Here is a 72,089-nt window from a genome sequence, read left to right on the forward strand (position 1 = left end):
CAATACAATAAAGGAAAATAAATAAATAACCTAACTATCACTCATTATTTGTAGAGCATTTCTATGCTCCAACATTGTCCCTTAAACACTTGCTTTGGCACCAAGTTTCCTCAACTATATAAGGAACCCCTAGCCCTTGTTTTCGTCCATCCCTTCTCTTTACAATCCTTGGACGAAAATTGCTTCTCCCCTTTCCTCTCTCTTATATTATCATCTTGCTAGCTTGAGTGTGATTCCATTAGAGGCACGACACTTGTGGTGCTTGCTTCCAAGATATCAACAAAAGGGAATTCTAGTTGTTGTAAAAACTAAAAGGTATGTAATCATAAAACCCTCTCATCTAAATTTCGAAAATATCCTAGGGTTTCCAGGTTTGTTTTTGATGTTCTTAGTTATAGGTTTAATAGAGAAAACATAGATCCTATTTAAGTTGCATGCAAACTTAGGAGTTTTATTTTTGTTTGTTTACCTAAATCCCATCAGTGGTATCAAAGAGTTTGTCTTGTTTTCTGTTGAATAGCTATAATAGAAGAATAGATCAATTAGGTTTTATTGAAATTAAACCCTAAAAGGCCATAATTTCGACTAGGGCTAGGGTTTAGAAACCCTAGCCTCCACCCCTTGGATTTCGAAATTTAGGGATAAGGTTTTGAAACCCTAGCCTTCCTTCCCAAGTATTTTCGAAATATGGTAGGTTATTAGGGTTTCCATATGTTGATAATTGTTAATTTAATTTGATTAAAAGGGATAATTATAAAATTGGATAAATCCTTAATTGATAATCGTTAATTGATTTAATTTATTTAATTGTTAATAGTTAAATCATTATTAATTTATTTTAAATCTAATTAATTGAATATTAATTTTGAAATTTAAAATATAAACCCTAGTATTTTGAAAGGTTTAAAATACACCTTATATTATATGTAAAAATAAAAGCTTAATTATTACTATATGTATAAGACTAAGTCAGTCAAATTGCTTGTACGCCTCATTCATGAAGCTAGTCTATAAGGGGGTATAAGGAAACTACGTATAAAAATGGTAGTTGAATGGGTGTCCACTCCCACCCACCGCTTCCTTGATTAGTGGAGGGTCGTTAGCCGAACGGATTTGATAGGACAATTAATTCTCATTAAATGTTTAATGATATTAAAAACTACTAGAACCTTTTTTATTCAAATCTCAAATCTAGTTACTTAAGGAAAAATGTGAATTTGTATGCTAACCCATGAAATTGCACATTACACTTTATAAGTCGGTAGTGGAGCGTGTGTGGTTAACCAGCACACTAATAGGGACTAATACAGAGTTGTAATGGGTATCTCATAAATTATCATTGTTGATGGAGTGTGTGTGGTTTACCAGCACATCAATTGAGATGATAAATGACAATGAGGTTACTAAGCACATTTGCATGGTTATTCACATCTATTTGTGATCCTCGGTATCCCAATCACAAATAGAAGAGCATAATCTGAGATTAAACATGCCATTGAATAGTTTCAATGAATCTCAAAAGACCTAGGAATTTCACTTAACTTAATTTCTTTTAAATTCCGTTTTTTCTTTTGGTGAAATTGGTAAATCGTCATTTACCTACCTTTATAAAATTTACAATTAGATTACGGCATCCCTTTTCTAAGTTGTGAATTGTATCGTTGGATCCTAGCCTTAATATTTTATTTTGGGTTATTATACTAAGGATTATTCTTATCTAACTAAAACTACCTTCCTTTTACAGATGTCTACTCTAACTGATGCTTCTGGTTCCTCCTCCTCCAACCACCATAACTTCTTCTTGCTTTCCATCTGCTCCAAAGTCATATTGGATGGGTCCAATTACAATGATTGGATGCGGAATATAAAAATACCCTTCGATTTCAGAAAAAAAGAATATGTTCTCAAAAGGAACTCAATGAGACTGGCGAAGAGAAGGCCACTCCTAGAGAATTAGCCTCCTACAACAAGCACTATGATGATGCAAGAAAAGTTGCTTACATCATGGTAGACACCATGACCCCTGAGTTGCAAAGGTTTTATGAGGACTATTGGCCCTACGAGATGAACAAGGACCTTGTGGAAAAGTACCATATGCGAGCTCGTCAAGAAAAGTACGAAGTGGTCAAGTCCCTCATGGCATGCAATATGGAGGGAGAATCTATATGTGGCCACATGCAATGGATGCAAGGTTACGTGGAATGCCTTGTTAGGCTGAATGTAAATTTTGATGAGGAGTTGGATATTGACATAGTCCTACATTCCTTACCTAGTTGTTATGATCAGTTCATTCTGACTTATCATCTAAACAAAAGTGAGACCATCCTAGCTCAATTGCACAATCTCCTGCAAACAACTGAAGCATGAATGAAGGGAAAAGGTATTGCCTCTACTCCTGCTACTGCTCCCGTCTTAGCCATTGGACAAGGAAAGGGTAAAAAGAGGAAAGGTCCTCCCAAACAAAACTGGAAGGGAAAGTCTCATGCAGGGTCATCCAGTAGTGGCCCTAAAGGAAATAGTGTATATACCTGCAGAAGTTGGCTTTACCTTGTCATCTTTGATATCTTGCAGATACTTCGAGAAGCATCTTTTCCAATGCCCCTTGTCGTTGCAGTAAAATCAAATAGCCTCTTTGGAATCAGAAGAGGGTGGATGATCAGAAATGGTCCTTGATACAGGATGTGGATTTCATATTTGACCGGGGCTAAAAAGAAGTGAGGAGGTGGAGCACAGTAGAATGAACCTGATCATGGGGAATAGGCGATCCTCTCTTGTTACCAAGATTGGAGTTTATAGTCTAGTGATTAGTAATGGTGTTAGTTTATATTTAATAAATTGTTGTTAATCGTTAAAAATGACAAGAAACATTATCTATTTTCATGCATTGTTCAGACAAGGGTTTAGACATTCATTTAATGATTTGAATGGTTCTATTTCTTCTTATAAAAATGATTTTTTTTTTGTTTTAAAGCTTTACCTTGTGATGGTGTGTATGAAACTGTGATGTGTGTAGACAATTTAGGCAATAGTATATTTCAAATTGATTCGTCTAATGGTATAGACAAAGGATGCTTGTGGCATTGTCATCTTGGACACATCAACAAGAAACACATCGCTCAACTCCAAAAGGATGGAGTGTTGGAATCATTTAACCTAAGGTCGGATGATGCATGTGAATCTTGTCTTTTGGGTAAGATGACAAAATCACCTTTTACTGGATCTTGTGAAATAGGTGAAGGTTTGTTGGACCTCATACATACAGATGTGTGTGGGCCCTTCAGATCCACCACAAGGGATGAAAATCGATTTTATGTAACATTTACAAATGATTATAGTAGATATGGCTATATTTACTTAATCAAACATAAATCGGAAACCTTTGAAAAGTTCAAATAGTTTTAACATAAAGTTGAGAATCAATTGGGCAGGAAGATAAAGATGCACCGATCAGATAGAGGCAGAGAGTATCTTAGTATCGATTTCCACGACTATCTCAAGGAATGTGGAATAATTTCACAATTGACCCCTCCTAGGACACCACAACTTAATAGTATGGCTGAGAGGCACAATCGAACATTGTTGGACATGGTTCGTTCCATGATGAGTCGAGATTCTCTTCCAATTTCATTTTGGGGGTATGCCTTAGAGACTGCCGCCCATATTATTAATCTTGTCCCAACTAAGAAGGTTGCCAAAACACCTCACGAGATGTGGACAGGGAAAGTTCCATCGTTAGCACATATCAAGGTTTGGGGTTATGAATCTTTCGTTAGACGAGAGACTCATGAAAAACTTGAACCTCGAAGTGAGAGATGTATTTTCATTGGCTACCCACATAAGTCTTTTGGATATTTGTTCTACAGACCTATTGAGAACGTGGTTTTTATAGCACGAAGAGGAGTCTTGAGAGAGAGAGAGAGAGAGAGAGAGAGAGCTCATATGAAAAGAGCACAAGGGGGGTACCATTGACCTTGAAGAGATTCAAGAGTCAAACGATAAAGGAACCTCTGAAGAGGCTAGGGTTCAACCAGAGGAAGAGATTCCAGTTGAACCAGTTAATAACTCATTACCTATTGTTGCTCTAGTAGAGTTAGCATGCCACCTGAGTTATATGGTTTCCATATAACTACAAATGGTGATACGTTTATCAGTGATAGTACATTGGTAAATTTGGATGAACCGGCTAACTACAAGGAAGCAATGGCAGGCCCTGAGGCATCCAAATGGAGATAGGGAATAGACAGCGAGATCAAGTCCATGTATGGAAACCAAGTTTGGAATTTGGTTGATCAACAACCTGGTCAGAAGACAATTGGTTACAAATGGATCTTCAAGAAGAAGACCGACATGGATGGTAATGTGAACACATTCAAAGCACAACTGGTTGCAAAGGGATTTACTCAGACCCTAAGGATTGACTATGATGAGACCTTCTCACCAGTGGCTAAGATAAAATCTATTAGGATAATGCTAGAGATAGCTTCCTTTCATGATTATGAAGTTTGGCAGATGGATGTCAAAACTGCTTTCCTTAATGGAAAGTTGGCTGAGGACGTTTACATGAGTCAGCCATAGGTTTTTTTTGATGAAAAGTTTCCTAAAAGAGTGTGTAAGCTTGAGAAATCAATCTATGGATTGAAACAAGCATCTCGCAGATGGAATCTTTGTTTCGAAGAGAAATTCAAGGAGTTTGGTTTCTCTAGAAGTGAAGATGCGTCTTGTGTATCTGTCAAAGCTAGTGGGAGTATAGTAACCTTCCTAGTATTGTATGTTGATGACATACTTCTTATAGGAAACGACATTCCAACTTTGCAAGAGGTTAAGTCTTGGCTTGGAAAGTTTTTCGCTATGAAGGACCTAGGTGAGGCTGCCTTTATTCTGGGGATAAGATATATAAGGGATAGGAGTAAAAGACTAATTGGACTTAGTCAAATTACATATTTATAAAAAGTGCTAAAATGTTTTAGTATGGAAAATTCCAAGAATGAAGAACTGCCCATCCAGAGTAATACCAAACTGAGTAAGACTCGGAGTTTGAGTACCGATGGAGAAATAGCATAAATGAGTAGGATTCCATATTCTTCCGCCGTAGGATCTATCATGTATGCTATGACATGTACTCGCCCTGGCGTGTCCTTTTCTTTAAGCATGGTCAGTCGTTATCATGGAAATCCAGGTAAATCTCATTGGATAGCAGTTAAGAATATTCTCAAGTATCTGCGAAGGACTAAGGACTGGGTCCTAGTACTTGGTGGCAATGATACGTCGAGAGTAACTGGGTATAATGATGCCGGCTTCCAAACATATAGAGACAACTTCCGTTCTCAATCTGGTTGAGTGTTTACTTTAAATGGAGGACCAGTTACTTGGAAAAGTTCCAAGCAAGAGACAGTGGCTGATTCTACCTGTGAATCAGAGTACATAGCGGCAAGTGAAGCATTGAAGGAAGCAATTTGGTTGAAGAACTTCATTGGAGATCTTGGAGTTGTTCCAACCAATAAGGAGTCGATGGAACTTTTCTGTAATAATAAAGGAGTGGTTGCCTTGACAAAGGAACCAAGAGATCATGGAAGATCAATACATATCGACAGAAAGTACCATTTCATCATACATAGAGTAGAAGAAGGTTACCTCTTTGTGAAGAGAATATCATCTGAAGGTTACCTCTTTAGACATAGCAATGGTATCGCTACAATGTTGGTGGGTACTTAGAAATTGAGATTTAAGTATTGGATAAACACACACTCACAGAATTACTTCATGGAATTTATCACGGGTAATTCTGAGACGATAATATCTTGTAATCTTAAAACGGAGATATATGAATTGTAGTTTACAACTCGTTTGTGCATTGATAATATGTAAATGCATAAGTAACTTGATGTTATAAAACTTATTGTCATGCATGATCTAATGAGTAAATAGTGAAATCATATAAGTCAAATTTTATCCGTTCCTTTTGCCCTAACGGGAAAAGCGATATCTTTGGGCCCCTCGGTGATTTGGTGTTGACTTATAGTGTTGGGCCCGACCAGGATTAAATTGATGTGTTCAATTAGAAGTTCTATGTCATTACAAAATCAGAAATCGGGAAACAAAGTCTTGGACAACGAGATTGATTCAATTCCATGTATCATGTTCGAATGATATCTTGCTGAATGGAGGATTACATGATCACTTATCTTAGGACACGTAACTGACTGGGTCAGAGTTCGAGAGCGGCTTTTAGAAGCTACAATTTGCTGATCGATTCAAAAGTTATAGTGGAAATTATAGTTATAGACTTATCCAAATGGGAGAGTGTTGGATTAGGTTTATAAGCCCATAACTAAAATTGGTATATACTTGAATTGAAAGTAGCACAGTCCTTTTGGGTTGCCCTCAATCCTAGCAATTGGACATGATGATTTTTAGAGAGAGAGAGAGAGATTAATTTATTATGTTAATAATAAATTAAATAAATGGTTTATTAATGTGTTATGAAAATAATATATTAATTAGAAATCATATTATTTAACTAATAATTAATCATAAATTAATTTGAATTAATTTTAGGATTAATTGGATTAATTAAAAGTACAGTGACAGTTTGGTTATTTATTGATAGTTGAGAAAAGGATGGCTCTAGAACCTCATGGAATGAGGTGGAAGAAAATATCTAAGGAAAGCCTAAGAGATTTCGTACAAGGCCCCTTAGATAAGGGGATTCGGTTGCTTGGTCACCAAAAAAATGAATCTAGGGATCATCCCTTAAACCCTTGCTTTAGCACCAAGTTTCCTCAACTATATAAGGAACCCCTAGCCCTTGTTTTCGTCCATCCCTTCCCTTTACAATACTTGGATAAAAATTGCTTCTCCCCTCTCATCTCTCTTATATTTACCTCTTGCTAGCTTGGGTGTGATTCCATTAGAGGCATGACACTTGTGGTGCTTGCTTCCAGGCGATCAACAAAAAGGAATTCTAGTTGTTTTCTATAACAACTAAAAGGTATGTAATCCTGAAACCCTCTCATCTAAATTTCGAAAATATCCTAGGGTTTCCAAGTTTCTTTTTGATGTTCTTAGTTATAGGTTCAATAGAGAAAACATAGATCCTATTTAGGTGGCATGCAAACTTAAGAGTTTTACTTTTGTTTGTTTACCTAAATCCCATCATCCATGACCATAAATGACAAACTCATATTACGAGCTAATCTTGAACTTTATATCGGATTCCCAAACATAGCGACTCAAACACTCCTTTCTTAAAATCCTTGGCGTTTCTTGAAGAAATGACTCAACAGAACGAGTTTCTTACCCAATAGCTTTCTGTTGTGCGGACGACACATGCGTTCATGAAGACAAAAGCCTAACAACAACTTACTCTGCACTCACAATCTGACAAATTCGTAAATTCTCCACGACCATGGAGGACTCTGAAGGATCCTTGAGAACCACAACAAGAAACATCCTAACCATAAGCACTTTAATGATATCCCACTTTCCTTCTCTTATGCAGCAATAATCCTGGACCAAATTATAGCATATTTGAACCATAGATTCCTCTTACCCTTTGTGTTGAGACCATAAAATTGAACAGGTCGATGGTCCTCAAAGCAGAAAACCAGTTCTCCCCCACTTAGGGTTCGAACCATCATCGACTACCGACTATAACATCCAAAACTCCAATCCGGCTTAACCAGAACATACCAACCGAGACTTTCAGATTGCATAACACAACACAAGATGATCCTTCGAATAATAATCAGCCAATCCTAATGAAACTCTAAGTCTTAGATGGAAACCCCGAAAACTTCCCACCAACATCTCCACCTCAATCATAACGAAATCATTCAGAATATCATTGGATTGATGAGACACCTTACAAACTGAAGTTCACGCACCCAAAACTTGCATTTAAAGAATTTACCTGCATCCTTATCCTCCTATGAATCTTCAAGAATCCCTTACATATGCTCAAACTTCAACAAACTCAGCATATAATAAGACTCTCATTTCCGAATCAGGAACATCTTGAACCTCCTCGGATACATCCGATCATCTCAAAACTGTGTCACCTATCCGACTTGCGACATGGCCTTCACCTAGGCCACCGAACCAAAAGAACAGTTGATCCTCAAATATTTCATTGATGTAAGACGGAAACAATTCACCATGAACCAAACATTACCCCCCGCCTTGCGACAGAAATTGATGTGGAGGACACCCTCCTTTTCTTTTGTCTACCGTCGAACACACCTCCGATCCCTTCTCCCTCAACCACGAGAGATTAGAAGAACATAACCCCGTCGTAGAGAACGACATCCCAGCCATCAGCTGACCATCGCGCCTCCGGATGCAATCTTTAAGGCGATCAACACATTCGCTTCCTCTTAAGTCATGCGACTCAAACTAGCGCTGCCTCAAACTAGGTCTTCAATACCTTCAGATCATCTAACATGCACATATCTACACCATTGAGGCCCAAACTGCCTTGACAACATAAGCCCAAACAAGCATCAGTTTCGTTCTCATCCAGAGCAACCATAACCTGAAGGACTAACAACACGAGGACTACTGCGCTATCCCTAATTTTATACCATACAAAAATTAAACCGGACACGTTATAAAATCACATTATGCCCTAACACATCACTACTTAACCATCCATCTCTCGGAACTCATGACTTCCTTGATACGCGTATAGGTCATGTACTTCCAGTAGTATGGGCCCATACTATCTTCCATAGCTACCGATATTTTTCTCGAAGGATCGCCATGAATCACTTGGGACACTAGGCCCCAAGCAACTAGGATACGCATACTCCCTATACTCTCTCTCTCAAGAGTAACTATCAGATCCTCACAGTTTTTGGCCTTCTAAGAATCCACATCAACTCATGAAACCTTCACTAACTTTGTAGTTGCCTTGTTTATACTAATCATACATAACATTGGATTCGATAATCAGTCAAATAATTGATTCTACCCTAAGCCCACCACCAGACAAGGAACAGGAAATAAGGCTAAATTAAACATTCTCATACTATAAAATCTTAGTTATGTACAACCATGATGAATACACTAAACAAATACACTAATAATGTCAGTTTCATATAGCATAACACGAAATCCTTAGGGTATCAGGCATCATAAACCAGGTATTTCGATCATGCAATTCTTGAAGATCCATGGCCTACAACTAGCATGCATTTCTAACAATTCTAATATCAGTAGATATATACAACAAAAAGGGGTATTTGGCGAACCATTTTTATGTTCAAGCTCTGGTTGACTGTACACACCACATCTTCCCTATTAAAACTAGAGTCGATTAAGAGATCCATGTTCCCGATACCAGGCCAACAATCTGAAAAGAACATGACCAGGAACCTAGTTCATGTCACTAACCCAACTATTTTATTAAATCCTTTTTGAAATTGTTTGTGAAAATTCTCAAATCCTAGTTTGAGTTTGGATTCACACTAATATTCATCCAAATCCCTCAAACCAGGGCTCTAATACCAACTTCTTACGTCCCAAATTCCATTATAAAACTTTTCATTTTTAAAAAAGAATAAACACCCATTTTATAAAATTACATTAGAGTTGCACCATTTGTTCAAAAACCATAATTAAGAATCAAAGTTATAAGGAAAACAATTCGAAATCTCGAATCATAAAACCGTTGATATGCGTGTGTACAGTCCCACCATCGCAATTCGATAAGTACCTGAAAAACATTTAAACCCACAACTGTAAGCCAAAGCTTAGTGAGTTCCCCCAAAATACTCCACACAACAATACATAAATAATGCATGCACACTGGGCCCACAGCATCAGAATGGATTGTCCTTAGGCCCACAACATGAGACTGGATTGTCCACTCCTGGCCCACAACTCATGACTGGCTTGCTCCCGAGCCCACAACATAAAACTGGATTGCCCACTCCCGACCCACAGCTCATGACTGGCTTGCTCCTGAGCCAATCGCATAAGACTGGATTGCCCTTCCCGACCCTCAGCTTATAACTAGATTGATCCCGGGTTTGTTCGCTTAAATCACAAAGCAGTACCACCTCAACCCGGCCATATTATGTCGACATATGCAAACAGATAAACAATAACCAACAATACATGTAATCATATAGAGCTACCAATCTAACATGTCACTACAATATACCAACATCCTATACACAAGGATACATAACATAATCTAGTGGGCAGGCATTGGTTCCTTCGACCCACGAGTATAGTGAGAAACTCACATCGCAGTCTAGAAAATAACAGCACTGATCACATAGCTGATAATTAGCTCTACATGTCACCTACACAACAAACCGGGACCAAAACTCAAACTACAGCCCAAAACCCTAAGTTTGACCTTAATTCAAACTTGGTCAAAGATCAACGGTCAAAATCACTCAGCTAGTCTCCACAACATGGAAAAGCCTTTGTCACGTCATAGGGACTATCGGACAAAATAATCGAAAAGTTGCCAAACGCTAGGACGTGGAGACCAATCCTCTACATCGTGGGAACTTCCCAGACTAGCTTAGTCTATTAAGCTCTTAATCTTTTACCCCACCCATTCATAAACTCCAGAAGGCTTTCTTACTCTTAAAAGATCATAAAAGTTGTTGTTTTATAGATACTCATGTCTAATGCATGTCTTGAACTCAAGCTAGGTCAAAATGATGTAAAAATACGATCAAGATCTCATGCATGACATCAAAAATACTTGTGAGTCAACGTCTGAAACATACAATGTTCTTGGGACCTTAGAGAGTAATAAAGTTGCAAACTTTATTCCCAACTCTCACTTAGAACTTAATAAAATGGACCAAAACACCAAATACACTTAGATCCAAAGATGAAATGCAATAAATCTTGGAACTTTATAACTTACAAAGGTCTAGAAGGTAGATGAAAGTTGAGATCTTCAATTGCCCAGCTTCAAGGATCAATCTTGCATGCAAGCATTCCTCCAAAACCACCAAAAACTTCAAAAATGGATAAGAGAGGAAAGGGAAGGCTCAAGTGGAGAAAGGGAGGATAGGGTTTCTCTCAAAAGGTTTTAGGTGTGATGTAGGGTGGAAAAATACCCCAAAAACACGGAACCATCCTTTAAATACTTAGAAAACCCTAAAATTAGTGGGCTTGGACTTCCTAGTTCTCACCTCGTGACCGCCTGCTTGTCACATCGTAAGGATATGCTCCTCACCTATGATTCAAACGATACAAACATGTGAACTCACTAACATTATGTTGACGCACTTTCAAAACACATGTGTTCTCAGGGAATTAAGAAGTTGGAAGTCACACTGTTGGGTATTTTATGTTGCGTCATGGGCTTAGTTTTGTATATCTGGGTTGGGCATGTCCATCCGTGATTATTAAGTAGGATTAAGCTATACATAGTGCATGCATGTATGCCTTAGATACGGTCATGATTATTCTTATTATTGTTTTGTAACCCTAAACACCTCTACAGTCGAAGTTCTTAATCGAGCTCTTCTGAGGTGTTAAAGCTTAATCATTCGACATCAGTTAAACCATTCATGTGTTCTTCATTACGTCATTTATTGTTTTTCTGCTTAGAATCTATCGATCCTACTAGAACTTTGTTCTAACAATTGGTATCAGAGTGGGAGACTGTGTGATCAATACACATTCCTTCTGTGTGAAGAATTATTTAGGGTTTCCGCTTTTATCGAATATAAAGAAGCCTGTCGACGGTAACTCATGTGTTTGATAAAACCCTAATCTCAAGTTTGTAGGTCTGATTCTAGCAGTTCTAAGGAAAGGCTCACCATGTCTCACGAAGATTCTCAAACTAATCCCATCAACATCTCGAACAGCATTGGATCCACTACAAGGGTTCCCATTCTTTACACTCAAGACTATGAAGTGTGGGCGCATCACTTTGAAGATTACGTAGTTGGATCTGAAGATAATGGTTATCTCATCTAGGAAGCTATCACGCTTGGCCCGTTTGTTCACTCTGGAATGAACAGGACAGTGAAGACTGAAAAAGAATATAATCAGCTTGTGGCGGACGTAGATAAGATGCCACAGGATGAAAAGGACAAGGTGCTATGTAATGTGAAAGCCATGAGAATGATCAGATTCGCACTGCAATCTGACACTTTTCGGTTAATTGGTTCATGCACGACGGCTAAAGAAATCTGGGATAGATTGAAAGAACTCTACTCAACCGATGAGGATCTAGAACACTCAATTCAAACCTTGTTGCTCTCAGAATTTGGAGTTTTGGAGCAGAAACCTGAAGAGAAACTGATACAAACCTTCGATCGCTTCAATCATCTCCTTAGCAAGATGATCAAGCATGGTATTGAAAGAAAATTGATCGAGCAAAAGGTAACCTTCATGAATGGTTTAAGACCAGAATGGATGGCAGTGGTTTCAACAATGAAAGCTCACAAACAATTTAAATCATACTCACTGGCGAAACTGGTGGGTATACTTAAATCCCATGAGAGTGTGGTAACCAAGGAGGCGAAGATAGTTTCGGGTGTGGGATCATTGGCCCTTGTCTCAAAAGGCAAAAGTGTTGCAGAAGAAGAGGAGGATTCAGATATGTCTGAGTGTGACCTTACAGGCGAAGAATATGCAATGATGGTCACCAACCCAAAGAAGTTTGCAAGAAAGAAGTTCCCTGTCAATAAAAACAGAAACCTGCAATGAAGTTACAGTTCTGAGAAGGTGAAAGAAGAAACGAAGAATACTTCTCAAAAGGATGACGACAAGAAGGATTCAACTACAATTACTGTCATGGCAAGAACCACTTTGCCAAAGATTGCATGCTGAGGAAGATGGCTGAGAAAAGGGACGGTGAAGATGATGAGGCGTATTACATGCAAAAGTTGGAAGAAATCAAGAAAAAGAAGGCAACTAACAGTTCAATGAATCCCTTGATTGTGCAGGAAAATGTGGATGAAGATGAGTTCGGTGGCGTTGAAGTCTGGTCAACCGATTCTGAGGATGAAGAAGTGAGAAAACCCACACATGGAAGAGCTTATGTGGCGAGAGAGACTGGTTCGGCTGGAAAATGTTTGATGGTTACAACTGGAAGACCAACCGAAGGTGAGCTTAAGGAGCCGAACCTGACTGAGGACAAGTGCTTTGCAGCCAAGCCTGTGAGTGAGAAGATCAATAACTATGATCGGCTGATCAAAAAGGTACAATCCATCCTTGAATCACTTAAAGTTCCGGTAACGAATTATGAAGAAGAATTAAATGAACTAAAATTTAAATTTTCTAACTTAAGTGGTAGTCTCATGCAAACTCGCTTAGCGAACTCTAACCTAACTGACCAACTCAGCAGGGTGTCTTCGAAGAGTGAGGAGAGAAGGATGTGGATTGAGCTGAAGGAGACGGAGTTAAATAGGGCTAGGGATGAGATTATTTATTTGCAACGAGACAATTTTTTGAAACAACGGAATGTTTTTTGCTTAATTGCTAAACGCTTATATATAAATATTGCTCAGTTGCACTTAAATTTTGAAATAGGGAAAAAGATTCATAAGATGATCTTACCTTTCCTTGAATTTAAGGAGGATGAGGTCATCGCTGAATGTGAATCCATAATGTCCTCAGAACAGACATCCATCACTTATAAAATCGGACTAGACAAGATAGATACCTTCATTGACTCTAAGGAACATAAGTGTATGCTCAAAAATCTTTTAGATGAAAACGATAGGTTGAAAATTAAGTGCGAGACCATTCAATCATTTGACTCGTCTAACGCCAAATTAATTTCAGAACATAAAATGAATATAGAAAACACATTTGAATTTGATGAGGAAAGTGAGATGAGCGATATCTCGGTAGAAGATGTGGTTGATTGTTCAAGGGGGAGGGTTCATCTGTACCAAAAACAACCGATAGTCCAGTCGAGGGGGAGAATCCAACTCCAAATCCAACCATTAATATTCCAATCGAGGGGGAGGATCCAACTCCAACAGAGGAAGAGAATCCTGAACCTGACAAGGGATACGCTTCGCCATTTGAGGGGGAGAATGAGAATACAAATGACGAAGGTGATCAATCGGTACTTGAAGAAGAGTTAAATGCAGAGTTGGATCCTGCCTATGACCCTAATTATCATCCACTAACGAAATGGACTAAGGATCATCCCAAAGCACAGATTATTGGTGAATCATCCGAGCGAGTTCTCACACGTTCTCAATTGAAACCGAAACAAACTGCATTATTCTCTAATATTGAATTATGTATGTTTAATTCGTTTGTCTCCAAAGTCAAACCAAAGACGGTTAATGCTGAACTTGATCACACTGATTGGGTACAAGCTATGCAAGATGAACTCCATGAGTTTGAACGTAATCGAGTTTGGAGGCTGATTCCCACTCCAAAGGATGCTTCAGTGGTCGGCTTAAAATGGGTCTTCAGGAATAAGTTGGATAAAGAGGGGAACGTCAGAAACAATAAGGCTCGGTTGGTGGTGAAGGGATATTTCCAAGAAGAAGGGATAGACTATGAGGAAACCATCGCTCCTGTAGCAAGGTTGGAATCAGTTAGAATCTTTCTGGCATATGCTGCTCATAAAAACTTCGAAGTTTTCCAAATGGACGTGAAATGTGCTTTCTTGAATGGAGAACTAGAAGAAACGGTGTATATTGAGCAACCACCTGGGTTCGTAAACGAGAGATACCCTGATCACTGCTATGTGTTAGATAAAACTGTATATGGTCTGAAGCAAGCACCGAGGGCCTGGTATGAAACTTTAACTCGCTTTCTTAAAATGTCGAATTTCAAGCAAGGTTCGGTTGACCCAACCTTCTTCCGAAAGAAAGAAGGCGAACATCTAATAATAGTTCAGATTTATGTCGATGACATCATCTTCGGCTCCACGAATCCTAGCTTAACGGCTGAATTCAGGAAGTTGATGGAGACTAAATTTGAAATGAGCGCAATGGGTCCGATTAATTTTTTCCTTGGTTTGAATATAAGACATGGTCCAGAAGGCATTTTTATCAACCAGGAGGCCTACACGAAGAACTTGCTAGCAAAGTTCGGTATGACGGGAGATTCAAAAGTGAAGGTTCCTATGGCGTTTGGCACAAAGTTAACACCGTCTCTGGAAAAACATGTCGTTGACGCAACACTCTATCGTCAAATGATAGGGTCTCTTATGTATCTAACAGCTAGTAGACCAGACATTATGTTTTCTGTTTGTTATTGTGCCAGGTTTCAAGCAAATCCAAGAGAACCTCACATGGTGGCAGTGAAAAATATTTTTTCCGTTATCTGAAGCGAACCTCTTCTCTCGGTCTTTGGTACCCTGCTAGATCCGGATTCTTTGTTCAAGGCTTTTCTGACGCCAATCTTGGAGGATGTGGTCTGGACCGAAAGAGCACAACTGGTGGATGCCAATTCCTTGACGGTAAACTTGTTAGCTGGCAGTCCAAGAAGCAAACTTGTGTGTCTCTTTCAACAGCTGAAGCTGAGTACATAGCTGCAACATCCTGTACCTCACAAGTGATATGGATACAAAGCCAACTAAGAGACTACAGACTAAGTATGGAGAAAATACCTCTCTATTGTGACTCAGAAAGCGCGATAAGAATATGTCACAATCCAGTGCAACACTCAAAGACAAAGCATATTGCACTAAGATACCATTTCATCAAGGACCATGTAGAAGATGGGAACGTGGAAATACATTTCGTTCGGTCCTCTGATGGAAGCAGAAGCAAGCTTCAATAAAATTTTACAAGGTTTGGGAATGATGGAAGCAGAGTCGGTACCGAACCCCCAAACCTCTCTCTAAAAATTAGACAAGCGAAATAGAGCGAACGCTCGGTCTATTTCGGTTCCGGATTTTTCGGGAACTGAAATGAACCGAACGCTCGGTCTATTTCGGCTCCATAATTTTCGGGAACCGAAATGAACCGAACGCTCGGTCTATTTCGGCTCCGGAATTTTAGGGAACCGAAATGAATCGAACGCTAGGCTTATTTCGCTTCATTCTTTTAAGGTTTGGTTTCGGCTGTATAGTTTGTAAACTCTTTTTAAATCTATTTCTTACTCTATTTTCTCTTTCATTTTTTTTATTCCAAGAGTGTTTTCTATTAATTTCATTTTGTTTATTTTTCTGTTTTTATTATTTTTCAGAAACTTCAAAAATCCAAAAATATTTTTCCGTTTTTATTATTTTTCTATTATTATTATTTTTTTTTTCTCTTAATTGTTTTTTTTGTTTTTTTTTTGTTTTGTTTGTTTGGTTTGTTTGTTTGCTAATTCTCTTTGCTAGGTATCAAGTACATCATTGCTACGTAAATTGGAGGTAGGGCAGGTATGATTATTTTGATATGAACTAGTTAAGTGTCCTTAGAAGCATGCTGCTGCATGTAGACCGAAGCCTCTAAGACTAGGAGCAAGGCCTTAATGATTCGATCTATACCTATCGTTTCTTCCCAATCAGGCTGATAAATCTACTCAAGTCATGAGCTACCTTACTCTTCTCAATTGAGTTAAGAGTTTTCTGCTTTGTCACGTTTATACAGCAGAGGTACTTTCGGTTTCTTAACCACCTCCTTTACATTCTCCATCTACTTTCGTTTCAACAAGGTAACCCTTGAGACTCTCAGATATTGACACTAAGATTTATGGTTGCACAAAATCTGTGTTTATGATCTTAGATACGTACACCACGTGCTAAGTGAGACCCAAAATCCAACACCAATAATGAATTGATGGTGAATATTTACATTCAAGATCTCACTTTTTACCTAACGAAATCTCATTTTATTTTTTGAGTGGTCTTTTATGAAAGTGTCTAACACCAAGGCATTTCTTCCCAAAAAGATCCAGTTTGTTTTTGTTTTTGAGATCTTTATAACATCTTTAGTCACAACAAATTATATCCAACCTACTTGTTCAACAGACCACATCGGTCTCACAAGTACTTCATCCAACGTTCGGTCTTATGTTAAGAATCAATGTTCGGTTGAAGATAAGCCACCCTTTAGACTATTATTTAAAAGAAGCCTTTCGGTGTTTCTTTACAAACACTCGATCGTATTTTCTCGGGAAACCACGCAAGCACTTCAAGTCTCTCTTGACTTTGAAGGAAGAGATTCTTGCCCGGAATCATCTGCTTTATGTCTTATTATAGACATCACTCACATCCTATATACATTTTGCTTTATTTCTTAATTTTTCGCACACTCTTACACGACAATACTTTGTGATTTTCCAAAATTCTGGTTGATGTTCCTTATGGCTCGTTTAAAGCTTCTTTTAGGCGCGAAAATGGTTATTATAACATCTGGAGCGAAAGTGAATTTGAAATGACGATATGTGGATAAGATTTTGGGCGCGTGAATTTGAACAGTTCCTAAACCCACGCTTGATGACGTCTATCTGGGGTAACCAACCTGTCACATCGCGCTTTTTCAGGCGACGTTTCAGTGATCGTATCATCATCACGAAGATACTTTCTCTCTCCTGGCAACGGTATATAAAGGGTTTCTCACACCAATTGTACCTTCTTACCTTCTTCAAACTCTCTCAAATACACAAGGCGATCTGCAACTGTTCATCTTCTTTCTTACATTAACAATGGCGGAATCATCATATGTTCAAGATCAAACTGCTTCACCATCACTGCTTATGATCAAACCTAATCAGAACTTGATCATTCAACTGAACCCCTTTTTGTATGATTCGTACATGCTCCAAGTTGTCGAATGTCTCAAGTACTCTCCTCTGGTTATCGCACTCACACAGATGGAATCTGTTCCAATGTCTTTACTATCCCAAGTTTATTCTGCTGCATCCTATGACAAGAACAAGGAAAGGATCTATTTTCAAATCTTCTCTCACAAGGCATCGATTTCGAAAGGGCGATTCTGTTCCCTGTTAAAGCTTGTTGTCGATGCTTCTGTTATCTCTCCTGATTTTGTCACCACAACCCAGCTGTTTACAATGCTTTATGAGATGGGGTACACTGATTTTCTTACCACAGTGACGAAGTTTAAGAAATCGTGCTTGCCGCCGCAATGGAATGGGTTACTTACTCTTATCAACAAGGGTTTAGCGGAGAGGGTTGCTGGGTCAGATGGTACCAGTAAGGCTTTTCTGACCATTCTCTTTGGTCGCAACTGGTGCAAAGTCTCAACACATCGACGAGACATTCAGAGATTTCTTGTGGTGGTTTCTGGACCATCGTCACCCGAAGGGCCATTGACACTTTACAGATTCCAGTCATGAAGGATGCATTGGTCTCCTCTGTGGCTACTTTTCATACGAAAAATATCATCTTCTCAGATGCCACCAAGTTCTCTCACAATGGTTCAATACCTAAAACGATGTACAGGTGTGTGTCAAACGAAAGTAAAGTGATGGCTGACTACCGAAAGCTTCCTCCCAAAGGACCAAGAGAACTGACTCCTGAACAACAAGATGCTTTGGATGTTGTGGAGAAGCCAGCCAACTGAGGGAAAAGGACAAATACCAAGAAAGTGGAAACCGAAGGTCCTTCGTCTAAGCCTGTCAAGTCTAAAAAGCGAAAGGTTGAAAAGGCTGATTCTTCGGCTCCAAAGAAAGTTAAGAAGATGGCAAGGAAATCCAAAAGTCCTTCTCCTTCAAGCTCAGAACATGATGAGGAGTGATCGACAGATGAGGATGAAGAAGTTCAGCATCATGGTTCACCAAGAGGTAATACACCTCCCCGTTCTCCAACTCCTACTAAACAACTTCATGACAAGATTCCAACTCCTCCTCTATCTCCACCGAAATCTACTGTTCCAGTTTCGGTTGCTCCCATTCCACCACCTCCTACATCTCAAACCACCACTTCTGTGCCGCCACCACCATCAGTCAGTACCATACCATTTTCTACCACTCCTTTACCACCTCCTATCTTTTCACAAGCAACTACCACCACTACAACCGAACCTCCTGTTACATCCAAACCTCGTTCACCCTCACCCTCCACAGATTCTGGTGATACTCTCGGTGGTGCGAATCTTGAGTTTGACTCAACCTATTACAGTCCTTATCGGCTTCCCACTAATGAAGATGAAGATGCTCCCGTCACCAGACAACAAGTACAAAGTCTTGATGAGAAGCTTGATCAATTGCTTGCCTCTACTAAGACGTATAACGATGTGGTGCTCAAGGCTTTTTTGGACACCGCTTTTGAGCAGTATACAGGGGCCATTGACAAATCAACGCAGGCAGTTGAAGCATCAACCTCTTCTTGCCAGAAGGCTACAACTGAAGTTGCAGAACTTATTCATAGTTCCAAGATTTTTCTTGAATCACTCAAAGGTCATGCTGATTCAAATGCAACTAAAGTGAACGCTTCAGTTGACTCTTTATCAAAGTCACTTCAAGAGGAGCAAGCCAAATTTGAGAATGTTCGTTCTTCAATTCAAGCTGAGAACAGTTCTCTTCTTAGCTCAGTGAATTCTCGGCTTGACACACTCCATGCTGATTTAGCAAAGGAGAGTGCTTTAAGGGAGGATCTTGCACGACAAACCTCTACCATTGAAGTTCAGAAAGTTCAATTGGCTCAAGCTGAAAGGGAGATTTCATTGTTAAAGACCGAGTGGCTGTTTTTCGGAGTTGTGCTGGTGATGTTCAGAATATGCTAAACAATGTTCTTAGTGCTCATGATTCGATTCTTACCCTAACCATCCGGAATCATCTGACTTCCAAGCTTCTTCCTGCCCTTGCACTTTTACATGAAATGAAGGGTGTTTCGGCAAGATTCGTACCTCCAAAACAAGGGGGAGAAGGTGTTCAGACAACTCAACCGAAAGTCACTGTCAAAACAGAACCGAAGGGTAATGAAGCTTCGGGTTCTGATAATCAAGATAAGAAGAAGGGACTTGATGATGATAGTGATGAAGAAGAAACAATTGTTGAAGCCCTGAAACGAAAGAAAAGGGATAAGGAATTGGATGAAACCCTTCGGGTTGCAAAGGAAGCGGAAGAGAAGGAGCGAAAGAACAAGGAAGAGCAAGATGCCTTGATTTGCAAAAAGGCCTTGTTTCCTCTTTGGACTAGAGAAACGCTCATCAAAGAAGCAATAGAGTTTCCAAGCGTGTACTGGCTGGAACCTGTAGCTTCGTTTGATTGTGAGAATTCGAGGGACTCACAGTTTGATATGCCTATAACATGAAAGGCATTTACTTTTCACTGTTTTGATTCGACTGTTCAAGTTCCCTCACCTCACCCTCAGGTTGATCGTGAACTTATCGATTTTTATCTCAAGTTCGGTCAGCCTCAGTACCTGACATGGAGTGCACAGAAGATTATAACAGTCAAGGTGCTGAAACCTTCGCCTGCAGGGAAGTTTGTCAATGTTAATTTCAAAATAACCCGAGGTTCAGACAACTCGGTTTCTGTTATATCCCTGGCAGATCTTCCTAACTTGAATCCTCATGATTGGATCTTGTTGTTCAACATATTGCTCACAAATGAGAAGGAGTATGAGCCGATCCTTGATCATCTGAAGAGGATGTTGGCTTCCTATATCCATGAAGTTTCTGCAATGGATCAAGAGATTGCTAAAGTTTTGAAGAAGAAACCCACTGTGAAGCCAACTGCAAAACCGGGAGATGTGAACAAAATGAAGATGGGTCAAATTGATTCTACACATCTCACAGTGATGTTCACAAGAGGCGAAGCCAACAGATTTCATTTTGCTCTTGTTGATAAGCATCTGTTCTCAACGGACTACTTGGAGCACATAATTAATATCATTCATCGATGCAAGCAAAACACTAAGGCAGACAAGAAGAACTTCACGGACATGCTTCGGTGGTATATCACTTTTCGTCATACTCTACTAGCCATTATACCGAAGGTGTTCCAGACTGTCAAGAAGACTTCTATAGCTCAACCGAACTGAGCTTTCGGCTCCATTGACGCAAAGGGGGAGATTGTTGGGTATTTTATGTTGCGTTATGGACTTAGTTTTGTATATCTGGGTTGGGCCTGTCCATCCGTGATTATTAAGTAGGGTTAAGCTATAAATAGTGCATGCATGTATGCCATAGATATGGTCGTGATTATTATTATTATTGTTTTGTAACCCTAAACACCTCTACAGTCGAAGTTCTTAATCGAGCTCTTCTGAGGTGTTAAAGCTTAATCATTCGACATCAATTAAACCATTCCTGTGTTCTTCATTACGTCATTTATTGTTTTTCTGCTTAGAATCTATCGATCCTACTAGAACTTTGTTCTAACACACACACTTGGAATAATCATGGGATTATAGTCTATTTATCATATTGTTGTATTTTCATTGTTGCCTACTGTTAAGGCATGCTTAGTACTTTCAGATTATGATGTATGTATAGACTAGGGATGACGTAATTTCTCGTTTTCAGTAATAAAAGTTTCTACATTAGTCTATATTATTGCATTGTTCTATATAAGCAAATGATTGTGATTCATGATGTCGTCTCACTGGCCAGCGTTTCCGCCGTCGGCTGGAGGTGTGACATATAGTCACGCAACACCCTTCCCTTTTAAACCTAAACAACCTGAATAACATTTAACTTAACATCGTAAGCGTAAAGATTAGTGAGTTCCCAAGTATACCATATTTCCACTACACATGCAATGCATACAAAAGTATACTTACGATCTTATCGTTCATAACAACAAATATCTCCCAGCTATCAACTAGCGGCTTTCAACCATCAAACAAACTATAGGCTCTCAGCCCTCATATAAATTATAGTCTCTCAACCATCAAACATACTTTACTGAAGTTATTGTTAATATCAACGGGTCACCTTATGAATGCATAGTTGTACGTAGTCGAAAATAAGGTAGATAGTCGAACAGGTGTTCCTACCCTAAGGCAATATACCAAACAAATATCATGCAATAAGGCCAAATCCAGATTTCTAAGGCTATCTGATTTTTATTTCGTACAACCCCTACGACATTCACTTAATGACTTACCATTATTAACATATACCTAAATTAGACAAAAGTTGTTGGATATCCTAAAACTAATCTAGTCTATCAGATAATTGTTAGGATATAAATTCTTGAAAGATCGATTAGATTCAAAATAGTTTAAAGAATAAGAACTCGACAATGATACAAAGTATGCCGAATGATTAAAAGCCACAGCCTCAGAAGAACTCGATTCAGAATTGCTAATGTAGAGGCGTGATTAGGGTTACAAGATGATGGATTTCAAAGTTATGAAACACGGTGCATGCATGCACCATAAATACTTTAACCCTAATAAATGAAAGACGGGTGGACAGGCCCAACCCGTTTACAAAATAAACAAACTAAATAGCCCATTGACGCAACACTTTATACCCAAAAATCTCCCCCTTTGTGTCAAAAGAGCGAGAGTTCTTCAAGTCTGAGTTCGCTTCTGTATTTCATAAACTTTCGGAATGATGCTCAATAAAGTCTTGCGAACTTGAATGTACCATTGAATCATGTCAGAGAAGCATTTCAAATCTCCTTCGCTGTTTCCCTTGAATTTGGTAAGAAGATCCAAAATGAACTTAAGACAGGAAGTACTGTATAAATGTTTATCGGGGAGGAAGAAACGGGTTTTGCGAAAGTCTGCATTACTTCGTTCTCTGGCCTGAAATACCACGTACCATCCTTCTTTGTAAATCTTTCATATCTTCCACTTCTCAAAACCTTCTGGGAATTCTTTAGGAAGAACTGAGGGCTTCCTTCGTAGTACAATAGCTACCTCCACATCTATATTACCTATCTCTTGAATGTAGGAAGTTATCATCAGTTTGAGATGGGAAATGATAGGCTCATACTTCTGTCCGTCTCTCAGCAGTAAGTTGTAAAGCACGATCCAGTCATAGGGATTGAGGCAAGGCAGGTCTGCGAGAGTGAATTCGTAATACTGACTAGCAGAACCTCTCGCAACCTTGAATTTTGCATTTGGGAAGGTGTCAGTTTCGATTGGACCTATGACCTTCACTGCAGTGATCTTGCTCGCACTCCACGTTTCGTACTGTGGCTTCATGTGCTTGAGATAGAACGAGAAGAGGAGATGGTCAGCTCCACTGTCAGTAGATGGGACGTTCGCAACTTTTAAAAATGAGCGAAACTTGAAGGCCTTAGGAGTTATTGGAAGATCCAGTTGCGAACGACACAACTGGTTCTAGCCAATATTGACTTGGTAAGTCTACAACTTCACTCTGAATTCGTTTCAACGTCCACTCAGGAAATAAGAGCTTCCTGCTTTCAAGTGTGACCTGAGCTTATTTTTCTGCTTTCTCTTTCTGTTCAGTCTCACGAACAATTCTCGTTTGCTCATCCAATTCAGCTTCACGAGCTTTTCGCTTTTTGAGTTCGACTTCATCAGGCTCTTCATCTTCACTGTGGTCAATAATGGGCTCAATGCTAGAAAGTTTTTCTTTACCCTTAGGCTCAGATTCGCTTTTGACAGTGTGTTTGGCTGAAGGTTTGGGGTCGTCCTTCTTGGATTGTGATCGATCTTCTCCCCCTTGTGTCGGAATGACGGGAGTCTCCGAAACACCCTCAATCCTACTAAGCATAGCAATAGCAGGACGAAACTTTTCGGCTAGATGCCTATGAATTGAAATGGTGAGAATAGCATCATGAGAATCAAGAATGTTGGAGAGCAAAGAATTCACATCCCCAACACAACTTTTGACCACAACTCGCTCAGACTGAAGATCTTTGATCTCTTTATTGGCTTGAGCAAGTTTGGCTTGATGAACCTTGATTGTTGTGGTGTGAGCAGCAAGTTGATCGATAAGGGTATTTTCAGCTGCTAGAGACTCTGAAAGCTTTTTCATCTTCGTAGAAATAGAAGCTGTGAAGTTAGCATTATCCTTTTGCAGCTCATTGCAAACTTGGGCAAGAGCCTCCTTCTGCTTTCGTAAGGTGGTATTGAGACCAGCTATAGCCTCATTAGCCTTAAGCGTGTTTGACTCAGCGGATGATTGGAAGTTAGTCATAAAGGCCTTAGCATCATAAATAAGCGTTTCCATTTTGGTATCCATATCACCACATAAAGTTGCAGAATCTGAAACAGCCTTATTGGCCTTATCCAAGTTGGTCTGATGTTCCTTTGTAAGTGACTGGAAAAAGGCTTCAATGGCAACCTTAGAGTAAGCATCAGACGAAGAGTCACGAGAAGAACTTATCAACGAGTCGAGCTTCTCGGTAAGAAATTTGAATTGGCATTGAGTAACTGGAGTCCCATCATCACTGTCATCCCTGATGTTGAACGGACTGTAGGTGAATCCTGGTAATTCTTCTTCATCATCACCATAAATCATGTCTGGGTGATTGTGGCGAAGAGGAGAAATGGGTGGTGTATGGTGACTAGTTGCGAAACCTGAAGGTTCAGCCCCCATGTCAGATGTGTTGACCAAAACAGGAGGTTCAACTGATGTTTTGGGTGAGGTGGTTGACTCAGTAAATAAAGGAGTAAAGAGATAAATAGTACTCTGAGGTTGAGATGAAGCGGGTGGAGGGCATGGAGCAATAGTGATTGGTGTAGTGGTGGTTACAAATGAAAGAGAAGAAGATGGTGCAGCCTGACCCTTTCGCTTCCTAGGGTTCAGAGCTTGAGCCGATGGACCCTCTTGAGCACCTTTCGTCTTTTCCCCTTTCTTTCCCCCTTTTTGTCCTCCTTTCTTAGGTTTGTCTGCTTCAGCAATAATGGATTGCATTTTAGGTGTGAGGGGACGAAACCCTGAAGTAGAAAGTTTCATGTAGCCTTCCAAAATTTTGCTAGACACTGGCACATCACGGAACATCGCCTCCAGAATTGATCCAATAAACGGAAACTTAGAGTTGTCGACAAGAATAATCCCTATTGTGTGAAAAGTTGAGATAGAGGCCACCATAGGATCCTGCATCATGGGCATTTGATATTTGTCTATTGCCCATTGGACGATGACTGTCCAGAAATGTGCACAGGAGATCTCATCGTGACGTGTTGTAGAGTGGGTGCTTTGAACAACTTGAGCCCAGAGAACAGCCCCAAAGTCAATGTTGAGACCTGTATAAACACCATAGATGATCGCCATGAAGAGCTTACTGGCGCAATCAGACCCTGTAACCCTTTCAGAAAAGGCCTTAAACAACAAAGTGAAAAGCCCATTCTATTAGGGCAGTAGGTTTGGTTTCCAGAACTTGGAGACAGCGGTTAGGGTTTCTTTGTAACCCATCAAGTAAAACATCTCCAAAAGAGCAACATTTGAGACATGTCCTGGGTTGATCACGCCCTCTGTTTGAGGAAGCCCTAAGATCGAGCAAAATCGGGCTTTGGAGATACAGTTTTTCCGATCGTGAATTTCAAATGAAATCCTCTGTTCTTCTTTAATGAAGCTTGCAGACGAGTAAGCCTTTGACAGAAGAGATATCGGAACAGCTTCCATCTTCGTCAGAGCAATGACAAGAGGGGAGTACTTCAAACATTTGACGATTGGAAGAAGATAGTTGTCGTATTTGCAAGGATAAAGATCAATCACCAGGTTCTGGTTAGGTTTGATTGCAAGAAGTGAGGAGTGTGTGGTTTGATCATGAATAGAAAAGGAATCCAACATTGTTGAGTTCTTGAAAAACAAGAGAATGAACAGTAGATTGCTTTGATCGTCGGAAATCTTTGAGAGAGATTGAGAGTGGTGATGAGAGATGAAGCGCCAAAACCCTTTATATCGTTTGCTTGGTGGGAGAAACTAGGAGAGAGAGTATGACGGGTACTGAAAAGACGCCTGAAAAAGCGCAATTTGACAGTTGTGACGTCAGAAACGTGTGTCAGGTGGTGGTAAAGTAGGCGACCGTTCAAATTATCACGCGCCCAAAACAAATCTTATCTATTCCAATATAGATGTTTCAAATCCTCCCTTTTTGCAATTATTACATAGACATGACATTCAGAACGAAACATGAACTTTTGCATTGAAACTTTATTGACCTGCGAAACTAAGAGCAACCATGAGAAGCACGGACCAGACGTTGGAAAATCACTGGGATTTTCGTGCAAGAGTGTGCCAAAGATGAAGAAATAAAGCAACATGAATTTAAGGGATAGTAGTGATGTCTTATAAGACACGAAACTATGGATCCCGGGCATAGATCTCTTCCTTCGAAGTCAAGAGAGACTAGGAAGTGTCGGTGTGGTTTCCCGTTGAAATACGATCAATTGTTTGTGAAAAAACATTGAAAGTCATCTTTTCTTTAGGCTGACTGGGTGGCTTTATCTTCAACCAAACACCAAAACTTGATATAAGTGTGAATGTTGGATGAAGCACTCGTGTGACCAGTGTAGTCAGTTGAACGAGCAACTTTGGAATTTGTTTAGTGGCTTGGATAAATCTAGAAATCTAAAAAAAATGGATCTCTTGGGAAGAAATGCCTTAGATCTAGATCATTTCATTAAGATATCACAAAAGAAAAAGAGATTTCTTGGTACGGACCACGAAAGTGGACATTCGGTAATTCCTGGGTGAATATCTAGAACGTTTAATTGTTCACTGTCAATTCATAAAAGTGTGTTGAATATTGGGTCTCACCCAGCTCGTGGTAGTACGAAACTAAGATCATTAACATAGATGTTGTGCAACCATAAACCTCAGTGGTAATTTTTGAGAGTCTCAAGGGTTGCGATCATGGATGCGAAAGAGATGAAGAAAAATAGAGGTGGTTTAAGAAAAAAACGAATGTACCTCTGCTATGCGAAAGTGACCAAGTAGATAACTCTTAACTCAAGTTGAGAAGAGTAAGGTAGCTCATGACTTATGTGAAATGAGAGCCTAATTGGGAAGAAACGATTGGTAGAATTGATTCATTAAGGCTTCAACATAGAGTCTTCGAGGCTTTAGCCAACATGCAGCAGCATGATTCTAAGGACACTTAGCTAATACAAAAGTACAAAAGTTTATACCTGCCCCATCATGCGAACTTAGAGTGACTACGAATGTTTTCTTCGTAGAGCTTCTCAGGTATCTAATGTTTTTGATATTTTATAGTTTTGTGAAAATAAAAGAATGAAATAAAAACACAAAGAGATAAAATATTTTTGGATTTTTGGTTTTCTGGAAAAGAAATAAAAACAGAAAGAATAAAAAAGAATTAAAAACAGATTATATGCAAAAACGAAAACATGATAAACAATAATATACATAATATACACAAGGATACAGGAAGATCCGAACCACGAATGAATAGTGGGTTGCGAATCACTGTGAGCGTTCGCACCGATTCGCAGTGTCAAAGTAGACTGTAAATCACTACGAGCGTTCGCACTGATTCGCAGTGTCAAAGTAGACTGCGAATTACTGCGAGCATTCGCACCGATTCGCAGCGACAACTTTATGAAAGAGAAAGTGGTTTTGGAACAGATTCAGCTTCCATCATTCCTAGGCCTTGAAGAATTCTATTGAAGGTTTTCTCAGGTAAGGCTTTCGTGAATATGTCAGCTAACTGATCAGCAGATGTTACGAAGTGTACTTCAACATTGCCATCTTCCACATGATCCTTGATGAATTGATACCTCAGTGCTATATGTTTCGTCTTTGAGTGTTACACTGGTTTGTGACAAATGTGAATGGCACTTTCGTAGTTACAGTATAATGGGATTCGTTTCATGTTTAGGCCATAGTCAAGAAGATACGAACGGATTCCAACCTTGCAACATGTACGAAGGTTTCTTCGTAGTAAATTCCTTCTTCCTGGCAATATCCCTTGACGACAAGTCTCGCCTTGTTTCTGATCACATACCCCTCTTTGTCCAGCTTGTTGCGAAACACCCATTTTAAACCAACAACTGATGCATCTGGTGGAGTGGGAATCAACTTCCAAACCTTGTTTCTCTCGAACTCATTGAGCTCTTCCTGCATGGCTTGCACCCAATCAGAATGATCAAGCACAACCTTAACGGTTTTGGGTTCGATCTTGGATACAAACGAATTAAACATGCAAAATTCCACTTTAGAGAATAATGCAGTTTGTTTCGCTTTTTGCTGGGATCTTGTAAGTACTCCGGCGGACGACTCGCCAATAACTTGGGTTTTCGTATGGTCTCTTGTTCATTTGGTCAGTGGATGGAAATTTGGATCAAGGTTTGGATCCAATTCTGCGTTTACCTCTTCGAATTCAGATTGCACATCCGAATCATCATGCACATCTAAATCTTCATTCGGATTATTATTCTCCCCATCGAATGATGATTGGTCTTCCATTTCGGGAATTGGATTCTCCCCTTCGAATGGATTGTCTTGATACGAACGTGTAGAAGAACTCTCCCCCTGGAGAGGTGAGTTAGGTGTAGAGGTAGATTGGAAACCCTCCCCCTGGACTGGTGTGCTAGGTGGTTGTGATGCTTTCGAACTGTGAGGTTCGCTTTCTAGATCTTTCGCAGCATGATCGATTATTTTCTTCAATTCGTCCTCTTTATTGTCTGCTGATTTGTATTCTAAAGAAATAGCTTTAGCTGGTTCATCAAATAAAAGCATGAATTCTTCGTAGAGATTAGCCAGTGGTATGGTTGCAAGATTCGCTTGTGGAAAGATCTCCTTTGTCTAATTCGCAGTCTGCTGATTCCTCTTTAAATAGTTGTCATCGAATGTGATATAATAGGTTTCTTCGATCTTCTTGGACGTTTTATTAAGAACCCTATATGCCTTGGAGGTCAGCGAATATCCTAAGAAAATACATTCGTCAACCTTCACATCGAATTTGTTCCGTTGCTCCTTGGAATTGAAAATAAAGCAACGAGAACCAAAAACATGGAAAAACTTAACGTTAGGTTTGCTTTTATTTAGGATTTCATAGGGAGTAACTACGAATCGCTTGTTGAGAATTGAGCGATTTTGTGTAAAGCACGTCGTTCCAATCATATCAGCCCAGAAGTAGAGCGGTAGATTCGCAAATGAGAGCATGGTTCTCGCAGCCTCACATAAAGACTGGTTTCGTCTTTCAACGACTCCATTCTGTTGTGGAGTATAAAGAGTAGAGAAATAGTACGATACTCCTTTCGTAGTTAGAAATTCTTCAAACGCTTGGTTCTTCAATTCCAACCCATTATCGTTGCGAACGTTGTGAACCAGCTTTCGCAGTTGAAGCTCTATTTGCTTTATAAAATCTTTGAGCTTGGGAGTGGCTTCAAACTTCTGTTTAAGAAAGAAAACCCAAGTAAATCTAGAAAAATCGTCTACAATTACGAGAATATACTTATTACCACCAACGCTTTTAATTGCAGAAGGACCACAAAGATCTATATGCAAAAGTTCAAGTGGTTCTATGACTTTCGTATTCACGATTGTAGGATGACTCTTTCTGCTCTGCTTTCCCATTTCACAAGCTGCACAAAGATGTTCTTTGTTATACTTTAAGAGGGGTAGTCCTCGCACATGATCACCAAGAACTAGCTTGTTAATATCTTTGAAGTTGAGGTGCAAAAGTCTACGATGCCACAACCAACTTTCGTCTGATGAAGCTTTCACAAGTAGACATATAGCTGGCTTCCCTATTATGGGTTTTAGATCAAGTGGGAACATCTCGCCTTTTCGTTTTGATCTTATGAGAACATTCTTCGTTTTCTTCTCAATAATTTCATATCCTTCATCATCAAACGAAACCTTTAGTCCTGTTCCAACCACTAGCTGCGAAACACTGATTAAATTGTGTTGAAGTCCTTCCACATATGCCACCTTGCGAATCGAGAATTCGCCATTTGTGATTATTACATAGCCTCTGATTATGCCAAGAGAATTGTTTCCAAACTTTACTCTTCCTCCATCTTTTAGTGCCCTATACTTTCGTAGTTCCTCCTTCCTACCTGTCATGCGACGTGAGCAACCACTGTCGATATACCATTCTGATTCAAACTGCTCGTCACGAATCACCTGCGAAAATTAAGCAGACTTATGAACCCAAAGTTGTTTGGGTCCTTGTGAGGTTTTCATGGAAGTGGGAAAAGCAATAGATGGATCAAGCAAATATGTTTGTTTTATTAATGTTGTGCTATCTTTCTTAGTAATTTGAAAAACAGTTATTCTTTTGTCTTTTAGATTCGCATCCTTAGAAGACATTTTCTGTTGTTGAATTTTCTGTTTAACGAATTGCTTTTCTTCTCTCTTAGACCTAGTTTTAGTTTCCTTGATATGAGCTTTAGGCTCCGAAACTATCTTACCTTTGCCTTTAACATCTTTTGATTTATTAGCAAAGTTTGAACCATTCTCCTCGGTTTTCGATTTCACTACTGGTTTCGCTGGATTTTGAAGCTTTGGTTTTAAAACATGTGGAGTTTTAGATCGATTTTGTGAAAAACCTTGAGGTTTCACAGTTTCAGAGAGTTTCGCATTTGGATTGAAAAGTGGGGATTTTTCTTTATGAACATAATTGGGATTTCTAGATTTCCAGAATTGCTTTCTTTCCCTGAGATTTTTGTTATATCTCACATTCCTTTGGCGTTTCTGAGCTGCAAATTGCTCAGATGACTTGTGGATGTTTGCCCTGGGTTTCGCCTTTCTTACAGGAAGTTTGCTTTTTACTGATGTGGTTTCGCATGAAACATCCTTTGTTCCACTTGGACTTCCCTTTTCGTAGCTTGATGGATTGTTGAGTGGTTCCGCTACATATCTCCCTTTCACTCTCCATGAAGTCTTTTCTGAGTGTCCCACGGTTTCATCTGCGTTATCGATCGGTGCAGACCAGAAATGTTCGTCACATCCACCTTTGTTATCTTCATTTACAAGGGACGTTAATTCGATAGTTTGGTTTTTATCCAGTCATGTGGTTGTAAAAACTTGATTTGGGATTGTTTGAACCTTTTGATAAACAACAGCTTTTTCTTTTAAACACTTTGGTTGATTCTATGAAATACGTGCGAATTCTACTGAATTTTCAGAAATTACTACTTTTGCAAGTTCAGATTCGTTTTTAACAAATGCTGAACAATCAACCTCATCTTCTACTGAAATTTCACTCATATCACTGTCATCGTCGAATTCAGATGTGTTTCAACATTGATTTTATTATCTGAACTCAACTTTGAACTCAATGAGTCAAATTTTTGTACAGTGTCGGTTTTGATTTTCAGTTTATCATTTTCATCTAAAAGGTGCTTTAACATGTTCTTATGTTCTTTGGACTTGATGTATGTTTCAATTTTGTCCAGTCCCACCCTGTAAGCATCTGAAACTTCGTCAGAAGAGACGAATGACTCACACTTATAACAATCAGCATCGATTTCATCTTCCTTTAATTCAAGGTAAGGTAAGATCATTTTATGAATTTTCTTACCAATCTCACAATCAAGATACCATTGTGTAATATTGAAATAAAGCCTTTTTGCAATTAAACAAAAAATATTGCGTTGTTTTAAAAGAATTAAATTGTCTCGTTGCAAATAAATAAGTTCGTCACTAGACTTAGAAATATCGGACTCCAGCTTTTCAATCCATATGTGTCGTTCCTCACTCTATGACAAAACCCTACTGATTTGATCGGTTAGGTTAGAATTTGTCAAGCGAGTTTGTTTTAAACTGTTACTTATACTTGAAAATGTGAATTTCAATTCATTTAGTTCAGTTTCGTATCGTGACACAGGAATATTGAGTGATTCAAGAATAGAGTGTACCTTATTGATCATTTGATCACACTCGCTGATTTGTTCAAACACTGGCTTCGCAGCAAAGCAACTATCACTCCCAAGTCCACTATCAGTGGCATATCCTCGCATCTGTGACACATCGTTCATCACCACAAAGCATCTTCCTCCAGGGTGCGAACCCTCCTCTTTCGCAACGAAGCTTTTCCCATAGGTTGGCATGCGGACCTCCTCGTCTTCAGAGTCCGTGGACCAGACTTCTACCCTGCCAAATTCATCATCAACTTCATTTTCCTGCACAATTAAAGCAGGCATAGTGTTATCTGCATTCTTTTTCTTCTTGATTTCTTCAAGCTTTTGCAGATGGTAAGCTTCATCATCTTGTCCCTCTTTCTTTTCGTTCAATCTTCGCAGCATACACTCCTTTGCTAAATGATTTTTTCCATGGCAATAGTTGCAATCATAGTCAGAGTCACCCATGAGCTTCTTCTCTTTCTTGTCTTCATCCTTCTGCGAACCGTTCACATTTTCTTCTTTCACCTTTTCAGAGCTATAACTGTCTTTCCAGTTTCGGTTCTTGTACCGGTTGAAGTTCTTCTTTACGAACCTCTTTGGATTCGACACCATCATTGCAAACTCTTCTTTAGAGAGTTCACAATCAGAAAGCTCAAAATCTGAATCATCCTCTTCATCCACCTTCTTACCCTTCGCGAAAAGGGCCAATGATCCCATTCCAGAGACTACTTTCGCTTCTTTATTCACTTCATCTTCATGTGACTTCAAGATACCAATAAGCTTGGCCAGTGTATAGTTCTTAAACTGCTCATGTGCCTTAACTGTAGACACCACGGCCTTCCACTCTGATTGAAGTCCATTCATAAACGTGACTTTTTGTTCGATTAACTCACATCCAATTCCATGTTTCGTCATTATGCTTAAAAGATGATTGTACCGATTAAAAGTTTGACTCAAACTCTCTTCACGCTTCTGTGAAAAAGCACCAAACTCTGAAAGCAAGAGCGTTTGTGTTAAGTGTTCAAGATCCGCATTTGTTGAGTAGAGTTCCTTAAGCCGATCCCAGATGGCTTTGGTTGTGTCATATGAACTAACCAGACGAAAAGTGTCAGCTTGCAAGGCAAATCGAATGATTCCTAATGCCTTAACATTGCTGATCAGTTTTTCCTTTTCATCTTGAGGAACGGCCTTAATATCAAGAAGGAGTTTGGTGTAGTCATTTTGAGTTTTGATAACTCTTTTGATTTCAGTATGAACAAACAGTCCAAGAGCTATAGTGTAACACTAGTCAAAATAGGTCAATAGACAATCACATGTGATTATGCCAATCATGTAATGTGATTATGTTAACCTAGTAACGTGGTAAGAGTGTTATGTAGTTCATGATAAATTCTAATACAAATATGAATCTTCTTTATAATACAACTCAAAGTATACATCCATACGATCCCAAAAATATAGAGAATGTTTGAATCTGACTTCGCATGAAGAAGTTATGATAAACCGAACACTATAAATCTCTATAATAAGAGGAATTTAAAATAGACTTAGAATTAGCTATTTAAGTCTAAAAGAGAGTTGTAGTACTCGTAAATACCTACGCGTGGATATAAAGAACGTCAAAAACGGAGTTCGTATGCAAAAGTTATGGCCTTCCGAAGATATCGCTGTCAGAAACCCTAATTTGACTGAACTCACGAGGTGAACATAAATGTTCACGAGGTGAGGACTCAAACCGCCACATTTCAGATCTAGAAGGTGTGACGAGGTTGTGAGGGGATAAGATCCAAACTCACAACGTGAGCAAGGATTTATTCACGTCGTGAGGAGTCAAATGGACACCATCCGAAGCTAGGGACCAAATGGCGGGTCTACGAAGTGAGCAGGATCGAGCTTACGACGTGAACATGCTTGGTTCACGTCATGAATGGCCAAAAATCAGCCTATAAATAGCAAATTCGACCTTAACACTTCTTACACCTAAACTCTTCTCTCTATCTCGTTTTTTGAGGCCATTTTGCATCCCGAGTCCCGACGACCTCGTACGCTGACCGTTTTTGCTTAGATAACATAAAATCACGCTACTAGGGTGAGTTTCATGGCCCCACTTTCTAATATTTCGGGGGAAAACGCATGCTAGATATTATATATATGTTATTATTATGTCTATATGACAATATATAGTTATAATAGTCGGGGTATAGTTGTTCTAAATATAATATTTTGAATATATACAACTATTATCAACTTATCAGTATGTTAATTTACTAATGTAGATCTTGAGTTATATTTAAGATTCTATATATATGTTGTGGGCGATATAGTTCCAAAGTTATATTCGGAAGATCTATATGTTAAGTTATAAAGTATGTTGCTATTAATAGTTTTATGGCAAGATAAAACTGGATATGTTATACGTTGTTATTGTTAGTTTTATGATAAGATAAAACTTGGTATTGCTATTGATAGTTTTATGTCAAGATAAAACTAGGAACGTTATATGTTGTTATTATTGGTTTTAGGTCAAGATAAAACCTGGTTTTATTTCAAGATATAGCTGTTATACTACCTAAATATTATGAAGTTAGGAGTAATGTTTAAAAGCATAGTCTAGTAACTTAGGGTTTTAGACATAAAGATGCTTTTGTTGTTAGAGCTATAGGAAGCCGTTAAAGTCTACATGAGTAATTGTATTCATCAACTAAGATTGGGGATCTTAGTGGAAATCCTCTGAACTGTAACCATTAATCCCGTGTGAGCGAGGAAGTCGTGTATAATTAGTATACGGGTTGACCACCCCACTTGTGACTGTTAGCTACAGTCAACCAAAAGCAAGTGATGAACTATCCTTTTATTTGTTGTTGTTCCGGCGTCGATGAATCGTACGGTGTTGTTTCTCATGGTAAATCATGAGTGTGTTTGTTTCTCATGGTAAATCATGAGTGTGTTCTATCAGAGGTATTATGTCATAGCAGCGGTTACAGGCTCATGGTAGCAAATTGTTAGAAACATTATACTTTGTCGTATACAAGTAGTAATGTTAAGTATAAGTTTTCCCTACTTATACCTTAGGATTAAGGAATGTTTAGGTATAACACTTAATGGATAAGTAAACTATTATACCTAATATACATACTAAATGATGGAGAGTCAAAATGATACTTTCAAAAACTATACTTTTGAATGTGGAATATGTATTATTTTATGGATTCAAAACCTGCGGACTCACCAACTTTATGTTGACGTATTTTAAAATGCATGTGTTTTCAGGAACTTGAAAAGCTGGTATGTATTCGAACAGAAAAAGTTTTACTATTACCTTTCTGTTCATTAAGAAGTATGCTATAGTCGGATAATATGTAATAGGTTCTAGAAAAACAGTTATGTAACTTTCAGTTATCAATAAAGGTATGTATTTTCTTTAGCACTGTTCAATGTATGTTATATAATTGTGATACGAAGAATAACGTTACACTACCCGGTGTTTCCGCCGATGGCTGGGGGTGTGACATATAGCCTCCCATATCAGATATCCATTGTCTTCCAGGCCGAGAATGTAATCTTCGAAGTGAAGCGCCCAAACTTCATATTCATTAGGGATGAGAATTGGGATCCTAGTGGTCGATCCAATGTTGCTCGAAAAATTGATAGAGATGATGTGAGAATCGTCGTGCTGCATGATGACAAGATCTTTAAAACCTCTTAAGAATCAAACGTGTAAAATTAAAGCAGTTTTAGGGTAATACTGAGATCGCCAAATAGCATCAAGAACACAGTGAAGACTGTTAAACCAGATCCAATATTAACGGAAACCCTAATGACTCTTAAACAGAAGATATGTGTATATATTACACAGTCTCCTACTCTGATACCAATTGTTAGGATATAAATTCTTGAAAGATCGATTAGATTCAAAACAGTTTAAAGAATAAGAACTCGATAATGATTCAAAGTATGCTGAATGATTAAAAGTCACAGCCTCAGAAGAACTCTATTAAGAATTGCTACTGTAGAGGCGTGATTAGGGTTACAAGATGATTGATTTCAAAGTTATGAAACACGGTGCATTCATGCACCAAAAATACTCTAACCCTAATAAATGAAAGACGGGTGGACAGGCCCAACCCATTTACAAAATAAACAAACTAAATAGCCCATTGACGCAACACTTCATACCCAAAAATAATCACAAACTAACAGAACATATGTATCCCACCACACATTAGAAATATAATGTCACACATAGTATAGTGAGAAAACACACCAGAAAATAACACCCACGACCCTGACAACAATCTCTACAAACGAAACGGCTAACACAAACCACCTATTACCAATCTGTCACACCCCAAAACCGAGAACGGCGGAATACGTTCTGGGGTGGAGGACGTCATGTACATTATCATAACAATGCATAATAGTAAAGACAAGCAACAACATCCATTGCATTAAGATAATAATTGTAATACAAGCGTGTTATGTACAGTTTGTTAGACACCAAAAGTATAATCAAAAAAATAAAGATGAGTCTTGTATGTGCTCCATCTTCTCAAAAGCTGCATCTGTACCTGTCTACTAATGACCTGAGAATACAAGTTATTTTGAAAGAGTTTATCAGCATAAAGCTGGTGAGTTCATAAGTATTTAGTGTCTTTGCTTGTATAAAAATGTTTACAACCATGTAGTATAATAGTTGATATCAAAGTATGAAAATAGTATGTTCCCTAGAAAATCCTATGTTTTCCAGTGAAAGTAGTCTTCTACCAAGACCCGGTTATTTGCATGTTTGATCCTTTGAAAATGTAAAGGTTTTCCCAGTAAAACTATCAGTATGAAAATATAGTTTTAGACTTCATTCATATAAAGAAATTGGGAAAATAATGTTTTACCCCAGCAGTGTCACTGCCGGCTTTATGTAATGAAAATGCAGACTCCAGGTAGTATTAAATGTACAATACACCTCGGGGAGTCTGTTTTGCCTTTAATTCTTAATGTGTTAATTAAAGGTCGGAATGTGAACTCGTATGTAACCATGCTGATTGACGATCGAATAACTGATGACCCTCCAGATCACACGTAGTATGGTGACATTTTGTCACCCCTGGGCCTAGTCGGCTCGGACTGTAGCTAGCAGTCGGGATGTGGGAGTGTCTGTCCCGTATAGATCTATACACATAATGTCCGCTCTCCCTCCAGGAGACTCTGGTTACACGGTGATAGCACAATGAAGTGTCGTATCGAGATGTAGTATCTCACATTCTATTTTAGTATATTCTCTCGTATATCGTATAATGTACTTTCTGGTATAATGTATAGAGTGTTTTCTTGTATAGTATATAGTATTCTCTTTGTATAGTATTTAGTATTCTCTTTGTATAGTTTTTAGCATGTATTTACTCATAACTGTGCTGACTCTGGTAGTTGTCATGGCCATAGTAGTAATGAGTATTAATCCTTAACTATACCTATTATAGTTAAATAGTAATGTTGGTTGCATGCCTTTGATACACAAAGGCATTGAACTGAAATGAAGACTTTTATATCTAACACAAATATAGATGATATATAACTAAGAATTCAACGACAGTCGGACAAATAACAAAATACCCTAAGCCCACAATCAAACAAGAACAGGAAGTAAGGTGAGCTATTAGTCCTAAGTCCTTCAAGTCTTACTTATATATATATATATATATATATATATATATATATATATATATATATATTGGTGTAGATATGGTTTGGGAATAGAAGAAGTTTAAAAGAGTTTGGAAATAGTTTTATAACAATTTAATACGAAAATGAGTTTGATAAACATTTGAAGCAGTTTTGTTGGCAAAGTAGTTGAAAATATAGAAAATCCTTTTGGTTGCAAGTTATAAATCACATGTGATTGATACTATAACTTGTTTGATTCAACTTGTATTCCCACCCATAAAAGCATTTAAAAACATTTAAAAGGTTAATTAAGGGGTATGAACTCACCTGCAGTGAGTAGTTTGGATGGAAGTGTCGGGTAGGATGCTAGGTGTCAAGTGAGGACTTGAACACACACACGGATCCTATGCAATATGTAGTGATACATAAGTGTATCTAATTAGTTAATTAATCACTAATTAAGTAAGTAAAGACACTCTAATGCATGAAAACACTTTGTTTCAAGTGCTAGGAGTGCTAAGGGTTGCTTCTAAGGAGTGTATGACCTCACTATGGAGTTTACACTTCAAATGATCACCTTATATGTGTTTACGGTTGATGGACCATTCCCCCCATGAGTTTACGGCCGTAAACTCATGGGAATTGTGCATTTGGGTGTTTCAAGGTCTCATGTTTCACAAAGAAGTTTCCTAGGGTTGAATCAAAGGCTTAGGAAGTGGTTAGGATTCGAAATGGCACTCCCTTGGAGTTTACGGTCCTTGGACCACTCCTTGGGAGTTTACCGTCGTAAACCCTAGAGTTTACGGCCGTAAACCCTTGGCCACTTCATTCTTTTCGTGTTTTGTGGTTCTTAGTTCATGCATGTAATTTCTTAGCCTCTTATCCAAGCATTAGAAGGTGTTAGGGGCATCAAAACACCCTTTGGGGGTGTTTACGGTTTTGGGAGATCCCCAAACCGTAAACACATGTTCTTGGGGATTTTTGGTGTTCATTCCATGGATTTGTAAGCACACTAAGCAAATAACTAGTTAGGAAGAGTATACTTACTTATAGGAAGCTTGTAAGAGTGTTTAGGACCCAAGAACACTAGTGTGTGTTCTTGGTGTTCTTGGTGTTTTGAAGAATACTTGAAGATCTATGTAAAAACCAAGAATCCATGGATGAAATGATGTATAAACACTAGATTAAGTGTTGTATGAACGAATTTAGGAAGGAAAACTTACACTTTTGGCGGATTTGGAAGAATGGACTTATGATACTTGAGAGAAAAGCCTTGTGTTCTTGAGGTGGGAAGTGGAGAATGAGGAAAAGATGTGTAAACTCATGCTATATGCATGAGTCTTGGGAAAATGGTGTTTACGGCCCAAACACCACTTGTTTGGCCGTAAACTCCTAGTAAATGAGTTGATTGTTTTGTTCGTTACACCTCACTCATAACGACACTTCCTTTTTATTAAATCGTTTGACGAAATTAAAATAAAACACCCAAACGGGCTTAAATCCGGCCAAAAATGTACTGAAATGTTTTTGACTAATTTTTGAAGCGTTTGACTGTGGAAATTATACAAATGAAAATTTTGGGTTGTCACATCATCCCCCCGTTAGAGGGAATTTCGTCCCGAAATTAGAGTTCAAGCAGCTAAGTTATTACAACATAACTAAGCATAAAGATGAGGATATTTAAGTTTCATTTGATCCTCGCGCTCCCATGTGAATTCCGGTCCTCGCTTGGCGTTCCAGCGAACCTTCACGATTGGGATGCGGCTTTGTTTCGTTCGTTTGACCTCTCGGTACATAATCTCCACAGGTTCTTCCGCAAAGTTGAGGCTCTCGTTGATCTCGATCTCGTCGAGTGGGATTACAAGAGTCTCGTCAGATAGGTACTTTTTCAAGTTCGAGACGTGGAAGGTAGGATGTACGTTACTAAGCTCGCGGGGTAGATTGAGTTTGTAAGCTACGGGGCCGATTCTAGCGAGAATCTCGAAAGGCCCTATGTATCTCGGATTCAGCTTTCCACGTTTTCCGAAACGTATCAAGCCTTTCCAGAGTGAGACTTTCAAAAGGACTCGGTCTCCCACCTGGAACTCCAAAGGTTTCCTTCGTTTATCTGCGTAGCTTTTCTGTCGGTCTCTAGAGGCTTTCAATCGTTCACGAATCTGAACGATCTTCTCTGTCGTTTCCCGAATGATTTTCGGACCCGTGAGAGTGCTGTCAGAAACTCGTCCTTTAGCTAACTGGGTGTCACCCACCTCAGCCCAGCACAGAGGGGATCTGCACTTTCGGCCGTAGAGGGCTTCGAATGGAGCAGCTTTGATGCTCGTGTGATAATTGTTGTTGTAAGAGAATTCGACGAGAGGTAAGTGGGTATCCCATGCCTTCCCAAAGTCGATCACACAGGCTCGCAGCATGTCCTCCAAGGTTTGGATGGTTCTCTCACTTTGTCCGTCGGTCTGTGGATGGTAGGCTGTGCTCATGTCCAGCCTCGTTCGTAAGGAGCTTTGTAGCGACTGCCAGAACCTCGAAGTGAATCTACTATCTCTGTCGGAGATAATTGATATAGGAACACCATGAAGTCGTACGATCTCCCTAATGTAGGTTCTTTTGAGCTTCTCCATCTTGTCGGTTCCTTTGATGGGTAGGAAGTGTGCGGACTTGGTCAATCTGTCGACGATGACCCATATGGTATCAAGCCCACCCGTTGTCTTGGGTAACTTGGTTATGAAGTCCATAGTGATCCGCTCCCACTTCCACTCAGGTATCTCCAATTGTTGGAGTAGTCCTGATGGTTTCTGGTATTCGACCTTGACCTTGGCGCAAGTAAGGCATTTACTCACGAAGGTAGCAATCTCTGCTTTCATGTTAGGCCACCAGTATGACTTTTTGAGATCCAGATACATCTTATCTGAACCTGGGTGAACGGAGTATCGAGTGTTGTGCACTTCCTTCATGACCAAGTCTCTGAAGCCATCGTGCTTCAGTGTCCAGATCCGGTCCGTGAGATATAAGGCTCTGTCACCCTTGACTTCTAGATTCTTATCCATTCCTCACAGGGATTCTCCCGCTACATGTTCAGGTTTCAAAGCTTCGAGCTGAGCTTCCTTAATTTGTGCGGAGAGATGCAAATGGATAGTCATTGTTAATGACTTGACTCTTCGGCCATAATATTCTTTCCGACTTAGGGCGTCTGCTACTACGTTGGCTTTACCCGGATGATAACGAATTTCGCATTCGTAGTCATTGAGTAGCTCGACCCACCGTCGTTGTCTCATGTTGAGCTCTTTTTGGTTGAAGATGTGTTGGAGGCTTTTTATGGTCGGTATAGATGGTGCTCTTTGTACCATACAGGTAGTGTCTCCAGATTTTTAGGGCGAATACAACCGCTCCTAATTCGAGGTCGTGTGTGGTGTAGTTAACCTCGTGTGTCTTCAGCTGTCTTGAGGCATAGGCGATGAACTTACCTCGTTGCATCAGAACACAACCGAGCCCCTGGTTGGATGCATCGCAGAATACCACGAAGTCTTCTATCCCTTCGGGGAGGGACAGTATCGGTGCGGTGCATAAGGCTCGCTTCAGGGTTTGGAATGCCTTCTCTTGCTTCTCTTCCCAGTTGAAGGCCACGCCTTTCTGGGTCAATATAGTCAGGGGTTTTGCGATTCGAGAGAAGTTTTGAATGAACCTGCGGTAGTAGCCAGCGAGGCCTAGAAATTGACGAATTTCCGTAGGCGTCTTCGGTGCTGACCAGATCTCAATAGCTTAATCTTGGATGGGTCCACGTGGATTCCTTCTTCACTAACCACGTGTCCTAAGAATTCAACCCTTCGGATCCAAAATTCGCACTTAGAGAACTTCGCGTATAGCTTCTCCGATCGTAAGGTTTCCAGGACTTGTCGCAGATGATCGCTATGCTCTTCCTCACTTCGAGAGTAGATAAGTATGTCATCTATGAAGACGATGTCGAACTGATCCAAGTAAGGACTGCACACCCTATTCATTAAGTCCATGAATACTGCGGGCGCATTGGTTAGTCCAAACGGCATCACTACGAACTCGTAGTGCCCGTAACGAGTTCGGAAGGCTGTTTTCGGAACATCCTCCTCAAGTACTCGTAACTGGTGATACCCGGACCTCAGATCGATTTTGGAAAAGTAACTCGCCCCTTGGAGTTGGTCAAATAAATCGTCTATGCGAGGAAGAGGGTAACGATTTTTGACCGTGAGCTTGTTGAGTTCCCTGTAGTCGATGCACATACGGAACGATCCGTCTTTCTTCTTGACGAACAAGACCGGAGCTCCCCAGGGAGAGAAGCTTGGTCTTATGAAGCCCTTGCCGAGCAGTTCGTTAAGTTGACCGGACAGCTCTTGCATCTCAGCAGGCACTAGACGATAGGGCGATTTGGCTACGGGGGTGGCTCCTGGGATTAAGTCGATTCGGAACTCGACTTGACGTTGGGGAGGTAATCCCGGTAGCTCTTATGGAAAGACGTCAGGGAAGTCACGTACCACGGGGAAGTCTTTCAGGTCTTTTGTTTTCTGGCTCGTGTCGACGATGTGTGCAAGGAACGCGCGATATTCCTTACGCAAATATTTTCGGGCTTGAATACTTGAGATGATACGAAGGCTCGTACTGGGTTTGTCTTCGTAGATCAACAAGGTTTCGTTATCTGGCAGGTTTAGACGGATTGCTTTGTCGAAACACAAAATGTCGGTAAGATGGAGACTCAACCAATCCATGCCCACAATGACATCGAAGCTCTTGATTGCTACTGGTATGAGGTCGATAGGAAATGAGTGATTATCTAGCGCGAGGGTACAACCTATGTAGATTTCGTTAGAACTCTCTGTCTTGCCGTTAGCCATTTCTACGACGAAGGTTTCTTTTAGTGGTTGCGGTGATTGTTTAAGTAGGTGTTTAAAGTTTTGGTTTACGAAGCTTCTTTCTACCCCACTATCGAACAGAATACAAGCATAAGAGTTATCGAGAAGGAACGTACCCGTGACTACTGTGGGGTCTGCTACTGCTTCATTGTGGCCAATAGCAAGTAGTCTGCCAGTCCCTCCTGCATTCCCAGCCTTCGGGCAGTTTCTTTTGAAATGCCCTATCTCGCCACAGCCGTAGCAGGCCTGGCTTACTCCTGTAGTGGGGACCTGGGAAATGGGTTTGGGCTGTGATCGGCAAAACCGGGCGGTATGGCCCTTCCGGTCACAGTTAGTGCAGTGCATTTCCCGGCAGGGGCCGTTGTGATGGAAAGAGCACTTGGTGCACTTGGGTAGATTCCCAGCATATGTTTTGGCTGGTATAGGGGCAGCTGGGGTAGTGGCAGCATGGACAGCCACCGTTTGTTGGTTCTTTGAAGAGGACTGGGCTGATTTGCCCTTCTTTCGGTCCCACCGCTTCCTCTTGTTGTCAGATGTCTTTGTTGGTACGGTGGCAACCGTGGTAGCGGTTGATGGAGTGTAGGGAACTTCATGATCAATCAGCCTTTGGGCCAATTCCTTGGCACTTTCAAAGGTCATAGGGTGTGATGCTAGAACGTTCCCTCGATACGGGGGCACTAATCCCCAGATGTATCGTTCAATTTTCTTGCCCTCGGTGGGGACCATGTTAGGACATAGAGTTACCAGGTCGCAGAATCTGGCTGTATAAGCCACTATGTCGGTCCCCTTCATCTTGAGGTTCCAGAGTTCCTCCTCGAGTTTCTGAATTTCGCCCCTCGGGCAGTACTCCCTCATCAGCAGGTCTTTCAGTGTATCCCAGCCCATGGCGTTGGCTATCATCAAGGAGAGTGATTTGACATGGCCATTCCACCACGTCAAGTCCCTTTCGGTGAAGGTGCAAGCTACGAACTTTATCTTGCTCTCTTCGGGGCACGAGCACATCTCGAAGATGGCCTCAGTTCTTTCGATCCATTAGGACAGTGCGATGATCCCTCCGGTCCCGTTGAAGAATGTTGGCTTGCAGTTCATGAAATCCTTATAGGTACACCCCTGTGTACGTGGGTGGATTTCACCATGTCTAGAGTTCGTGCCCATTCCGGCTCCACTTGCATCGCCAGAGTTTATTTGGGCCATAGCTGCGGTCACAGCTGCGTGGAACATTACCGCATCAAACTGTTGCGGAGGAGGTGGTGGTGGAGTTTGACTTGCAGGCGTGTTTCTGGTCGGGCGCTTGCGAGGAGGCATCTTTTACTGAAAATTTACAAAGATGATGATAATGGTGAGAAACAATTGTAAGAATGATGGGAGTGTTTCATGGACTAGATCGCCATAGTCCAACTATTAGATAGAATATACTAATAGATCAGAGAAACACAAGAGTACAAACTTTCCCATAGATTAGATAACTGCCAATATTACTGGTATTACTGATGTAAAATGAGTTCATAAAAGTTGACCTAGCAGTAGGTCTTACATCAAACCATAAGGAAAATGGTGGCAACTTAGAAGTCTAATTAGGGTACTTTTAAAAGTTAGGAATATTTTACAGATGAGTGCTTCCTAAAGCACAGAAAGAAAGGCTATTCCCTGATTCGAAAGTAAAGATGAGTTGACATCTTCTAACGGCGACGGGTATCTCTTGGGCGAACCCTAAGATCAGCCAGTTGGCGTACAACTTCCTGAAGATGTCGTTCATGCGCCCTCTGACGCACTCGGAGTTCCATGACTTCAACTCGGGATGCAGCTAGCTGTTGCTGCTGAGCCTCATTGGTCCTCCTAGTCCTATCCATAGCTTCTTCAAGTTGGCGGATACGGACAATGTTAAGGTTAGAGTTGGCGTCAATTTCCACAACTATGCCGATGGCTGCATGACTTTGTTCGACGTTCCTAGCAATCCTGCGGACCATGATGAGCAGGACTCGGTCAGCTGATCCTCCCTCACTTATGTTGTAGAAGCTTCGGTCTCTGTTGAAAGGTAATGGCTGACCCTGTTCATCACTCCATCGATTCAAGGTTGTTGCCCACATGGGAGTGGGACCTTGAAACTCCGGACGGGGGGTTGGGGTTTTGAATTGGAGCTTCTTGGGGATGGTTGTTGACTTCTGGTTCGGAGTCGGAGTCATCTGAAAAGCCTTCTGCGAGGTGATCATCCAGAGGGATTGGATGATCATCTTCCGGCTCTTCATCAAGCCATCCTCCGATGCCTGGGTTCGGATAGTACGAATCGCCAGGGAGATGAAAGCCAGCCATGCTATCTACGCGAGAAATGGGGAAACAGTAGTTAATAGGCGTACTAATCTAAGATACTTATAAGATGATCGTTATTAGTTGATCCAATACTTGCATAGTGCATACCAATTACATGCAACTGAAACAGGATAGACCTTCGAATAAGTGACCCTAACTCTAAATCCACAACCAAACAAGGAACAGGAAGTAAAGCAAAGATCGCAGATTCTAAGTCTATAGCGCCTTAGTCACATGTAACCGCAGAGTATCCACTTAGCAACTATTGTCCTACTAGTAACGACCTTTTTAGTTCTCACATATGTAATTCATAGTAATGCAGAATACTCCTATAGTATTCTTGTTCTAATGCTCTTGTAGTAGTGTTGGTAAGTTTTTAGACTTGTGGCAACACCACAACCATTCTTAGGCACATGCTAGTCACTCCTCGGGAAATGTAGTTGATCAAGCTACATCCCCCCTAGATTTGACCATATGTCTCTAAGCCTAATTGTGCTGTCCAACAATCCTAATACTTTTGTTTTGTTCTAGTATGATACTGACCTTGGTATAAATAGATGTATATATATATACTTAGTTAAATACTTTATTATTTAAAAGTATATATTCTTGGTCAGAGTGTTTTAATCCCGATGTGTTTATAGTTCGTATATCTTTTATGGGTTGATATACTTGATTCACTATAAACAATGCTCTGATACCAATCTGTCACACCCTAAAACCGAGAACGGTGGAATACGTTTTGGGCTGGAGGACGTCATGTACAGTATCATAACAATGCATAATAGTAAAGACAAGCAACAACATCCATTGCATTAAGATAATAATTATAATACAAGCGTGTCCACAATCAAACAAGAACAGGAAGTAAGGTGAGCTATTAGTCCTAAGTCCTTCAAGTCTTACTTATATATATATATATATATATATATATATATATATATATATATATATATATATATATATTGGTGTAGATATGGTTTGGGAATAGAAGAAGATTAAAAGAGTTTGGAAATAGTTTTATAACAATTTAATACGAAAATGAGTTTGATAAACATTTGAAGCAGTTTTGTTGGCAAAGTAGTTGAAAATATAGAAAATCCTTTTGGTTGCAAGTTATAAATCACATGTGATTGATACTATAACTTGTTTGATTCAACTTGTATTCCCGCCCATAAAAGCATTTAAAAACATTTAAAAGGTTAATTAAGGGGTATGAACTCACCTGCAGTGAGTAGTTTGGATGGAAGTGTCGGGTAGGATGCTAGGTGTCAAGTGAGGACTTGAACACACACACGGATCCTATGCAATATGTAGTGATACATAAGTGTATCTAATTAGTTAATTAATCACTAATTAAGTAAGTAAAGACACTCTAATGCATGAAAACACTTTGTTTCAAGTGCTAGGAGTGCTAAGGGTTGCTTCTAAGGAGTGTATGACCTCACTATGGAGTTTACACTTCAAATGATCACCCTATATGTGTTTACGGTTGATGGACCATTCCCCCCATGAGTTTACGACCGTAAACTCATGGGAATGGTGCATTTGGGTGTTTCAAGGTCTCATGTTTCACAAAGAAGTGTCCTAGGGTTGAATCAAAGGCTTAGGAAGTGGTTAGGGTTCGAAATGGCACTCCCTTGGAGTTTACGGTCCTTGGACCACTCCTTGGGAGTTTACCGTCGTAAACCCTAGAGTTTACGGCCGTAAACCCTTGGCCACTTCATTCTTTTCGTGTTTTGTGGTTCTTAGTTCATGCATGTAATTTCTTAGCCTCTTATCCAAGCATTAGAAGGTGTTAGGGGCATCAAAACACCCTTTGGGGGTGTTTACGGTTTTGGGAGATCCCCAAACCGTAAACACATGTTCTTGGGGATTTTTGGTGTTCATTCCATGGATTTGTAAGCACACTAAGCAAATAACTAGTTAGGAAGAGTATACTTACTTATAGGAAGCTTGTAAGAGTGTTTAGGACCCAAGAACACTAGTGTGTGTTCTTGGTGTTCTTGGTGTTTTGAAGAATACTTGAAGATCTATGTAAAAACCAAGAATCCATGGATGAAATGATGTATAAACACTAGATTAAGTGTTGTATGAACGAATTTAGGAAGGAAAACTTACACTTTTGGCGGATTTGGAAGAATGGACTTATGATACTTGAGAGAAAAGCCTTGTGTTCTTGAGGTGGGAAGTGGAGAATGAGGAAAAGATGTGTAAACTCATGCTATATGCATGAGTCTTGGGAAAATGGTGTTTACGGCCCAAACACCACTTGTTTGGCCGTAAACTCCTAGTAAATGAGTTGATTGTTTTGTTCGTTACACCTCACTCATAACGACACTTCCTTTTTATTAAATCGTTTGCCGAAATTAAAATAAAACACCCAAACGGGCTTAAATCCGGCCAAAAATGTACTGAAATGTTTTTGACTAATTTTTGAAGCGTTTGACTATGGAAATTATACAAATGAAAATTTCGGGTTGTCACACAATTTGATACCAATCCTCAGTTAAATACTCGAATCCATCAAAGTTTGACCAAAATTCAAATTGTTCAATAAGTCAACGGTCAACTTGTCAAAACTAACAGTCAGTAGCCAGACGCGTTGTGACCGAGATCATGGTCACGTTGTGAGTACAAAAAGAAAAAATGTTCGCGACCAACTTTCAAGCTTCGCATCGTGACCCCTCGTTGGATATTATCTAACTAGAGATCTTGATTCAACAATAGATCTTTATATTTAAAGTTTCTAAACCTATTTAATGTATAATGTTGTTCTCTAAGCTCCTATAATCATATGATCTCCCACTAGCTCCAAATCTCCTATTATCTAAGCTCCTAATTACTCATCAGCTTTATATTATCTCTAAAATACAACTAGGATGTGCAAGATTCATTTTTGTAGCAACTTCAAACAAAATATGATCTTTTCCATGTGATTTCCTTTGCCTTTTAGAATATGCTACGATGTTATCTTTGTTAAGTTTTGTTAGGTATGGATGCATATAAAGTTTTGTTAGGTATGGATGCATATATTATATCTATAGAATAAGGGTTGGATACAAACATTTTCTTTTAGATTCTTTTTCAAAAACTGAAGACATAAACGTAATAAAACAACAAAGTATTAATCTTTATGTGATTTTTTTGTTGAATAAAATTAAAGATAATGTGTTTACAACATGTAGAAAGTAAACACTCTTTTTTGTTAATCATTTGACTTACTAGATGTTTAAATGATATGGTCTAAGAAATAAAATCCGCACACATAACGAATCAATGTTTATTTTATACTAAGCAAATAAACATACACAATGTAAACTCTTATGTAAAGACCGATGCTGGAACACGTGGGATTGCATTGGTAGTTATGCCTGAATACAAAATTTTGGTGTAGGGTACCGTATCATGCAATCAATACCTTTTTGTGAAAAGTACATTTTGTTAAGTAAAAAGTAATTTGTTGTCTTTGTTAAGAAAGATGTATTTTCTACAATGTAAACACTGAACTCTTTTGAAGTCTGTATTGTTGCCCCCATGCTATTTGTCTATAAAAGATCTTAGGAAAGATGTGATGAATTAAGGATGAATTAAATTCTGATTATGTTGTTACACCCTTGTATACTTTGATATTTTAAAAACTTTAATCCCTTAAAATTATGAATGTTTAGGACCTTATCCGCAAATTGAATTCTTAAATGATTCAAAATACTTTTAAAAATATTATTTCAAAATGCCCATATGAAAGGTGTTCCAAGATAAACATCAATATGAACCAATTTTTTTGTTTTGAAAACAATCTTCATTGTCAAGAGGATTTTTTATAATTTAAACTCTCATCATCTGCTAGTTGGGCTTTACCACCATAGTGCTTGAAATTTGCATATCTTCCTTGTATGTGGTGGCATGGAAAGATACACCTAAATCCACAAGCTAGGATTCAATAATACATTCTATACAACAAATCAAGACACCATTAATCCATCAACAAGCAACATGGACCTCTTTCTTCCCTTTTCAATGTTGCATGTGTCGTGTACTTGTTTATGAATTCATTTACCAAGGTTTTCTCAGATCAATACATGTTGGTTCAAAACAACAAATGAAAGATGCTAAATGTTGAAAGACTCTCATGTATTATTAATGATAAACATAGAACAAAAGTCAATTATAAATAGTAGAACTCACAACCAAAAAGTAAATGCAGGAAATATGGAAAGACTTAAGTAAGTGCAGGAAATATGGAAAGATTTCTAACTCTTATGAAGACTAGACACGAGAGTACCTTATTTCACTGAGTAAATTCAAATCAGTCTTTAACACCCCCTGGTTTAAATCTTCCAACGCCATTAGTAGCTCGAAGAGAATGAAAACGTGCAGGTGGTAGTGCCTTTGTGAACATGTCGGCCAATTGTTCTTCACTAGGGTAGAACTCCACCCATATTACATATGTTGCCACTAAGTCTCATTAGTAATGATGCTTAATTTCGATATTCTTGGTACGCCCATGCATAACTAGCTTTCTTGTCATGGCTACTGCTGAGTGACTATCACAGTAAATCATATTTGGTTCCCTTTGTTCATGCATAAGATCACCCATCAGTCTTCGTAACCACACAACTTGACACGCGGAATATATGATCGTCATGTATTATGCCTCTGTTGTTGATAATGACACCGTAGCTTGCTTCTTTGACTGCCATGAAATTATCCTAGACCCAGTGCTAAAGCAGTTCCCTGTTGTACTTTTCATTCCTTCTTGTGATCCTGATTAGTCATTTTTATTGTATCCTTTTAGCACAACCCTTTTAGAATTCAAATACCATATGTCGTAGTGTTTTGTACTATCTAAGTAATGAATAATTCTTTTGACTGCTCCATAGTGTTGTTTTGTAGGTTTGTGCATGAATCTTGAAACTACTCCCACTGCAAAACTTATGTCTAGTATTATGTGAGTGAGGTAGATTAACCACCCAACTATGCTCCTGTATTTTTTAGGATCTGACATTCATGTGTCATCTTCACATGTCAATTTTTCGTTAGTGTTCATGGGAGTTGTGATCGTATCTTTATTCTACATGTTGATATCTTTTAGTGTGTTTGATACATATTTTTCTTGAGTACTAAAAATACCAGTGCTTGTTTGTTTTATTCTGATCCTAAGAAAAGAATACAGCTTTCCAAGGTCTGTCATTTCAAACGTCTCCATCATCTCCATTTTAAATTGACTTATAAGCACTTTAGATGACCCTGTATATATCATGTCATCAACATAGAGACTGATTAACACGATCCCTGCTTCACCTTGCTTCTTAAAATACATGGTTAGGTTCACTTGGACTTTTCTAAAAACCGTTGAAGTGGAAGAAGTTGTCAATCTTGCTATACCATGCATGTGGAGCTTGTTTAAGCCCATATAATGCCTTCTTCAACCTATATATCTTCCCTTCTTGCCCAGGAACTATAAATCCTTCAGGTTGTTAAACGAAAACTTCTTCTTTGAGGTTCCCATTTAAAAATGTTGACTTAACATCACACTAGTAAACTTTCATTGTTGTTGTGTAACTAATGCAAGACTTATACTTATTGTCTCTATTCTTGCCATTGATGAGAATGTTTCATTGAAATTTACTCCTTGTTCTTGTCAAAAACCACAAGTGACTAATCTTCCCATATGCTTTTGGAGACTACAATATATATTGAACTTTGTTTTAAAAACCCATTTCAAGGGGATTGGATGCTTACCAGTCAGATCCCAAGTCTCGTTCTTCTCGATCGCCATAATTTTTCCTTTATTTCTTTCTTCCAGTTATCATCTTGAAGTACCACATCTGTTGAGACTGGATCACAAGTGAACTGGACAAGAGTACGATCATAAATGTCATCCAAGTTCCGCTATCTGAGTGGCGGAGTTTCAGGAGACGAGATACCTAAAGAGCCTGATGTGGTCCTTGAATACGTACCAGACGATGATTCTCCACGAGTAGAGCTCTATGTCTGACTTGATAGTGATGACATGGGTGTAATGATCGGATGATCATATACTTCTTCTTCATTTTCAAATGAATTTAGTTGTAGTATTGAGTTTGTGTGTACATATGTATCCTCATAACTTGAATGTTCTTCAAAAATTACATCACGGTTGATAACAATATTCTTATTTATAAGATAAAATAAACTATAGGCCTTTGACCATGTACAATAGTCCACAAAAATGTTGTAACATCTTGTTTTGAGGTACTTTCACTTTTAACCATTATATTGAGATTTATTACATTTTAGTCCTTAAAATGTAAGATTTCTAGCTTGGAGGGGCTAATATTGCCATTTTTGGAATTGTGGGGCGAAGCCACGTAGGCTGGGCGTATGTTTGCGTATGCTGGGTGTACAGGCTGAAGTCCTAAACCCTAATATTTAGGGTTTGGACCCTATTTATTCTTCATTAACTCTCAAACGTGGTTCCTTTCATCAGCCTCCATCCTCTCAAAACGTGTTTGCAAACCCTAATCTACCTTGTGAGCATTTTTGAGCTTAGTGTGTGTTTTGTTCCCTTGAAGAAGAAAGAGGTCAGTAGAGACCATCTTGGAGGAGTGAAGCACCTTAGATCCAGAATCACATCTTCATTTGACATCACTTGGAGGTAGAAAGTTCTGAACTTGGTGAAGTTATACTTAGATATTGTTTTGGGCTTGATCTTATGTTCTTTTGGTCCCATAATCTTGGTATTATGATTAGGGGTTACTCTAATCCATTTGAGTTGTCCTTTTAGAGGTTTTGCAGCCTCTTGAGTCATAAAAATGTAATATTTGACACTAGTTTTTTCTCATGCATGGCCTAAGTTGTCTTAATGGATTAAGAGGTTAGGATTCTTGGTGTTGGGAACTTAATGGCCATGCAAGACCATAAAGTTGGAAACTTTATGGTTAAGGACATAATTTTTAGACTTGGATCTAGAAAATGGACTTAAGGGCTTAAGGATTAAGCTTTTAATGAGTTGGGTTGGCAGCCAGCTGCGTACGCTAGAAGTACAAGGCGTACATTGCGTGTACATGATCAACAAGCTCGTTCCTAGTCAACCAATGCATACGTTGGGCATACAGCTGAGTACGTTGGCCGTACTCAGCTGGGTTGACGCGGTTGACTTTTTGCAATTTTGAATTTTACCTGATTTTGACCAAGTTGACCCAGGGGCATTTTGGGTCTTTTGGATTATGTTTGAGAATTGGTCATTTGGAGGGATAGTTGACGGTTAGAGTTAAGATTCGGAGTCGGGACCTCATCAGCTATTGGTCAGATTGAGAGGTGAGTCTTCCTCACTTTACTCGTGGGTCGAAGGCACCAAGGCCATGCGAGGTGATCCAGTCATGCCGAAGGCTCAGAGAGCTGTCTAGATAGGTTGTAGGCCCTGCGAGACGGTCCAATCAGGCTAAAGGCTCGTTTATGCATGTTGTTATTTGTTATGTTTATGTGGCGATACAATGGGGAAACTCACTAAGCGTTGGCTTACATTTTTAGTTCTGTTTTAGGTACTTCTGAGAATCGTGGCAAGGCGAAGGTGTGACCGTACACATCCTCAGTTTTTATGTTGATGGATCTTGGGAGACTCTGAATTGAATAATATTTTGAAAACAATGATTTTGTAAAAACTTTTTTTAAGTAATGAGTTGTTTTGAAAAGTTTAAATTTGTTGTGATTTTTGAGATGTTACAAGTTGGTATCAGAGCTTTGGTTTTAGCAAATTGGAGGAACGTCTGTGTGAATCTAGGCTCAAACTAAGGAACTGCAAAGGTTTTTAAAATGATTTTCAAAAGTGTTTTCAAAATTAATCAAGAAAGGATGTGATGTGTACGATCAGTCGGAGCCGGTAAGTAGACCCCAAATTACTACACTGTTATTTGATATTATGTTTATGTTAGAACAACATGCTAGTGGTAGGATATGGATCTTCAGGGATTGCAAGATAGTATTGCCTGATACATGATGCCTTATTTCCTATAGAGTTTCTTGCTAATTATTGTATGACTCTTTCGGGTGGGAACTAACTACTAAATGAATACGTTAAGGCACATGCTGCATAGGTTAAATAATTGTAGGGTAAAGGATTTGGTCCTACTGTGTAGCACTTGTCTGATTCCAACCGTTGTAGGGTTGAATCTTTTAATCTAAAATTATTTAAGTTATGTTGCATGTGATTGTATTCATGTAGTAGTTCACTGGCACTAATGGGGGTCGTTTGGCAGTTAAAAGCAGGGTGAGGTATGGATCCTAGGATAGCCTGGGTAGTATGTATTACTCATGATGTGCTTTTAGCAAGTGTTGGGAGTATCATTATGAATGAGTATGTGTGGGGTCATCCGGTCGGTTGGGAAATGTGTTAGCCACTCTCAGAGAGTAAGGATAGGATGTATGCGTATCATAATTGTTGTATTAGTTTTAGGTGGTTGTGATGATCCTTGAGACAAATATGGATAAGTGTGGAAGCTAGTATGGGCCTATACTACTGAAAGCACACAACTCATACGCGTAGCAAGGAAGTCACAACCACGAGGGGTAGTCTCATCGTGTGTTTGTAGCAATGTGTATTGTGTAATTTCTTATGCTTCGGGATCTAGAGCTGATGGCCAGGATAGTTCGGGATGGATTGTTGGTCAGATACAGGAGATGATTGCCATTGGGGTTTCACAGATATTGCAGGAATAATTATCGGGTATTGTGGATCAGATCACTGGCACGCTAATTGCCAAGCTCGAGGAGCGAACTGCGGCCTTAAATCCGGTGAGAGGGACTGCTGAGATGACTATTAGGGGAGATCTTGATGTGGGGACACGACTCGAAAAAAAAGGAGGTTGGATGAAATGTTCGAGGCTCCTAACTTGGGTACTGGAAGTCAAGGGAGCTATGATATCTGCGAAAAGTGTGGGGGAACCCATGGGTTTTCTTGCACAAATTCAAATGTTATAAGTGTGCAGAGAGAGGGCATGTATTTCTCGACTGCAAGAAGGATCGTATGTGTTCCCACTGTCACCATCCGGGTCATCTCAAACCCAATTGTCCTACACGGGTAGCGGAGGGAGTGCAAGCCCAGATGTCTACCTTTCGGCAGGAGGTCCAGGTTAAAACGCAAGAAATCGCAGGTATAAAAATTTTCATCCTTGGTTTAATTTTGAATAGACAGTTATTCGTGTAGTAGCCTATTAAAACTATTATGATCTTTAGACCGTAATGGCTTCGGGTGGTGTCTTGGAAACCTTTGGGGTGCCTTATATGACTGATCTGATCCTTACCCCATGGGGGATGTATGCGTGATAGTAGGGATGGATTGGTTGAGCAAGTTGGTGCTATGATAGACTGCGAGGGTCAACGAGTTGTGGTTCGAACCCCAAGCGGGGGAGAACTGATTCTCTATGAAGAAGGGTACCAGGATTGATTTAGTCCCATGTGCGGCTCTGATTGCCAAAGCGTCGTACCAATTGGCACCGCCGGAGATGCAGGAGTTTTCCTCTCAGCTTCAGGAGCTGTTAGGCAAGCAGTTCGTCGGACCGAGCAGTTTGTTGTGGGGAGCACCGATTTTGTTCGTCAAGAAGAAGGATGGTTCACATCGGGCGTGCATTGATTACCGGGAGTTGGACGAGTTGACGGTGAAGAACCGTTGTCCCTTTTCGCGGATTCATGACAACTTTGATCAGTTGCAGGGCACGTCTTGGTCCTCCAAGATCGACTTGAGGTTAGGGTATCATCAGATGAGAGTCAGAAAGGAGGATGTTGTGGTATGAATGCCTCGTGTTGAGACCAAAGGTCTGCTTCTTGGGATATAGGAAGGTCAGGTTCTAGTTGATGACTTCAGGCGAATCAGGAGCGACAACTTTTGTTGTCTTTGATGTATCGCGACTATGAGAATGATGTCATTTGGTATTTATGGACGATTTTGCAATGGATTGGCAATTAGGTATTCCGCTTGGAGGATTATTGACATGTTCAAGTTTGTGGCGTCGGAAGAATAGTTCATAGGGATCTGTGGTGCGGGTATGCGGGATTTCGGTTTAAGTTTTTGGTCAAATCAGGGGTGTAGAGCAAGTGGCTATCGGATGTATGGATTCAGGAAGTAGTTAGTCAAGGAGCTCTTCGTAACCATTGGTTCCTCTTGGAATGCCAATGAATAGATGAGGAGGCGCTAGGATCGCTCATGTTGAGTATCAAGTTGGTGAGGGACTTGTCGGCTCGTGGTATGGAATGTTATTTGCAGATTGGATTGGGCAGTGGTCGATCGGTAAATCGGTTTCAGAGATGGGCATGTTCAGCTTCGTGTGGGTTTTGATCCTTGGGATTGGGTGTCAATGCATTCTCGATCATTGGCCATTCCACACATCATCAAGCTAAGATTTTTCGGAATTTCTGAGCTATATCAGTTGAAGTTCAACGGATTCATCAACTTATCGTCAAGATCGGGCCGAGTTTGGAAGATGTCCTTGGTAATAGGGAGTCTAGAATCTGGGGCAGTGTTGCTCAGTTCCCCGGACGGGACCTTAGATCTGCATGGAATCTATTTTTGGCATGTTGTGTTTGCAGGGTTGGTATTGGAGGGATCCGACTAGAGTTTTAGCAACATTTCTGGGTAACCTTAAAAGTTTTATCAAGATAGTTACGTATTCATGGGGCATGTTCAGTCTCAAACAAGGTATGGGGTCTTGTTTCGATCAATTACGAGGATGTCTTATGTTAATGTTGTAGGCTCATCATTTCATTAGAAATCTGGTACTTCGCCTCTTTTGGGTAAGGTTATGGGATCCCTAAGGGTGTTTTGTGGCAAGTTCATTAGATATTATCATGAGGAGTGTATGAGGGCCCAATGATCATGATTATTTATCTATTATGCATGTGGTACTCTCGGTATGGGTGCACTGTTGGAAATCGGAAGATTCACGAACCAGCTGGTTTGGATAAAGTGAGCAGTTAAGGGTTGTTGGGAGTATCAGTCGTACATCAGGGAGTCTCTTGCGGAGTGTTTGCATTATAGGTCCCGTTTGTTTGCAGGTTGTTATTAGGGGTTTATCTACCAAGGTAGGGTACCGGTTATGGAGTCTCGAGTCATGAAGTTCATTGTGAATGTCTTGAGTGATTGCCAGGTGGGGGTGCACCTGAGCTATTAAGGGTGGATGCTATATGAAAACTCTTAGATTGATCATCTTCGCCCGTCGGAGCAGTGGTTGGTAGTGGTGTGTTAGGGATTCAAGGGTTTATTTAAAGTTTTGGTACATCTTATCGATTTGGAATTAGTTGAAAATCGCAATGGATGTGGTTTGAGTACCTCATTCTGCGTGTTCGCTGGTGTTCTTAATCCAAGACAATGGGTGGGTTCAACAAATGGATGAATATCAGTCCTGGAATATGGGTTTTGAAGTTTAGATCTGATGGGTTTCCAGTCTCGGGAAGAAAATTGTTAGAGTTGACTCGATGATTGTAGTTGTGAGAGTCCATGGCTCTGTACCTCTTGTTAGAAGTTAGGTGTTATAGTTGGGAAGTTGTGGAATATGCGGGTGTTGTACGAGTTTGTCTACAATAGTTATCTAGTTGAGGCTTGTGTTGGGAGTCGCCTTATTTACGGATAAAGGGTTCAACAGAAGTGAATGGTCGGGAGTCCTGTTTCCCAGTGGTATCAACAAGGTAATTCAGGGTCAGAAGGGTTCCGTAGTGTTCAGATTGTAAGCAGAAGTCGTAGTAACTACATTCCGAGATAGTTTTGCTCGCTTGAGAGTCTGTCGAGGTATTGGATATCCGGATTTTGGGAGAATTATGATCGTTTTCTTCAGTTGTAAAATTTAGCGGGTTAAGGATTCGTTATTGGTCGGGGTGCGTGAGTTTTGTAAAGATTGGGTTAAGGATAGTACGGGAAGGCAGTCGCCTGAATGAGCCGACTATTAGTTCAGATTGGGTTCCAGGGAGGACCGTCTGAGTGGTCGAGGTGGAGATGCGGGAACACTACTCTGAGTTAGTGGCAATAGCCGACTTCGAGGACGAAGTCTAGTTCAAGTGGGGGAGAATTGTAACATCTTGTTTTGAGGTACTTTCACTTTTGACCCTTATATTGAGATTTATTACATTTTGGTCCTTAAAATGTAAGATTTATGGCTGGGAGGGGCTAATATTGCCATTTTTTGAATTTTGGGGCGGAGCCACATACGGTGGGAGTACGTTTGCGTACGCTGGGCGTACGGGGTGAAGTCCCAAACCCTAATATTTAGGTTTTGGACCCTATTTATTCTTCATTAACTCTCAAACCTGGTTCCTTTCATCAGCCTTCATCCTCTCAAAACGTTTTTGCAAACCCTAATCTACCTTGTGAGCATTTATGAGTTTGGTGTGTGTGTTTTGTGCCTTTAAAGAAGAAAGAAGGAAGTAGAGACCATCATGGAGGAGTGAAGCACCTTAGATCCAGAATCACATCATCATTTGACATCACTTGGAGGTATAAAGTTTTGGACTTGGTGAAGTTATACTTAGATCTTGTTTTGGGCTTGATCTTATGTTCTTTTGGTCCTATAAGCTTGGTATTATGAGTAGGGATTACTCTAATCCATTTGAGTTGTCCTTTCAGAGGTTTTGGAGCATCTTGAGTCAAAGAAATGTAATCTTGGACACTAGTTTCTTCTCATGCATGGCCTAAGTTGTCTTAATGGATTAAGAGGTTAGGATTCTTGGTGTTGGGCACTTAATAGCCATGCAAGACCACAAAGTTGGAAACTTTATGGTCAAAGACATCACTTTAGACTTGAATATGGAAAATGGACTTTAGGGCTTAAGGATTAAGCTCTTAATGAGTTGGGTTGGCAGCCAGCTGCGTACGCTAAGCGTACAAGGCGTACGTTGTGCGTACGTGATCAACCGACCCGTGCCTGGTCAACCAATGCGTACGTTGGGCGTACAGCTGAGTATGTTGGGCATACTCAGTTGGTTGACTCGGTTGACTTTTTGGAATTTTGACTTTTACTTGATTTTGACTAAGTTTGACCTATGGGCATTTTGGTTATTTTGGTATTTTGGATTGTGTTTGAGAATTGGTCATTTGGATGGATATGTGACAGTTAGAGCTGAGATTTGGAGTCGAGACCTCATCAATTATTGTTTAGATTGAGAGATGAGTCTTCCTCACTGTACTCGTGGGTCGAAGGCACCAAGGCCGACCCATTGGATTGGATATCCTGTTATATGATAATATGTTATTATGTTGTAGAGATCTGTTAGATCGGTATCATGTTATATAGGATGTTAGCATGTGGTAGTGATCTGTAGATATGCATGTTTGTCTGTTGATTGGTTATATGTTTATCTGTTATGTATATGTCGACATGTTATGTTTGGTTGGGTTGAGTCGGTCCTGCTTTGTGCGGAAGGCCAAGATACCCCGGGCGGTCCGGATAGCTGTAGCCTGTCACACCCCAAAACCGGAACGGCAGAAACGTTCGGGGGTGGAGGACGTCATGTACAGTATCACAACAGTGCATAGTAGTAAACAAGCAACAACATCATCCATTGCATTAATAATATAATTTAATACAAGTGTGTTCTACAAAGTTATAAGACACCAAAAAGAAATCAAAATATGAGATGAGTCTTGAACGAGCTCCATCTTCTCAAAAGCCTGGCATCGGTACCTGTCTACGGATGACCTGAGAATACAAGTGAAGACTTGAGCACACACAAGGATCCTAGTTAACATATAATAACACATATATGTATCCAATTAGTCATTAAACAACTAATTAACCAAGTTAAGACACCCTAGGACATGAAAAACACTTTGATTCAAGTGCTATAAGTACCAAGGATTGCATCTAAGGGTTGTAGGGCTTTGCTTTTGAGTTTACGGTCCAAGGGTAAACTCTTCATGAGTTTACGGTTTTGGGTTTACGGTCCCAATGGGTTTACGGCCGTAAACCCATGGTAACTTCTACCATTTGGTGTTTTGAGGTCTTATAAGTCATAAAGAAGTATCCTAACTTCAAGTCTAAGCCTTAGGAAGTGATTGTGGCACCATGGCAAGAACTCATAGAGTTTACGGCCGTAAACTCATAGAGAAATGGACCATGGGCCGTAAACACTATAAGTTAATGCCATGGTGCCACAATCACTTCCTAAGGCTTAGCAGATGCCAGGCTTTTGAGAAGATGGAGCTCGTTCAAGACTCATCTCATATTTTGATTTCTTTTTGGTGTCTTATAACTTTGTAGAACACACTTGTATTAAATTATATTATTAATGCAATGGATGATGTTGCTGCTTGTTTACTACTATGCACTGTTGTGATACTGTACATGACGTCCTCCACCCCCGAACGTTTCCGCCGTTCCTGTTTTGGGGTGTGACAGATTGGTATCAGAGCATTGTTTATAGTGAATTAAGTATATCAACCCATAAAATATATACGAACTATAAACACAACGGGATTAAAATACTCTGACCAAGAGTTTATACTTTTAAATAATAAAATATTTAACCAAGTATACATACCTGCATTCATACTAAAATCAGTGTCACTAGGACAGAACAAAAGTATTACGATTGTTGGCAACACAATTAGACTTAGAGACATATAGTCAACCCTGGGAAGATATAGCCTGATCAACTATATTATCCGAGGAGTGACTAGCATGTGCCTAAGGATGGGTGTGAGGTTGCAACAAGTCTAAAAACTTACCAACACTACTACAATGAAAACAATAGAACAGAACATAAACTTAAAATACTATAGGAGTATTTTGTGTTACTATAATTACTTATCTGAGAATTAAAGATCTTTATTAGTAGGTCAATAATTGCTAAGTGGATACGCTAAGGTTATATGTAACTAGGATGTCATAGACTTAGAATATGTGATCTTTGCTTTACTTCCTGTTCCTTGTTTGGTTGTAGACTTAGAGTTAGGGTCACTTATTCGAAGGTCTATACTGTTTTAAGTACATATAACTGGTATGCACTAAACAAGTATTGAAGTAACTGATGAAGATCATATTATAATTATCTAATTAGTGCGTCTATTTAGTTATATCTTATACCCCTTTTCTCGCGTAGATATCATGGCTGGATTCCATCTTCCTGGAGATCCATACTATCCCAACAACGGCAATGCTGGATGGCTTGAAGAAGAGCCAGAAGATGATCATTCAATCACTTTGGATGATCACTATGTTGAAGGCTTTTCTGATGGTTCTGACTCAGAACCTGAAGTCAACAACCTACCCCCAGTAGCTCCAAACCCAAACCCTCGTCCAGCATTTCAAGGACTCACACCTTTGTGGGCCACAAACTTGAACAGATGGAGTCAGGAACAGGGTCAACCTATTCCCTACAATGGGGACCAAAGCTTTTACAACCTAAACGAGGGAGGTTCAGCTGACCAAGTCCTGCCCATCATGGTCCGTAGGATCGCTCGGAACACCGAGCAAGGTCGAGCAACTATCGACCGAGTGATGGAGATTGACGCCAAGTCTGGCGTTAACACGGTCCGCATTCGCCAACTCGAGGTAGCTATGGAAAGGGTTAGGATAACCAATGGGACTCTGCAGCAATAGCTAGCTGCATCCCAAGCTGAAGTTAGGGAACTTCGAGCTCAGCAAGTAAGATCTGAAAGGCGCATGAGCGACATAGAACGCCTTCTGTCGGAGTCAAGAACTCACTCTAGTAGTTCTCGTCGCAGATAGAGTCTCCTCGACTTCTCTTTTGGATATAACCTAGTTTATGTAAAAACTCTAGTCTAATTTCCTATCTTTTTAAAACTTGGACCTGCTAGGTCTTGATTAGGTCGTAGATCTGTCAAAATTTTCCCTTCTTGGTTGATGTAAGACCTACTTCTAGGTCACTTTTCCCGAACTTGTTGCATCTGTAATTCCGATATTATTGACAAATACCTAATCTCATGGGAATTATTATCCAAATGCTTTCATCTTTTAGTACTAAACCTACATTCAATCGTACTATTCAATTGTGCTGTTGGGCTATGGAGAGTTAGTCCATGAGTCATTCTCATCAAATTCTCCCTATTAAATTCTTATCAATATCTTCATCGTTGTAAACTTATAGTTAAAAGATGTCTCCACGCCGATCAACGAGACGCGATCCTCCGGTAACTGCAACACCACCTGCTCCTCAAATTGATACGGCAGCACTAAATGCTGCAGTAGTTGCGGCTGTGGCAACAGCCATGGCTCAATATCATTCTTCCGGTTCCACTGGAGGAGGAACCCCTGTTCAATCTACTCATGGTGAAATCCCTCTGCGCTTGAGAGAGTGCTCCTACAAGGACTTCACCAACTGCAAGCCACTGTCCTTTAAAGGGACTGGCGGAGTCATTGCCCTCTCGCAATGGTTCGAAAAGACGGAGTCGATCTTCGAGATCTGTTCATGCCCGGAAGGAAGCAAAGTCAAATTTGTTGTGTGCACCTTTGAGGCAAAAGCCCTGACATGGTGGAATAGCCATGTCAAGTCACTATATCTTGTAGTGGCAAATGCCATGGGCTGGGAAGCTCTGAGAGAGCTGATGATTGAAGAGTACCGCCCGAGGGGCGAGATCCAAAAACTGGAGCAAGAACTGTGGAGCCTAACCATGAAGGGCTCCGACATCGTGACCTATACCGCCAGGTTCTGCGAACTGGTGGCCCTCTGTCCCAACATGGTTCATACAGAGGGAAAGAAAATCGAAAGGTACATATGGGGGCTGGTGCCTCCATTTCAAGGGAATGTTTTAGCTTCAAACCCCACTACATTCGATAGTGCCAAGAGGTTGGCACAGAGGCTCATTGACCATGGGGTCCGTACCCCAGCAGCAACGACCACCCTAGCCATCTCAGAACCCTCCAAAGTCGCTGACAACAAGCGGAAATTCTGGGATGACAAAAAGAAGAAGAAGGCTGCCAAAAAGCAGCAGGTCGTGGCAATTCATGCTGCGATAGCACCTGCCGCTGCTGCTCCGGTAAAGCAGTATGCTGGAAGTTTGCCAAAGTGCAACAGATTCAACTTCCACCACACAGGAGCCTACCGGGAAATGCAGTGCTCTAACTGCAACAGGAAGGGGCACACTGCCCGTTTCTGCAAAGCTCCGGCAAGGCCAGTCAACCAAGTCCCCGGCGCTGCAGTGGGCCAAGCTTGCTACATTTGTGGTGAAGTGGGCCACTACAAAAGAAACTGCCCAAAGGCAGGGATCGCCGGAGGAGTAGGAAGAGTTCTGGCTATAGGCCATGAGGAAGCGGTTGTCGACCCCACATTGGTCACTGGTACGTTTCTCCTCGATAACTCTTATGCATGCATACTGTTTGATAGTGGACCGGAGAGGAGTTTCGTGAACCAAAAATTTGCTCATTTACTTAAGCAAAAATCACGAGCACTTAAAGAAGCGTTCACTGTAGAAATGGCTAATGGGAAGACAGAGAACACTAGCAGTATATACATAGGATGTACCTTAACTCAAGATAGCCATTCATTTTCGATCGACCTCATGCCGGTTTCAATTAAAAGTTTCGACGTCATTATCGGCATGGATTTGTTAACCCTTCATCGTGCCGACATCATGTGTTATGAAAAGGCTGTTCGCCTTAATCTGCCGTCTGAAGAAACTCTAGTAATCTACGGCGACAAACCCGACACGAACCTTCGTATCATCTCGTGTATTCAAGCCCATAAACTCTTGCGAAAGGAATGTCGCGCATTCCTTGCTCATGTGGTAGATGTGAGCCAAGAAACGAAAGACATTAAGAACATCCCAGTAGTACGCTACTTTCCCGATATCTTTCCAAAAGAACTCCCAGGATTACCTCCGCAACGTCAAGTTGAGTTCAGAATCGACTTAGTTCCAGGGGCTACCCCCGTAGCCAAATCGCCCTATCGTCTAGCACCTGCAGGGATGCAAGAACTGTCCGGTCAACTTAACGAACTGCTCAGCAAGGGCTTTATAAGACCAAGCTTCTCACCCTGGGTAGCTCTAGTCTTGTTCGTCAAGAAGAAAGATGGATCGTTTCGTATGTGCATCGACTACAGGGAGCTCAACAAACTAACCGTCAAGAATCGTTATCCTCTGCCTCGCATAGACGATTTATTTGGTCAACTTCAAGGGGCGAACTTCTTTTCAAAAATCGATCTAAGATCCGGGTATCACCAACTACGAGGGCTAGGGGAGGATGTCCCAAAGACAGCCTTCCGAACTCGTTATGGGCACTACAAATTCGTAGTGATGCCGTTCGGATTAACCAACACGCCCGCAGTATTCATGGATTTAATGAATAGGGTGTGTCGTCCTTACTTGGATCAGTTCTTCATCGTCTTCATCGATGACATACTTATCTACTCTCGTAGTAAGGAAGAGCATAGTCAACATCTGCGACTAGTCTTAGAAACGCTGCGTTCGGAGAAGCTCTATGCGAAGTTCTCGAAATGCGAATTTTGGATCCGACGAGTCGAATTCTTAGGGCACGTGGTTAGCGAAGAGGGAATACACGTGGACCCTTCCAAAATCAAAGCCATTGAGAGATGGTCAGCACCGAAGACGCCTACCGAAATTCGTCAATTTCTAGGCCTCGCTGGCTACTATCGCAGGTTCATTCAGAACTTCTCCCGGATTGCGAAGCCCCTTACAACACTGACCCAGAAGGGCATGGCCTTTGACTGGGAATAGAAGCAGGAGAGAGCGTTCCAAACGCTCAAGCGAGCCTTGTGCACCGCACCAATACTATCCCTCCCCGAAGGGATAGAAGACTTCGTTGTCTATTGCGATGCGTCAAATCAAGGGCTCGATTGCGTTCTGATGCAACGATGTAAGGTCATCGCCTATGCCTCGAGAAAGCTGAAGACACACGAGGTCAGCTACACCACTCACGATCTTGAACTAGGAGCAGTTGTGTTTGCTCTGAAGATCTGGAGACACTACATGTATGGTACAAAAAGCACTATCTTTACAGACCACAAAAGCCTACAACACATATTTGACCAAAAGGAGCTCAACATGAGACAATGACGGTGGGTCGAGCTACTCAGTGATTACGAATGCGAAATTCGTTATCATCCGGGTAAAGCCAACGTAGTAGCTGACGCCCTAAGTCGGAAAGAATACTCTGGTCGTAGAGTCAAATCATTGACTATGAGTATCCATTCACACTTGTCCACACAAATTAAGGAGGCTCAGCTCGACGCTTTGAAACCTGAAAATGTGGCGGGTGAATCCCTGAGAGGGATGGATAAAAACTTGGAAGTCAAGGGTGGTGGAGCCTTATATCTCATGGATCGGATCTGGACACCGAAACACGGTGGTTTCAGAGACTTGGTCATGAACGAGGCGCACAACACTCGTTATTCCATCCACTCGGGTTCAGATAAGATGTATCTGGATCTTAAAAAGCTATACTGGTGGCCTAACATGAAAGCAGAGATTGCTACCTTCGTGAGTAAATGCCTTACTTGCGCCAAGGTCAAGGTCGAATACCAGAAACCCTCAGGTCTACTACAACAGCCTGAGATACCAGAATGGAAGTGGGAGCGGATCACTATGGACTTCATAACCAAGTTGCCCAAGACAACGGGTGGACTTGATACCATATGGGTCATCGTCGACAGATTAACCAAGTCCGCACACTTCCTGCCTATCAAAGAGACAGACAAGATGGAGAAGCTTACAAGAACCTACATTCGGGAGATTGTACGACTGCACGGTGTTCCCATATCCATTATCTCGGACAGAGATAGTAGATTCACTTCGAGGTTCTGGCAGTCTCTACAAAGTTCCCTAGGAACTAGGCTGGACATGAGTACAGCCTACCATCCACAAACCGACGGACAAAGTGAGAGGACTATCCAAACATTGGAAGATATGTTGCGAGCCTGCGTGATCGACTTTGGGAAGGCATGGGATACTCATTTACCCCTTGTCGAATTTTCCTACAACAATAGTTATCACACGAGCATAAAGGCTGCTCCATTCGAGGCCCTCTATGGCCGAAAGTGCAGATCCCCTATGTGCTGGTCTGAGGTGGGTGACACCCAGTTAGCTAAAGGACGAGTTCCTGACAGCACTCTCACAGGTCCGGAGATCATACGGGAAACAACAAAGAAAATCGTTCAGATTCGCGAACGATTGAAAGCCTCTATAGACCGACAGAAAAGCTACGCAGATAAACGAAGGAAACCGTTGGAATTCCAGGTGGGCGACCGTGTTCTATTGAGGGTCTCACCCTGGAAGGGCTTAATACGCTTTGGAAAGCGTGGAAAGCTAAATCCAAGATACATATGGTCTTTTGAGATTCTCGCTAGAATCGGCCCTGTAGCTTACAAACTTAACTTACCCCGTGAACTCAGTAACATACATTCTACTTTCCACGTCTCGAACTTGAAAAAGTGTCTGTCCGACGAGACTCTTGTAATCCCACTCGACGAGATCGAGATCAACGAGAGCCTCAACTTCGTGGAAGAACCTATGGTGATCATGGACCGGGAGGTCAAGCAAACGAAACAAAGTCGTATCCCGATAGTGAAGGTTCGCTGGAACGCCAAGCGAGGACCTGAATTCACTTGGGAGCGAGAGGATCAGATGAAACTGAAATATCCTCGTCTTTTTACTTAGTTATTTGTAACTACTTGTTTGCTTAAACTCTAATTTCGGGACAAAATTCATTCTAACGGGGGGATGATGTGACAACCCGAAATTTCTATTTTGTACAACCATTCACTTCAATAGAAGTCAGAACTGTTTCTGCTAACTTTTAAGCTTTTTGGAGTTAGTTTGAGTGTTTTAAAGCTTAGTACTTCAAGAGATAACTGGAGAGAGGATACTCTAGGGTTTATTGTGCATCAATAAAGTCTCAAAACTCCAAGAGTTTGGAGTTTACGGCCCAAACATGGTGTTTACGGCCGTAAACTCTAAGGAGTATAAATATGACACTTAGTCATTTTATACACTTTTTACCATTTTCAAGTCTAGAAACTCATTTCTCTCTCAAGTAGCATCCGATTTTCCTTCTTGATCTTCAACTTTGTAAGTGTTTCTTGCCTTAATTAGTTGATATCCTTCATCATCTAGTGATCTTACATGATTTCATCCATGAAATCATTCCATTTGTTTAGATCTTCAAGCATTCTTCATTTCACCAAGAACACCAAGAACACACACTAGTGTTCTTGGGCCGTGAACACCCTTTCAAGCTCCTTTATTGTAAGTATTCTTACCCTAGAGTGTTATAAGGCTTGTTTCACTTCTTATTCAACTAGAAAACACAAAGAAACACAAGATCAAAGGTGTTTACGGTCAAGACATGTTCTTGAACCGTAAACCCTAATGAAAGGGCCATTGTGAGCCCTAGTCCCTTACTAAGCCTTGGATACTAGTCTAGATCACTACCTGGAAGTGTTTAGGACCTTAAACATCAAAAAGACCAAGAACTCATAGAGTTTACGGCCGTAAACTCGTAGAGAAATGGTCCATGGGCCGTAAACTCTATAAGTTGATGCCATGGTGCCACAATCACTTCCTAAGGCTTAGACTTGAAGTTAGGATACTTCTTTATGACTTATAAGACCTCAAAACACCAAATGGTAGAAGTTACCATGGGTTTACGGCCGTAAACCCATTGGGACCGTAAACCCAAAACCGTAAACTCATGAAGAGTTTACCCTTGGACCGTAAACTCAAAAGCAAAGCCCTACAACCCTTAGATGCAATCCTTGGTACTTATAGCACTTGAATCAAAGTGTTTTTCATGTCCTAGGGTGTCTTAACTTGGTTAATTAGTTGTTTAATGACTAATTGGATACATATATGTGTTATTATATGTTAACTAGGATCCTTGTGTGTGCTCAAGTCTTCACTTGACACTTAGCATCCTATAAAATCCGTTCATCCAAACCACTCACTACAAGTGAGTTCATACCCCTTAATCTATCTTTTAAATGATTTTAAATGCTTTTATGGGGGGGGGGGGGAATACAAGTTGAAACATTATAGTTATTATATCAATTACATATGATTAATAACTATCAAACAAAGGATTTGCTATTCAATTAGTTGTTTTAACAAACAAAACTACTTCAAATGGTTATCAAATACTTTTACATGTTAAATACTTTTTATTCAAACTCTTTTAAACTTATACTTGTTCAAATGCATATCTATATAGATATAGTTATATAAGTAGGATTGAAAGGACTTAGGACTGATAGCTTGCCTTACTTCATGTTCCTTGTTTGGTTGTGGACTTAGGGTATCGGTTATTTGTCCGAAGGTCGTTTGAATCTTAGTTATATATTATGTATATGTGTATAGATATAAAGGTTCCTTCATTCAGTTCAATACCTTTGGGTAGCAAGGGTATACAAACATGTTCATTTATACAAACAACATTGCTAGTAAACTATAATAGGTATAGTTTAGGATGTTACTAATACTATTACTAGAACAGTGAAACATACAATGAGTCAGTTCATACATGAGTCAATACATACTATGATGAGAAACAAACATAACATACAGATAGAGAATACTATGATGAGAAACAAACATAACATATAGATAGAGAATACTATGATGAGAAACAAACATAACGCACTATGATGAGAAACAAACAATAACACACAGAGAGAACATACATACATACTAGACAGAGAGAGAACATACAATACAGCTAGTACACACAATACATATACAAGAACACTACTACAGTTATGTGAGCCACGTAACGGGGCATGGCACCACCTGTCATGGCTCGTTTTGTATCCAGAATCTCCTTAAGTGGAGAGCGTTGAGTTTGTGTATAGATCTATACTGGATTGACTATCCTACACCTTGCTGCTCGCTACAGTGGGACTTGCAAGTCTACGGGTGCCAAACGTCATTCCTTCTGACATCTTTCATCGTCGTGTTTTTAGTCGGTAGTATGGTACAGGCAAATCACATGGTACTTTAAATAACAATTGGTTTAAGGTAGTTAGTACAGCAGTAGTTACTTAATACAACACTACAGTAATATTTTATTTCCCCATTGCATTCACTTTGTGATCTTCACACAATGAACAGTAATGTAAACACTATATTTTTGGATAATGATAGTCAGATTTTGGGAAAATACATACTCTTACAAGAGACTTACATACAAACATTTGATGCCTTGGTAGAGGGCTACTTTTAGTAGAAAACATAGGGTTTTCTAGGAGTTTCAAACATTTACAAACTTATACATCAAGTACTTACAAACACTTTCATACAAACAAAGACACTAAAAATACTTATGATCTCACCAGCTTTAAAGCTGATACTCTCTTTCAAAATAACTTGTATTCTCAGGTCATCAGTAGACAGGTACCGATGCCAGGCTTTTGAGAAGATGGAGCTCGTTCAAGACTCATCTCATATTTTGATTTCTTTTTGGTGTCTTATAACTTTGTAGAACACACTTGTATTAAATTATATTATTAATGCAATGGATGATGTTGTTGCTTGTTTACTACTATGCACTGTTGTGATACTGTACATGACGTCCTCCACCCCGAACGTTTCCATCGTTCCGGTTTTGGGGTGTGACATAGGCCCTGCGAGGCGATCCAGTCAAGTTGAAGGCTCGGAGAGCGGTCTAGATAGGTTGTAGGCCCTGTGAAGCAGTCCAGTCATGCCGAAGGCTCCAAGAGCGGTCCAGATAGGTTGTAAGCCCTGCGAGGGGGTCCAGTAAGGTTGAAGGCTCGTTTATGCATGTTGTTGTTTGTTATGTTTATGTGGTGGTACTTTGGGGGAACTCACTAAGCGTTGGCTTACAGTTTTAGTTTTGTTTCAGGTACTTCTGAGAACTGTGGCAAGGTGTCGTGACCGTACACATCCTCGATTTTTATGTTGATGGATCTTGGGAGACTCTAAACTGAATAATATTTTGAAAACAATGATTTTGTAAACACTTTTTTTAAGTAATGGGTTGTCTTGAAAAGTTTAAATTTGTTGTGATTTTTGAGATGTTATAGATGTATTTCTTGCATTATCTATGTACCATATCTCCTTTATGACATCAGCTGGATGAATGTGGGTCATGAAAAAGTAATCATCCTGCTCTTCTAATTCCTCTTCTGTATACTTTGCTTGGTTTTGCTTTGTCCAATAATCTTCTTCTGTATAACCATACTTCTTACACTGATCACATTAAACTAGTGTACCTTGTTATATCCCTCGTCCATGACCACGAAATGACGCTCGACCTCTTTCTCGATCATGGAAATATCTACATCGTTCTCCTTGGATTTGAAATGCACATTCTCCATCTTGAGTCTAGGTTATGTTGATTCTTTCTTTATGTGCTTGTAGTGAGCCCATTAGTTCATCAAATGAAAATGTTGCAAGATCCTTTGACTCTTCAATAGCTGCCACAACATGGCTGAAATTAGAAGGTAGACTCCTTAGTACCTTTGCTACAACTACTTCATCAGAGATTTTATCTCCATAAGCACGCATTTGAATCACTATTGAATATGCTTTTGTCACTTACTCTTGAACGGTTTCACTTGCTTTCATGTTCAAGGACTAGAATTGTCTTCTTAGGGACTGGAGTTTGACTATGATCACCTTTGTTGATCCTTGATATTCAGTTTTGAGAATGTTCCAGGCTTCTCTTGATGTGACTGTTGCTAATATTCTAGGAAAGATTGTTTCATCAATTGCTTGTTGGATGAAAAACAAAGCTTTTGCATCTTTCTTTTGATTTTTTTCTGATGTGTCTCATATGTGCTTGCTTATGTATACCCATTTTCAACAAGATCCCACAAATCTTGTGACCTAAACAAAGTCTTCATTTTGGTACTCCAAATTTCGTAGGTGTCTGAATATTGGAATTTGAGGTTGAGACATGCTGATAATGTTGAGGTTCTGTGTCATTTGAATAAACCAATGAGACTTGGGTATGCAACCTAAGTTATGATACCAAAATGTTGGTTCAAAACAAATGAAATATGCTAAATGCTGCAAGATAGACATAGTAGAACTTAAACTGAAAAGTAAATACATGAAATATGGAAAATGTTGTATGCTAAATGCTAAAGACTCACGTGTATTATTGATGATAAACATAGAACAGAAGGCAACTATAAATAGTAGAACTTACAACTGAAAAGTAAATACTGAAAATATGGAAAGGCTTGAGTAAATACATGAAATATGGAAAGACTTCTAGTTGTTATGACTTATGAAGACTAGATACGAGAGTACTTTATTTCATTGGGTAACTTTGAATTAGTCTTCAACAATATTTATGAAATTTGATTTTTTTTTTTCAATCTAACTTTTCTAAATAAAACAAAAATTGTTAAAGGATTTTTAATTAACATTCAAATTGAACCCTCCAACACTTGGCGTGTTCGGCAAAAATAGCATATAGTTTGTAGCGAGTAGCGGGTAGCTTCTAGTTTGTAACGTTTTGTTAAATGCTACGTGAAATAACATTTGGATTTGAAGCGTTTTGTTTAAACTAAACGCTAGAAGTCTGAAGTGTCAAACGATATTTTTTGTTCAAAATTGAGCATTTTGTCAAACACTAAAAACTATCAAACGCAAACCCACCTAAAATCACCTAAGAAGAAAAATGGGAAGAACTAGATCATTTGTTGAGTTCATTAATGCGTCAAAAAGCATACGTATTATTCAAAACTCTATTGTTCGATTTTACCAAATAAGCCCTAAATGGCGTTAGTATTATGTTCAAATCCGACTTAGATTCCATAAATTTCCTTATTTCTGTCAAAAATTTTGTTAAGCATTAGAACGAACTGAAGTGGTCTGGCATAAAAAACCAAAAATAAACAAAATAGTAGGCTCAAGGAAAATTAAACTCCAAAATAAGCATCCATCCCATTACCCTAACAAATAACTTCAAAGTGTACAACCAAACCTACAACTAAAAAGTAAAACCACACGCAAATCAAATCGGGAATTCCATCTTCGCCAAAGGCTTCATCAATTCCCCGGAATCACCCTCACCCCCATTCCGAAGCCAATCCTTAGCACAAACAATCGCCTCTACCGTTTCCGCCCTCAATGAACACCGATACTGATCCATCTCATTTCTCCCCACTTCAAAAACCGACTCCGGAATCACTGTCGACACCGGAATCGTCAAAATATCCCTCGCCATTTTCGAAAGCGTCGGATACTTCACCTTATTCAATTTCCACCACCCGACAACATCAAACTCATGCACCCTCGGCAACAGCGATTCCTCCAAATACTGATCCAATTCCGACTTCGATTGTTGACTGGCCGTCTCCATTATATACATATCAAAATCCGTCATACCAACTCCCTCAACATCCAAACCACCATCACCCCCCGCCGCCACACCACCACCACCTGCCGCCACCGGAAGCGCAACATACTCAAGAAACAGCTGGTGTATCCCTTCATCCACTAAATTTATATAACTCACCGCTTCCTCCCCGTAAATCTTCGTGAAACTAAACTCAACAAGCTTCATTTTAAACCGCGGATCCATCACCACCGCAATCGCTAGAATCAAACAACAGCTTTTCCAATACCTATCGAAACTCTCCCGCATCGGAATCGCGATTCCGCTGATGGAAACGTCTTCGCTGGTTGCCCCACGTGCCAATTCCAGCCGGATCTTCCATGCTTCGTGGAAGAACGTATTAGTCGTCGGAATTGTTGATGATGTCAGCAGATTCGCGGTATCGAAAAGAAGTTTTAAATACGTGCAAAGATTCTCGACATGATTCCATTCATTCGGGGCTGGGGCTTTGCTGTAATCGGCATCGGAGGTGTCTAAAAAGAAGAACACCTCTTTCAATTCCGATGCCGTTTGTAACATCTCGTAAGTTGTATTCCATCGATTTTGATCATCAAGTTGTAAAGTTTTCGTGCTCGAGACTTGAAGTTGTTGTTTGAGTTCAAGAAATTTCTCTTCGAGAATCTCGTTGGTTTTCACATACTTCACACAGTTTCTCACCTTTTTCACCGCTTCATTACCGGAATTGAGCGCTTCCATTGCAATTCCGGTTAAAGAACGAGCAAGACAGTGATTAAGCAACAATTGACCACCGAGGATGTTCGGATTCTCTGAAAGCAAACTTTTGAGACTCTCGATTCCAACTTCACTCAAACTCTGGTTTATTGTCAGTGAAAACAATCTCCCCTCCATATTCCAATCCGATAGACAAGAAGCCACCGCATGGCTGAAAGCGGAATCAGATTCCGGGTATGGTTCCATTACAACGTTTAGTAGCTTTCTGTGGATTTTCCAATCGCTATCAACGAATTGACCCGTTACAAAAACATAACCTGTTGTTTGGCACGAATTCCAGAGATCAAGAGTGAGACAGATCCGACCCGGCATCCCTTCAATCAGATTCTGAATCCGTTGCTTCTCTCTAAGATATGTTGCGATACAGTCACCTTGAACAGTGTTAAAATTCACCATTTCAAAACGAGGCTGAAGGTTACGAATGAAAGCCATGAATCCAGGGTGTTCAACGATGTGAAGTGGGTAATCGTGTAAAATAATCATCCGGGCGATCTCCTGGCGACAGGTGTCAGCGTCGTATCCAACGAAAGGGAAATTGGTGGTGGTTCTGTAACGGCGTTTAGGTGCATCAGTGGTTGGAACGGCGGAATCGGGGGTTACCTTTTGAATTGGAGTGAATGGAGAAGA

At 40.0% G+C, this 72,089-nt stretch overlaps 1 pseudogene across 1 annotated transcript in view; it reads right to left on the bottom strand.

Moving 5' to 3' along the window:
• Positions 1-70,251: 70,251 nt before the first annotated feature.
• The window catches only part of LOC145129871 (zinc finger BED domain-containing protein DAYSLEEPER pseudogene), a 3,001-nt pseudogene continuing 1,163 nt past the window's right edge, over positions 70,252-72,089 (bottom strand). The window contains exon 2 of the transcript XR_013717697.1: positions 70,252-72,089. This exon is cut by the window's right edge and continues 330 nt beyond it. The product of XR_013717697.1 is annotated as a zinc finger BED domain-containing protein DAYSLEEPER pseudogene (transcript).

The sequence above is a fragment of the Lactuca virosa genome, chromosome 8 (genome assembly GCF_052849685.1).
Source record: "Lactuca virosa cultivar CGN04683 chromosome 8, Lactuca_virosa_CGN04683_v6, whole genome shotgun sequence".
Classification (NCBI taxonomy): Eukaryota; Viridiplantae; Streptophyta; class Magnoliopsida; order Asterales; family Asteraceae; genus Lactuca; species Lactuca virosa.